Here is a 72,089-nt window from a genome sequence, read left to right on the forward strand (position 1 = left end):
AAAATTGCAAAAAGTTATCTATTTCTGCACTAGTTGATTTATTATTGTATTTATTTCATTGTGAAAAGTAGTTTGTTATGGAATTTGATTTAATTATGTCATATATTCTAATACTATAACCTAGACTCTCTAGTGTCGTGGAAAAACAACAATGTTCATCACTTCATTCATTGCAATCTACATCCTTCCCAAAGACAAAATCTAAGGGTGATTTTGACAAGTACCCAAAGCATGTCTCAAATGGTGAACTTTGAGTAGAAGAGTTCAAAGCCTTGTTTTATGCATGTTGAACATAATGTATTTATTCATCCTATAACTTAGGATACTTGTTGCAATACCCTCAGAGAAAATTAACCAATGTTATGTTGATGACCTTTGTCTATACTCCTCTTTAGCTGATCCAAGATCTTTTGCTTATAGATGTGTTAAAGAATTACATGCATAAATTGTATCTTAACATAGAAAACTTAATGTGCACATGAGAGAAGAGGAGAAACACATAAAGCATGAAAGAAGACAACAAGACTTGATAACGAAGTTCATCCAACTTGGACTATGTCTTCAGGCCTTGCTCGATCAATGGGGAGGCCTTCATTCATTAAGTGGCATGAGAAAGAAGAGTACAAGCATCAGTTACAAAAAGGAGTTTTATACCCCCATACTGAAAAATGGCCGAAAAATGCTAAACTTTGATGGAGAAATGGACAACACCATTGTGTTTGTGGTGTCGAGAAGTGCTGAAACCATATAAAAAATTTCAAATTCTGACAAAGTGAAAATTTGGCCCTCCTGCAAAATTCTGCCTCGAACTACGTGCACTACCTCCTCTCCTTCATCCAGACTCGGATTGGAGTGTCATTCGCACCGTTGGAATCAGGGCAATGAGCAATTTGATCTAATGTCAAGTTCATTATCTTTCCGCCACTTTTAATTTTGAGCTTTTTCCATGCGACTAGTGTCTAGAGATCCATCTGGATCAATCCTCCCCATTGAGGAGATTTTATACCGCCAAAAGCTTTATCATTCAATTGGAAAGTGAGGGAATTTTTCCCTCACTCTTTCTTTTTCCAACCATTTTTCCTTGCTAGGGTGCATCCCCTTGAAACCAACTCGAAGGTATTCCACATCTCCCTGTCATGAAGTCCTGGTTCTTCTATCAAGGATGATGTCTTCAAGTAACTCATCGAGATACTCTGGTGCAAAGTCATCAACTGTAGGAATTGTGCCCACCTCCTCGGTGTCCATAATCAATGGTGGCTCATACAACTTTAAGTTCTCCACATTCACTACAGAGTACATTTGCATATATATATCGGCAAATCGAGACGAAAGGCATTGTTTCCAATCTTCTCCAAAATGGTGAATGGACCATACCAGATTCGTCGCAACTTCTTCCCTTCTCCCTTCATCCTGTCCTTGCTGATGTGGAACCACACTTTGTCGCCCACTTGTAATTGATGGTCCACTCGGTGTTTGTCATGTCGAGCCTTGTACTGAGCTTGACTTTTCTGCAACTGCTCTTGTACTGCTTGGTGAATCAACTAAATCTGCTGAATGAACTATTGCGCTTTGTCCATGTCATCACGTCCACTGGAACCATCTTCCCTTCCAAAGACCATATCAAAAGGGTCTTTTGGAAGGTAGCCAAAACATGTCTCAAATGGTGAACTATGCATAGATGAGTGTACTGCTCGATTGTAGGAATGATGCACATATGGAAGATGCTCATCTCGCAACTTAGGATGTTTCCCACAATAGCCTCGCAACAAGTGTACCACGGTGCGGTTGACAACCTCTGTCTGTCCGTCAGTCTGTGGATGAAATTCCGTGATTCTTTTCAACTTGGTGTCCATCATCTTCCACAAGCTGGTCCAAAACTTTCTGAGAAAGCGAGAGTCCTGATCTGACACAATCAATTTGGGCAACCCAAAATGGACCCAAACATGCTAAAAGAAAAGATAAGCAGTCTGCTCTTCAGTGATCTGCTTTTTACAAGGCATCAAAATAATCATCTTACTAAAACAATCAACGACGACATACAAATAGTCGTGACTTTTCCTAGACAAAGGCAAACCTCCTACAAAATCCATCAACACACTTTCCCATGGATGACTCAGAATAGGGAGTGGTGTGTAGAGCCTGAGTTTTCTATTACAGGGCTTTGAAATAGAACACATCTCACACCCCTTTACATAACGAGTCACGATGTTCTTCATATGAGGTCAAAAACAAAATCTTTGTACATGACACAAAGTTTTTTCCAATACCAAAATGACCAAACACAAAGGAGGTGTGGGCCTCCCGGATTACATGTACCCTTTCTCCTATGGGTATGCACAATTTGCCAAGGTGATATAATAGTCTCCCCTACAAGTGATAGTTGTCCACCTATGAACCATGGGTTAGTTTTGCATAAATCTCCTTAAAGTCATCATCGTTAGCATATTGTTCAACATAACTTTCAAAAGATAACGAAGCATTATGCAAAATAATAGAAGCATAAATATGACGGAGTGATAGCATATCGGCCACTTTGTTACTAGTGCTCTTCTTATACTTTATTACCAGATGAAACTATTGAAGAAAACCCATCCACCTGAAATGACGAGATTGTTGCAACTTGGTTTGTGACTGAAGATACTACAAGGGCTGATGATCCGTATGGATGATGGTCTCCTTGTCGATCAGGTAGTGTTTCCACTTTTTCACACTCTGGACCAAGGCATATAATTCCTTTTCATAAGTGGGATAGTTTATCACAGCCTGAGAGAACTTCTCTGAATGGTAACATATCATTTATACAACTCCCATGGCATATCCTCTGGCGTCTATCTCGATCTCGAATGGCTATTGGAGATATGGTAAGGCCAAGACCGATGTGGTGTTGATCTTCTCTTTCAATGTTTCAAAGGACTTCTGCTGCTTGCCTGCCCATTGAAATACTTGTTTTACACTTGTCAATGTGTGTAAAGGTGCTGCAATAATAGAGAAATTGGCAATAAATCTCCTCCAATACTATACTGCACCCAAAAAGCTGTGAACCTTGGTTACACTAGTAGGCTTAGGCCAATTTACAATTGCTTCAACTTTATAAGGATCAATTTTTAGTTGACCATGACCAACAATATGACCTAGGTAAACCAAAGAGGTTTTCCCAAACTCACACTTTGATAATTTTACATAGATTTTTTAGTTTTTCAATACATCAAACACTTTCTTCACATGACATACATGTTAATCCCAATGTTTACTAAAGATAAGAATATCATCTAGATAGACAAGAACAAATTCATCAATGAGAGGCCTAAATAGATCATTCATGACCCTCATGAAAGTGGCTAGAGCATTGCAAAGTCCGAATGGCATCACCATCCATTCGAACAACCGCTGTTTGGTCTTGAAGATGGTTTTCCACACATCCTGCTCTGCAATTCGGACCTGGTGATAACCACTACGCAAATCCAATTTGGTGAAACAGATAGCATTCTTTAACTGGTCTAATAAATCATCAATGCAGGGAAGAGGGAAACAAACTATCACCGTGATTTTGTTTAGTGCTCGATAATCCATGCACATCCTCCATGTGCCATCTTTCTTTGGCACTAAGAAAATTGGTGAGCCACATGGAGAAGTGCTTGGCCTGATGACCCCTTGGTTCAATAGTTCCTGCACCTACTTTTTGATCTCCTCCATCTCAATGGTCAACATCTTGTACATGCCGATATTCGGTAAAGAAACGTCATGCTGCAAATGGATCTCATGTTGGATTTCCCTCTTTAGAGGTAATCCCCTTGGTTCTTGAAACATATCATCATAGTTAGAAATTAGTTCACCTAATTCCTTTTTATGCACATGATCACAACCTTGGAAAGCATCGGATAATTTTGCATCCTTTCCCCTTACAATCATAAGCATGCAACCCTTACTGGAATTCACCAACCTCTTCATTTGTCCTGCACTTACAAGGTTGGCATTGATTTTAGTTTGATGAGCCCTTACAATATATTCTACCCCATCTTTTGTGATTTGGTATTTGTTTTCATGATGGAAGAAGATTTCCTTTCTATCATATAGATATGGACTCCCTAACACCATGCCGCAAATATCCATTGGTATCACATGTTTTACCTCATCCACTAACTTAGAAGCGATCACAAATTTAACCTTACACTGCTTAGTTACATTCAGTTTTTCTTTATCATGTATCTATCCAAGTGGGTAAGGTTTTAGATGTGGTTTGGTTTCCAAGCCTAGCTTCTTTACCAAGGACTCTGAAATTAAGTTTGCTTGGGATCCGGTATCAAATAGAGTTTCTACTTTTGTATGATATATGATAACTCTAATATGAAATATCTCAATTCTCCTTCGTTCATTAGGAAGAGACTCATCTATTGAACTAGTACCTTCATGTGATTCAGAATTAACATGAGGTGTAAGAGTACCTTTTGTTCCTGCTGTTGTGATCAATGCTTCATCTCTAGAATCGGATCCAAGGTCTTGCTGCATAGTTGCCATTGTCTTCTACTTGTCTTTTCCTCCATACTTCTTTGGTCTCTTTTCCAGGTACTGTTTCCAACAATGATCGTCATCATGACCTTCCTTTTTACAGTGAGTGCAATAAGGTCTTTCTCCTTCATCTTTCTTGGTTGATGTCGTCCTCTTCTCCTTTCCTTTTCCTTTCACTTTGGGTTTTCCATTTGGAGGTTTGAAAGGTGGTTTCTTGAAATGATCATCTCTTTCATTTTTGCCCCTGTTCTCAAGATGGATGGCCTTTACACTGGCCAAGTCAATAGTAGTTGGTTCAAACAATAATAATGAATGTCTAAGGTAACTATGTAATGATCCAATATACTTAGTTACTACTTCAAGTGAGTCAAGTGCAATGCCCAAATTAAGTGCCTGTTTTCTAAATTCCTCTGTAAAGCTTTGAACATCCTGACCTCTGCCTTTCCTTAAGTATTTCCAATCCATTAAGGCTTTTTGTTTATAACCCAAGGGATAGAATTGTTCCTTTAATGCATAAATGAAATTAGGCCATGAGGAAAGAAGATTACCCACACTCTCACTGCTTCACAATTTGCTCTCCCACCAAACGAGAGCGATGCTACTTAGCCGAAGAGAGGCCCGCTAAATCTTTGCCTCGTCCTCATCGATTTGTTGAATCCTGCAGTAGATTTCAATCTGCCTAATCCAGTTATTAATCTTTTCTGCATTACTTTCACCATTAAACATGGGAAGATCAAATTTGACATCTAATTTAAATAAAGGTTTCTTAGATGCATCCCTTGAATTTCTGTGATGATAGGAAGAATAATTTTCACTCATGGAAGGAGAAGGAGGGGGTTCTTCTCCACCATTTCCATGTATTGAACCTTTTTCTTCTAGATTTCTCTCTTCTGCTTTCTCCATCCTTGAAAGCAACTGACCGACATTCTCTGCCATTGTATAGAAGGTTTTGCAGAAATTGCGCTCCTCTTCATGACGAGCCTCTTCATCTGCTATGTTTCTCCTTCGATGTGCACCCCCCGCTTCGAGATCGAAAGACTTTAATTTCCCTTCGCCTCTTCGGAGCCTGTTTCTTGTTAGTATACAAACATGCAATTCACATCTAAAAAAATACCTGCTCTGATACCACTTGATCCAAGATATTTTGCTTATAGATGTGTTAAATAATTAGATGCATAAATTGTAGCTTAACATAGAAAACTTAATGTGCACATGAGAGAAGAGGCGAAACACATAAAGCATGAAAGAAGACAACAAGACTTGATAATTGAGTTCGTCCGACTTGGACTATGTCTTCGGGTCTTGCTCGATCAATGGGGATGCCTTCATTCATTAAGTGGCATGAGAAAGAAGAGTACAAGCATCAGTTACAAAAAGGAGTTTTATACCTCCATACTGAAAAATGGCCGAAAAATGCTAAACTTTGATGGAGAAATGGACAATGCCATTGTGTTCGTGGTGTCGAGAAGTGCTGAAGCCATACAAAATTTGTCAAATTCTGACAAAGTGAAAATTTGGCCCTCCTGCAAAATCCTACCTCGCACTATGTGAACTGCCTCCTCTCCTTCATCTGGACTCGGATTGGAGTGTCGTTCGCACCATTGGAATCAGGGCGATGAGCAATTCGATCGGATGTCAAGTTCATCATCTTTCCGCCACTTTGAATTTTTAGCTTTTTCCATGCCACTGGTGTCTGGAGATCCACCTAGATCATTAGTTTGGTGTCCATCATCTTCCACAATCTTCTCCAAAACGCTCCAAGGAATTGAGATTCTCAATCTAAAAAATGGATTTGGGTATTCCACAATGGACCCATACATGCTGAAAGAAAAATTGAGCATTTTGGTCAGCATTAATATACTTTATACATGGTATCAAGACATACTTCTTTCTAAACCTATCCACCACTACATACTAGTAGTCATGAGCCATTTTTAACAAAGAAAAACCTCCTACAAAATCCAGGGAGATAATCTCCCAAGGATGAGAAGGAACAAGGAGTGGTGTATACAACCCCAAATTTATATTAGTGGGCTTACAAATAGAGAACATCACACACCCCTTTATATATTTGGTTAATATTTCTTTCATCTTAGGCCAATAACAAAACTTCTACAAATGAGACAAGGTTTTTCCTACCCCAAAGTTATCATACACAAGAGAAGTGTGTGATTCTATAATTACATGGATTCTTTGACTTATAAGAATACATAATTTTCCAAAATGGTAGAGTAATTTATCCTGCAAATGGTAGTTCTCCATCTGCGATCCATGGGTTAGCCTTTCATAAACTTCTTTAAAATCTTTATCAGTATCATATTGTTCAACACAGTTATCGTGAGATAAAGAAGAATTCTTTAAAATAATAGATGTAGAAACAAGAGGTCTATAAATCATGTATGCAAATTTGTTAATTGTACCAAATGAAACTATTGAAGGAATCTCATCCACCTGAAGTAACGAGCATGTTGCAACTTGGTCTGTGAATGGAGATATTATAAGGTTGGGTGATATATATGTATCATAATATCCTTCCCTATAAAGTAGTACTTCCATTTCTTGACACTTTAAACGCATACAACTCTTTGGCATACATGGGATAGTTTACAGCAGCTTGAGAGAAAGTATCTGAATGGTAACAAACCAGTTTACGATGCTGCATAAATAATACACCCATGGCATATCCCTTGGCATTCATGTCGATGTCAAATGGCTACTAAAGGTCTGGAAAAGATAGTACTAGAATTGTGTTGATCTTTTCCTTCAAGGTGTCGAAAGTATTATATTACTTTCATCCCCACTGAAAAATCTACTTCACACTGGTTAGGGCATGCAAAGGATATGCAATGACTAAGAATTGAGCTATGTATCTTCTCTGGTATTGAACCACTCCCATGAAGATTCTCACTACTATATCATTTGTAGGTTTATGTCATTTTACAATTACATCAAATTTAGAAGGATCAATCTTTAGTTGAATTCCTCCAACAATATGAACCAAATACACCAAATAGTTTTTCCCAAATTCACATTTGGACAACTTTACATACAATTTCTCCCTTTGCAAAATATCTAGTACTTGTTTGACATGTTTTACATGATCATCCCATGTTTTTCTAAAGACAATAATTTCATCAAGATATACAAGTACAAACTCATCTAAGAATGGTCAAAATACATCATTCGTTACCCTCATGAATGTAGCTATCGCATTCCAATGCCCATATGGCATTACCAACCACTCAAAAGGTACTTACTTGGTTTTGAAAGCAGTTTTCCATACATCACTTTCTACAATCCTGATCTGATGGTAACCACTGCACAAATACAACTTAGTGAAATAAACATCATTCTTCAATTGAACAAGAAATCACCTATATGAGGGAGAGGATATTGGTTTTTCATTATGATCTTGTTAAGAACCCGATAATCCATGCATATTATCCATGTGTCATTCTTCTTCAGCACCAACACAATTAGTGAACCACATGGGGATGAGCTAGGTCTAATGACTCCTTGTTCCCAAAAGTATTGAACCTGCTTCTTGATTTCTTCCATTTCCACAACTGATATCTTGTACATGCCCAAATTTGGTAGAGGGGAATCTTGTTGAAGATGGATCTGATATTGAATTTCTTTTGGGAGGAAATCCACCTACTTCCTGAAAAATCTCGTCATAGTTAGAGACAATATCGAAAATTCCTTTCCTATGAGAAGGATTACAACCATTAAAGGCATTATATGCTTCAACATATTTTTTCCTCGCAACCATGAGCATGCACTCCTTGTTGTATTTATGAGTCTCTCATTTTTCCTACACTGACAAGGGTTGAAATAAATTTCATGTGGTGAGCTCTGATAATATATTCCACCCCATATTTTGTGAGATAGTACTTATTCTCATGCCTGAAAAATAATACCTTCTTGTCATACAAGTATGGGTTTCCCAATACTATGCCACAAATGTCAGCTGGGAGAACATCTAAATCAACCTCATCTATTAGTTTTGAAGCAATGACAAACCTAACCTTACATTGTGTGGTGACATTGAGTTTTTCATTGTCGCACACCCAAACAATAGGATAGGGTTTTGGCTGAGGTCTCATTTTCAAAATCAACTTCTTAACAATTTATTATGAGATTAAATTAACTTGGGAAGTCGTATCAAACAATGTATCTATTTTTGTGTGCTTAGATACAACTCTTATACGAAACAAGTCACTTCTTTTTCTTTCATCGTCATGAGCTTTACTTTCAAAAATTGAACTGGCATGAAAGGAACTTTTACCTTGTACCCCAAAGGTTGTTATTTATAACTCATCACTAGAATCAAAACCAAGGTCTTGTTGATTTTTAGCAACAATCTTTTTCTTCCCTTTTCCACTAAACTTATTAGGTTTTAATTCTAGATGTAGCTTCCAACAGTGCTCCTCACCATGCCCTTCTTTCTTGCAATGAGTGCAAGAGGGATTCCATCATTCTTTATTTGTTGTGATTTTCTTCTTTCCCTTTCCTTTCCCTTTGAAATTGTTGTTTTGAGGCTTTGATGAAGGCTTATTTGGATGATCTTCTTTTCCATGCTTTCCCCTACTTTTAAGATGAACTGAGTTCACACTAGCTTCATCTAAATTAGTGGGATCAAAAAACAAGAATGAATGATGAAGATAATTGTGTAAAGCACCAATATATTTTATCAAAGTTTATGGTGAGTGTAAAGGAATATTCAATGTCAACACTTGCTTCCTAAACTCCTATGTAAAACTTTGAACATTCTGACCTTTGTCCTGTCTCGAGTTTTTCCATTCCATCATGGCTTTTTGCCTATAGCCCAATGGGTAAATTTTCCCTTTCAATGTAGAAACAAACTCAAACCATGAAGAAATGAGTTTACCATTATGCTGACTATCTTTTTGAATTTTTCTCTACCACCATACAAGAGTTGTGCCTCCCGGCCGAAGAGATGCCAACTGAATTTTTGCTTCATCCTTGTAACAACCCCTAGTTGATTTTCTATGTAAATAAAATATAAGACCAAGGTCATGGGACACGTATTCCAAGCTGAATGTTGGGGAAAACATAGTGATAGGTATCACTTGTGATTAATTTATGGATATGGAAATTGGCAAAGGCATTAGAAAAGGAAAAAGGCATTAATTGGAATTTATTTATGAAAATAAAGTAAAATAGGAGAAAAGGGAGATGAAGCGCCACAAATTTTCATGAGAGGAAAAAATGAATGAAAATAGAGGAAAACGAAGAAAATAGAGGCCTTAATGATAAAAAGGATTTTGAGGATCAGTTCACATCTTTTTGTTGGTTTAGCATTTTTTTAGTTCTAGCCTTTTGATAAATTTTGGGTCACATCTCTCTTCTATTTTCTCATTCCCTCATACTTAGAGCATGCTTGGAACACTCTAGTATTCACTTCGATTTGGAGAAAGAAGGCAAAGGAAAAGCAAGAAAGAGCAAGGGAATAGGTGGATCAACAACTACAGTTGGATTGCTTTGCAGGTAACAGGTTGCATGTGTGATTTCCTTGTTGATTTATGGATGCATTGTAAATGCATGTTATTTTATGGTTATTTGTTGTCATTGGCATGGATATTTTCATGGATTTATAGTGGATTTAGCCTTTCCTTTCCATTTCCTGGATAGCCATGGTGTTGCGGGTTTTTCCACTTGATTTTTTTTCTAATTGGTGCTCATAATTCCTTTTGGTTGTGGGTTGGAACAAACTCTCTGGAAGCCCCAGAACAGCTTGGGTTGAGTTACTAGTCTTGTAGCCTATCTTGGGAAAAATGCTATGGAGCCCTTGGTGGGTTGAGTTACTAGTCCCTAGAGCTAGGTTGGAAAAATGCTCTGGAGCCCTGGAAGGTTGTGGGTTGAGTTACTAGTTCTTGGAGCCCTGGACAGCTTGGGTAGAGACCAATCTAGTTGGTGTTAATGATGTTTGACCGTGGAGGTGGAATCACTATGGTTGATGGTTGAGGTGGTTTGGCCTCTAGAAGCCATGGTTTGGTTTTGTTTTGGTTTATTCCATGAAATCCCACATTCATGCTTGGAATATGGCACGGGGGTGATTGGCTGAAAGAGATATTTGGTTCAGCCTAATCTATGGTCAGGTGGTACGTGGAAGTCCCTAACTTGGTTGGTAATTTCCTATGTTAATATGAGACATTTCCTTATTGTGATCTATGAGCATTTGTAGTATTATATTGGTGATATTATGGTTGAGTTCCCATCATTTTTATGCTAGTTATTTTCTAGTTATATGTCGGTTATATAATGTGTACCATTTATGGCTCTTGTCATGAATTGTTTATTTATTAATTGATTGATGAATGTATGGACTAATAAGTGTTGTTACATCTATTTGGAGAGGGCATAGAGCCTTCTTGGTCATTCTCAGATGAATCTCAGACTGTTATGATCATATATGCATTCATGGCTTGTAGCTTACATGTATGTCATGTATTTGATGAAATGTCTAGTGTGTTCTAGGCATTCTAGGTCAAGTGCTTGATTCGAGTTTGAATGTTTATCTGTGTCCTCATTTTAATAATGATTCTAGAAACTATCAACAATTTTGGGTAGTGGTTTGGATGTTGGCCTAGAATTGTGGCTCATACCATGGGACCGTGCCCTCTAAATTGAATATTTTGGGCTATAATTGCATGGAAGCAGTGTCATGTGTGTGATTGGAGCCCTATAACCACACCCTTACATTTTTGTGCATGTGGTTGGGGCTTAAGATGTGATACAAGCAGCCCCAACTAAATTTATGGCTACTGTTAGCACCTAAATCTGCCTTAGGCTGAAGGAAGGCAAAAATTAGGGTAACCACAAACCACGCTCAGTCTGGTAGCTAGCCCTACTAGAACAGGAGAGGGCTCTCTCCGAGTCACGCTCAGTGAATAAATGATCGAAAACGGTCTGAGGTGACTTACAATACAATGTTTACCTTAGGCTAGTAAGTGAATAGGGATTCGGGAAACAATTTTCATGAATGACCGAGCTTCTGGGATGGTATGGGACCAACGGTCAGCAAAGAACAGAGAATTTAATACAAAGGCACAGATTATTCCGTGAGGCAAGGCAAGCGGGAAATGTAACAATTTAGTTTGAGGTACCGCGGCATGAATAGATTGCTGAAGAAAGTGAAAAGGGCATAGTGACATGAATCCTTTTCAACAGAAGAATAACACTGAACATGAAATTTTCCCACGGGCAGAGCAATAAAATTGAATTCTACCTAATCTCACTCAAAAAATTTCACTGGAAATGAGCATGAGTTGAATTATGAAACATAACGAAATACATATGAACACATAAGAGATACATTTGCTACACTCACAACCACAAGAATCTCATGAAACAGAGCTGCTGCCTTTCATTAATTCTCTGTCAAAAATACCCAGTGAAGAAACAAAGTTTCTTTCCCACAGTATCCCAGAAGTTACAAACCAACCAACCATTTGCAAATAACTTGCATACAATATATAGAATGTGTAAGGAAGAGATAGAACGCCCAAGGGTTGGGGAGTTACTCGAATCATTGCAAAATGGAGATGGAGAGCCAACCATCAGCTACAGGTGCAGCGCTACAAACATGACATTTGGCTTGGGTGACCGTTTGCCTTCCTTCGCCACTTGGATAGAAGCCAATCTGGAGAAAAAAAACACTTTAAATTCTGCCTTTGGTGCCAAAAAACCGAAGTGTAGATGATCGGGCCCACTTGGAGAAGTCGCAAACCGAAATTTCGTGAAACGGAAGCAAATTGGGCAATTTTTCCTTTGTGCACCGCGCCATTTTCTCTATGCGTCGCGGTAATTTGGGGCCTATTTTGGGGCACTTGAAGGTGTCCAAAATATGCCCAAGTGGGCTTGTTGGAAAGCCTGTCCTGTCTAATTTCTAACCCCATTGGAATTTTCAAATTTGGTGTTCATTTGCCCCTCCAAATATCCATTCTCCCAAGACTGCTTTCTGTGTGTCAAAAAAGTGGGAGAGAGGCCATTTTTGGGTGTTTTTTTACCTTTTGGAGACTCATACCTTGCCCAAATTTCTTGCTCAGACACCAATAGTCGTAATTTTCCATGATGAATCCAAAAATGCAAGCCATTCCTCATTTGGAGCTCTATAATTTTAGCGTCGCGCCAGTGGCGCGGCGCACAGGGAGAAAAACCCTGTTTTTTGCACAAAAAATTTCAAAATTTCAAAATGTGCTCCAAATTTCTTGAAATTTGGTCTAGAGCTTCTTCATTAAGTGTTATGGTGGGCCAAGGATTTCCTTGGCCAATATCTAGAGTCGATCATGCTCTTTTTTCCTCTTTTGCCTTTTTGATGCCTTCTTTAGGTTTGCCTTCAAATTCCTTATTCGTGCCTTGCAAACCTTGTTCCGTGCCTAATAGTGGTTTTTCATGTTCCTAAGCATGTCCCTGTCCTTGTTTTCTTTCGCCAATCACTGTGTGTATCCATCTCATACTCCGATGAATGTTGTGAAGCCATGACTGCTGTGTATACTGTACCTAGGCTGCCCTTTGATGATGGTGTGAGGTTGGGTGCCTTTGTGATGTCTGTCACCAAGGGGAACAATGAAACAGGGAGTATTAGGAAGGGAGTAATGTAATGGGAATAGGGGTTATAGGGAGAAATTTGTTTAGGGATATGGGAGGAGTTTGGGTATTTTTCTAGGGTAGGGTTTGGGGTTTTAACAAGGTAGGGTTTGGGGTGTCATGTTGACCAAATAGTGGAGGGATAGGGGAGAGGGTTTGGTAGTAGTTTAGGGCAGGGATTTTAGGAAAAATGATAAAGGGAGGATGGGAAAAATGGTAGGTGAGGGGAAAATGATGGGTGGAATGGAACCTTGGCACTAACAACTCACTTTAGCAACCCTAGCCATTCATGTTTTTTGGTGATTTCTTATGGTTGATTTTATGCATTTGGTTGCATTTCAAACATCGGTATAAACCATCATATCATTGATAAAATTTGATGAGCAAGTGATGTTATAAAGCCTACCTTTCAATTTGATAGCATTCACAAAAATTTGGAGTGATTTGGCACTTGTTTCAGCCCTTGGTCTGTGTGCGCCGCGCGCAAAGCCTAGTGCGTCGCGCCCTGGGTATGCACCGCGCCTGTGGAAAGTTTGAACTGCGGGCAGGCTCTATGTGCGTCGCGCCCTCTATGTGTGCCACACCCTTTTCCAGGTGACTTTTGGAGGCCTTCCTGGCATCCAAATTGGGTGTAGGATAGCTCGTTGGAAATTTATTTGAGTCTACTTTCCAACCCAACTGGAATTTTTCAATTTGGAGTTCATTTGCCCTGTCAAAAATCAAATCTCCCAAGACTGGTCAAAATGTGCCAAATGAGGTTGCCTCAAGGTAGAGTGTTGTTGCAGACAACTTTTGAATAAATTACTCAACTCCAAATTGAGTTCATGATAGCTCATTGGAAAGATATTTGTGTCTAGTTATCATTTTACTCATCAAGAAAGTCATTTTGCCAACCAAGCTAGGAGAAAACCGGATTTTCCCAAGGTCACTTCAAAGGTGCATCAATTCTCCCGAGGAAATTGTATTTTTGACATTTATCTAAAACCATGACACCTGTGTAAAAAGTGAAGGAGGTTTTTCTTCCTTGGCCTGTTTTGGACAAAAACCTCTCTCAGTTTCTCCAAATTCATCTTTCCTTGCTCAGAAACATCATTTGAGTGAAACCTACCCCAAAGTGTGGAACAAGAGATTTGTCAAAATAAAGCGAAATGAAGGGGATAGGGAGCTTCTAAATTCTTGAGGAAATTTTGGGAAGTAGGGAGGGATGTTAGGAAGTAGGGGAAAGTGGAATCTTAGAAATTGAGTGAGGGGAAGGGGTCCAAAAAGGCAAAACACAGGTCCAACCTAGAAAATTGCCAGGTTGTAGCAAGAAACTAGGGTTTGTGCGAAAATGATGAATTTGGGGGTTTTCAGTGATGGGAAGTGTTTGATAAGGTACTTTAAGGATAGGGGAAGGTGTATGAACATCAGGATACAAGTTTTGCCAATGATTTGGCCGTCCAAGAGAAATTGCCTTCAAAACCCTAGGAGAGGGAAATGACCTTACCTAGGCGCAACTGAAGCATGAACAAGGTGTAAAATGACCCAGTGGGACTTGACATGATAATGAAAACTTCCTAAATGATGGTACACTCAGCTGAATGGTTACATGGACCGACATTTGGACAACTTTGACAAGGGTAAAATCAAACCCTAGACCTAATGTCTAGTGACCAAAACTTGCTTGAAGACTCACTGAAATGACAAAATTTGACCTTGACACCTTAAAATCACTTTGTAAGAGCATGTTTGATCACTAGAAGAAGGCTGCAAAGACTTACACTAACATTGGCTCCAATAGGGATGGCAGCTCCTTGAAGGTGCCAAGAACTGCAGATCTTTGGGTGAGCAGACAGTGCCTTTGTCCATTGGGCTATGGAGTCCATTATTCCGACAAACCAACATGACTCAATTTATTGACTGAAACTTGACTCAAACTGACTCAATGCGAACTGAAATGACTGAAAAACTTGACACTATGCAAAAGGAAATGACTCATGACTGACTTAACTAAAACAAGAACTGACCAAACTTATTCAATGGCAGTAGTCCATCAAGATTCGAGGGTTTCAAATCATGATGACAGCCACCTGCGTACTAATGCAATATGTACAATCATGTCTAATATGTCTTCCAATGTAACCAATCAAGTAGATTCCTCCTTGATTGATTCTCCAGATCAGATCTTCTGGTCAACAACAGATACTGGTAACTGGGCCTCCAAAAACATAATTGACCATGATCTCCTTCATCATTGAATACTGCAATAATGACCTTCACTGTTGACTGTAACAGATTTTCCATTGGATCATGAAAAACATGAAGATTTACCTCCTGCTGAGGAAACAAGATGTCTTTTTCTTTTGATTCTGATCTTCCTTCATAATGTACTTCAGAAAAAGTATGTTCCTGGTCCTCAAAAAATTCTGAACAAGCAGATGAGCGGATTTCCTCTTCAAAGAACACTTCAAAACATGAAACATATGAGGAAGAGTCTGAAAGACAATCCTGAATGTTCTGCTCTTCGGTAGCCTGAATGTATTGTAGGTCACCTTCATATGATATGACAGCCAGATTGTCTTTGCATTCATCAATCATGAGAAAAGAAACTTCGAATGATTCTTGAAACCCAACACAATCCTTTATATCATCTACCACAAATTCATCTAGAGGAATGTTTTCACTTACTTGAGCAAAGATCTGAGCTGACTGGATTATTTCTTCATGAAGACTGTGTTCTGATGACATGAGAACATTTGGATCCATAACCCTACCTTCTTCATCCCAGATGATTTTAACAGCAGAGTTCTCTTTCATGGGACTTAGTACAAGGTTTTCTTGGTCATCACAATCTGAATCTGAATCTGAAATGGGTGACTTGACATTATCACATTCTGGAATTAGAACTAGACTTCCTTGCATACTGTCTTCTTTTATGGACAGATCCGAAACGACACTTTTTCTTTCATCACTTTCAGCCATATGGAATTCTTCAACCTACTGATCTATAAAGCTATTCACCGGATTGTCATCCTTTTCTTTAGAGATATTACAAAGATTATGCCTTATAAACTGAAATGCTTCATAACACAAGGGTACAGAATCCTCTTGCATCATTAAATCATGTATTTCGGCTGCCTCACCTTCATCTGTAATCTGACCTTGAATTGTGTTTGGTGGCTGCAAATCTGGTTCTGTATCCAAAATGATTTCATCAATCATTTCAGGGGAAGATTTCTTATTAACGACCTGCTCAAAAATTTCGCCATCTGTCTCATCTTCAACATTAAAACTGAGAGATTTTTGATTTCCTACAAGCTTTTCATTTGAAGATTTACTATTCAATTTACCCCGTAAAAACTGAAATGATTCAAAACAGAGAGGTAAGGAATCTTCTTGTATCGTTTGATCATATAAGCCAACTTCTATGTCTTCATGTGCAACCTGACTATTAATGGAATTTGGGGGCTGGAACTCTGAATATAAGAAGTCTGGAACGAAGTTTTCATCTCCCTCAAGATGATCCAAATCAAGATTTTTCGATAGCTGATGTTTGATTGCATGAAAATTATCTCTGATGAACTGACATGAATCAAAGCACAAAGGCAAAGATCCTTCACTTACTTCAAATTCTGCTTGACTTTCCTCATCGTTTACATAGCTAATGTGCCTCGGTTGATCACTGTACTCAAGCTGTTGTAAGCGAACTTCCTCATCCCATAAACTAGCTGCTGATTCGTCTGCAAGATTAGCTTCTATTTGGAGAGCATAATCATCATCATCATATTGATCAAACTAAGGCAAATCGTCAATGTAAAACACGTCATCAAGCATACATGTCATATCAACAGGTCTTTCTTCTCCAATATGATCTACAAAAAATCCTTATGACTACTGAGATAAGAAACAAAATGTTTTGGATCAGCCACTTGTTCATGAACGTCGTTTTCATCTTTTGCAGTCATTTTCGTCACCATCTCTTCTACTGCGCTCACCAAAATGTCAAGCTTTTCCTCTGAAGGTGTAGTTTTCTCTAGCTCCACGTTTTTCATCTCTTCTTCTTTCAACCTTGCCCTTCTGATCAGCAAATGGGCCTCTACATTTACTGCATTGTTCTGCATCTCTTCAAGTGTTGCGACATTCTTTTCTCTCAGCTGAAACTCCATTTCCGGATCAAAGGCACCCGGGTAGCGCAAGAGAGCAGATCCAAGAGGGGGTCTTATATCAACCGGCATTGAATAATAAACTTGATTAAATCTGGCTGAAAACTGTTGTACTGTCTCCCCTGGTAGTCTTTTCAGCTGATTATACTCTTCTACGATGAGGAAAGTGTTCTATCCGATCCTCCATCTGTCAAGAAAAACTTTGATGAACTGCTGTAAATATGTGATGCTCGCATCCGGCAGGGCTTTGAACCAACTCTTGACTTTGCCTTGCAAAGAAAGAGCAAAAAGCCTTATACTGACATCTTCTTCATCAATTTCAAAAAGGTCTAGAAAAATCTCAACATTCTGCACATGTTGCTCAGCATTGACATTCTTACATTCACCGTCAAATCTTGGCAAGTATAGATCATGATTTTTGGGGAAAGCATGAAGAACAGAAGGTAAAACAAGAGGTTTATACCTATCTGGGATTATAACAGCTGTAGGGATATGTACAAGAGCGATGGGATCAGGTTTTTTTTCTTTAGGCTCATCACTTTGAAGAGAGGCATCATAAGATGTGGGAAAAGTAAGGAGGCCAGGATCGGAGGCGAACTCAATATTTACACTTTTTGAATAGGTCGAGTGAAGATTCTGATCACCTTTATCATACAACAAGTTCTGAAAAACTTTCAGGGCAGCTTCAAGAATAGCAAAGAAGTCATTCACAAGGAAGCTGAGTAGGTCCTGAATACCATTCCACTTTGGATACCTGAACTTTGTGTAAGATCCTTCCATTTTCGCAGAGAAAAAGTTAGTCCTCCAGTGGAGTCACCATGAAGCACCGGTTGCTGGATTCTTCAGTGAATGGAGTCGCCAGGTGAATGATTTCAGCCATCTTCTTATGTCTAATCGTTGTTCACCTTCAACCATCAGATCTAGGCTTGATAGATGTACTGGGGCAAAACAATCTTCAACCAAACCATTTTCGTTCCCCAGTATGGTCGGCACTATGTTAGCACCTAAATCTGCCTTAGGCTGAAGGAAGGAAAAAATTAGGGTAACCACAAACCAGACTGAGCACGGTTTGTGATTACCCTAATTTTTGTCTTCCTTCAACCTAAGGCAGATTTAGGTGCTAACAGCTACCTTGGGTGGTCCTTTGGTCCATGAGTGTCTTGTAACCCTAAGTGATGTTTGTGAGAAGTCAGTTGTCGGCCCCACTTTCATAATTGAATCTTGGAGGTCGGGTCATTTCATAGTAACTCTTAGTCTCATGTTTACCCTGGAAGGCTAGTAAAATTGGGTAAATGTGGGAGGGGGTGGTTATAGGGTGGTATAAGAGCGAGGATGCAGTACTGAACCTTGGGGTAGATGTGATTGTTATGTGTGCATGTATGATTGTCTATGTGTTTTTCATGCATGCATGTTGGTTATTTCTCATGATGGTCATTGTCACAATTGTGTCATCATGTAGAGGTTGTTGATGTTGGTATGTTGAGATGATTGATATGTTGATGTTATATATATATTATGCTAAACTAGACTAATTTGTGCATAAGAACTAGACTCCCTTGAACTTCATTGAGGTATGTTGATTACTTTTATATTTTGTTTATTTGACATGGTATGTTTTCATGAAGTAAAAGATCAACGATGAAAAGAAAACTGGTGAATTATAGTTCATGTGACTCTCCTTATAGATTAGATGAGCAGCACGGAGATGAGTACTCTCCTAACATAGCAGGTACTTTGAGATGTTTAAAGGCAGATATTAGGAGTTGCAAAGCAGATAATGCATAATCATCCAATCATAGGAAAAACTTGCTAGGGCATAGGAAAAACAAGAAGAGTTCAATGCAGTGATTCTTAAGGGTTTATAAGATTTTCAGAGACAAAGCGTCGTACAAAGATGACATGATCAGAGGTAGCATATGTTTGGATACACCTAACAGGAAAGGTAGTGGCTATGGATTCTATTCTAGTTCTGGATTAGAGAGACAACATGTTCATCACCATTATCATCCTTATGAGAGGAATGAGAAGTAGTACCTTCTAGATGAGTTTAAGAAATCCAAGCCTTCTACATTAGATGGAGGGTTAAAGAAACCAAAAGATGCAGAAGCATGGTTGAGTGGGATGAAGAAGTTCTTAGAGTTGTATGATTATACAAAGAATATCAAATCCAAGATAACCATTTTTAGTCTCAAAGGAAAAGCATACTTCTAGTGGGAAGATGTGAAGCATGTTAGAGGCATCAGGACAGAGGAGTCAAGTTGGCATGAATTCAAGAGACTATTCAGGAAGAAGTACTTGTCCGAGAGATACTATGAACGTAAGGCTAAGGAGTTCTACGAATTGAAGATGGATTCTATGACAGATGAAGATTATACAACTAAGTTCTTGGAGCTATTGAGGTATGTACCATATCTTAAGAATGATAATACAAAGGTTCAAATATTTGTTAGTTGATTATCATTAGAATTTAAGGATCGGATTCAGTATGATGAGCCTTGTACATTGGAGGAATTCATTGGGAAGTTGAAACATTATTATGAGTAGTCTAAGCATAAGTCAGAGCTTAAGCAAGGTTGGAAAGGTTGGAAAGGTAATGAAAAAACTAAAAGAAAGTGGGATATGAAGCAAGGAAGATATCAGGATGCAAGTAACAAATAGAATGTAGTGTTGTACAAGAAATGCAATGCAGTTAACAGAGGACATGGATTTTGGTTAGAGGAGAAGAACAAGGGTGATGGCAGGAAGTCTTTGCAGTGTTGGACTTGTGGCAAGGATCACCGCAGGAGATGTTTTCCACAACATCAGGGTGGAAGACCTCAGATTTATAGTGCTTAGGAGGCACAGACAGTCAGAGATGTTGGACCAAGCATTCCTCGGATTTATACAGCATTGGATAATAGGAAGGTTGGTCATCAGGCATCTATTATCAAGATGGAAGGTAATCTTTGTCATCAAGTTGTTTCTATTTTGATTGACCTTGGATCTAACTATAGTTATATCAATCCTTACCTAGTGGATAAGTGTTGCTTGAATAAAGAAGTGAATGTGGAGTCTTGGTTGGTGCAATTGGCTATAGGTACGAAGAAAATAGTTCATCATTGGGTGAGATATTGTGCATTTGAGCTAAACGGTATGTCTACATCAGCACATCTAAATTTACTTATGTTGGGCTCATACAATATGTTTTTGGGTATGGATTGGTTGTATATTCATAGGATTAAAGTAGATTTCTATGACAAAACTATTGAGTGCTTGGATGATGATGGAGAGAAGGGAATCTTGTAGGGTAAGAAAAACCCTATATTAGTGAGAATGGTTACAGCTATGAAGGCTAAGCACAGTCATAGGAAAGGATGTGTATTGTTTGCAGTTAATATTTCCAATGACAAAAGGAAGGATGTTGAGTATGTTGAAGTCTTGAAGACGTATCTAGTTTTGTAGCAGTTTCAAGATGTATGTTCAATAGAGATTTCAAAGTTACCACCTCGTAGGGAAGTGTACTTTTCTATTTAGTTGATGTCGAGAGCAACACCATCTTCTAAGGCACCGTACAACATGAGCACTCCAGAGTTTGTGGAATTGAAGTTGAAACTTAAGGAAATGCTTGATAAGGGATACAATAGGCCAAGTGTGTCACCTTCGGGTGCACCAATATTGTTTGTGAAGAAGAAGGATGGTACTCTCAAGTTGTGTATTGATTATAAGCAGTTGAACAATGTGACAATCAAGAACAGGTATCCTTTATCGCGGATTGATGACTTATTTGATAAGTTGAAGGTACCAATAGTGTTCTCAAAGATTGATTTGAGATCAAGATATCATCATGTATGCATGAAAGAAGAGGACATATACAAAACCACATTTTGGACCATGTATGGGTATTATGAGTTTTTTGTGGTTCCTTTTGGTTTGACTAATGCTCTAGCTACTTTCATGTGTTTGATGAATAGTGTGTTGTGTCCTTATTTGGACAAGTTTGTGATAGTATTCATTAATGACATATTGATATATTCTAAGAATTAGGAAGAGCATACAGAGCACCTAGTAGTAGTGTTAAGATTGTTGAGAGAACATCAATTGTATGCCAAGATTATTAAGTGCATTTTATTTCAATCAGAAGTTCATTACTTGGGGAATGTTGTTTCCAAGGAAGGTATAGCAAGAGACCCAGAAAAGATTATAGCTATCATGGAAGGGGAAACTCCTAGGAATGTGGATGACCTCATCTCATTTATGGGATTAGTTGTAGAAATTATGATGCATATTTTCCACTTCTCATGAAGTTTTAATCAAAATCATAAGACACAAACCTATTATATTTCTATGCAGACAGCAACCTATTCACAATTTAGAACAAAATTATCAGACATGCAATAAGAAATCACACACATGCAAATAGTATTTTTATCAGGGAAAGAAAATTGCTTAAAACCCTAATGTCTACTTGCATTAATCTGATGAATATAGATGTATTATAATTTCTTTGCTCAATTGAGCACTACATACAAGTGCATAACCTATCTCTTTGCTCACTGAGAATCTTTGACCTAGACTTAGTCAATTTCAGCCTATGCTTGAGCCCCTATTTCCTTGCACAATTCTTTCATAAATTAGGCTCCTATTGATGAGCCGCATCAATGGGTAACTATATAGACCTTAATCCACCTCCTAGCTTAGTCAAATCAACTCTTATCACAATTTATTACATATTTTGATTATATTTTGTTTAATGAGATGAGTCAAAGTGAGATATTATGCCTAGTGGACTAATGTGCATTGATTGTAGGTTTGTGAGAGAAAATCATGGAATTTTGGCTAATTAAGGGCTGAAACTCGAATGAGACAAGGAGGAGAGATTGTAGGAGGTAGATCCTCCTCATTTACTCCTCCCTCATTCGAATATTCCTCCATCAATCACACTAGCTCGGAGTACAAGCAGCCAAGTCATGGAGATCAAAAGGCAACCGAGCAAGTGACAGTTAAAGAGTTATTTTATCTCGAGTTTGGGAGTCGAGCCTCCCTAGATTTAAGGAAGTTTTTGGGGACTTTAGTTGTATAAATAAAGATGCTTAGAGCCTCATTAGGATTTGAATTTTTTCTATAAAAAACACTAGTCAATTTCAAGTTCACGACTTGTGGAATACATTGTTATGTAATTTTTTGTTTTGATAATGACAATGAGTAATTCCTTGATCCAGCACTGAGTTAACTCAGAGAGCTGAAGCTCTTGGGTTAGGGCCCAACCCTAGCATCAAACTCTCCTCTTTTTGTATTTGTATGCTTAGATTGAATTCATAGATTAATGGTTGAATTGTCTTTAGAATTATTTCACTGCAAGTAGTGTAGATTTGATTAGTTTGCTTATTAGTTTGCTTCCATTTGTGATTTACTTCAGTAGTAGTTTAGAAGAGATAAAGGAACATCAAAAAGTTGTCAATAGGTGGTTTTGGCCTCACTCCTTCCTTCAGGGATCATGGTTTGAGGAAAGAACTCCTATGCAGCCCCAAAAAGACAGAATTCTAGTTTCTCATGGAATTTAGGGTTTTATGTACTTAGGCCAGCATTTGATCAGTTTGCAAGAGTAGGATTTAGTTATCATTCCTTATATACTCAGTCTTACATTAGATCTCATCAATGTTCCATCTTATTCTGCAATTTTTCCTCATGCATGAAGTAGGCAGCTAGATCATGAAATTATGTTTTCCTTAGATAATTGAAATTCTTCTTGTTGCATGATTTTTGGGTAAATGTCAATGTTTGATGTAGTGTAGGTGTTTCAGAAGTACGCAGAGATTTCATAGTCAGCAACCTCATTCCAAATTCATCCATCCATGATCATTCTTTGCTTTCACTAAAACCCTCACCAATTTCATCATTTCACAAGTAAACTTCTCCAAGTTTGTTGAGAAACCAACCATCTCCCAACCTTGGTTTTGAGTTATGAAGTGGTCCTAGGCACTCCCTTGCCTCACTCCATCCACCAACCACCTTCCCTAACCCTTCCATCACCTTTAACACCCATCCTTTTTCTCGCAGTTGTATCATGTAGAAATACAGGGGATCCTGTAGGTTTTTAGGACATCCTGTAGGTTTACCTGTAATGGCTTGTTTTGAAGCCGAATTGAGGAAAAAGCCTCTAGGAAGCTAGAAAATGTCCCCTACTAGTCTCCCCAACCTTCTATCCATTCACCATCATCCCTAAGCCACCTGCCACATCACCAAAAGAGATTAGCTTTCACACTTTCACATAAAAAAAGGACAAAAAGAAAAACAAAAAAAATTTATTCATTAGAATGTTTAATGCTTTGAATTTGCATGCTTAGGAAAGTATAATTGCATACATGTTAACTTAGCATTCTTTTGAAGGATAGCCTCTTAGAAGTTAGTTAAAAAATTGTGTGTTTTAGCATTTGATTCCAGTCTTTTTACTTACTGCAGTAGACAAGCTTTCTCTTAGAGTAGATTTCTCTTTCCCTCATTGGTAATCAAAATTCTTCTGAATCCATAGAAGTCTAGTTTGAAAAACCTTAGTGGTCTATCGCCGACTTAGTAGTGACAACGTGCAGACCCATCACATTTACTTGTGTATACAGCACTGTGACCTCTAAGTTTGTATGAACCTCGGGTTGATAAAGTAAAGTTGGTAGGTCCAGGAGTTGCAACATTCTTGTTGCAATACTGGAGCTCATCACTTTTTAGTGTCGTTGCCGGGGACGTGTCTAAGTAATATGTGATTACTTATTTCTTTCTTCCATTCTCTGATATTTTGTTATTAGTTTCATTTCTGCAAAAGTAATTTAGTTTGCTTTCTTTTCCATTCTGCATTCTTTACTTTCCTTTCCATTCTGCAAGTAAGATTTCATTCAAGCAGTTAGTTTTCATTCAGTCAATTAGTTTTCATTCAGTTTGCAATTTCAATTCTGCAATTATTTTCAAAGCTTGAAAAAAAACACAAAACAAAACAAAAACACTTCTTTCATGCCTCGTAGGAATAGGGATAACTTAGGGAATTTTTTTCCAAATACCCCCACTGCTTCAAACAACCAACCTTCCCTCTTCTTCGGTGGTTGTGAATTGGAGGAACCCTTAGGTGAACAACTAGAGATATTTGAAGAGCCTACAGGGGGAGAAGAAGAAGAAGAACCCATTCCAACTGACCTAATGGCTGAAAATAGAAATGACAGAGGAAATAGAGAAAGAGTTGAGGGTGCCTTCCCCATCAGGGAAACCAATGGGGATACCAAGATGAAGAATATAATCCCCTCTACCCTTCCTCATTTCCATGGCCTGACCTCAAAATATCCAGACACTTTCTTGTTTGAGTTTGTTGTCATATGTAGAACCTATGATTACACCAATTATGAGAAAAAGTTGAAACTATTCCCATCCACTCTCAAGGATGCAGCTTTGCGCTGGTTCATGGGTTTACCTGGGGATAGTGTCACAACTTGGCCTCAGATGCAGCAAGCCTTCAACAAGAAGTATTGATACTACTGTAGGTATAAAGACACTAAAGAGGAAATTTTTAGGATGAGCTTATGGCATGATGAATCCTTAGAGGATTATGAAGAAAGATTCTAGCTTAGCTACAAAAGGGCCAGGTGCACACTTGACCCTGAGTCACTGAAGCTAGTCCTACTTAGAGGGGTAAGGGAAGATCTTATAGATACCCTAAACCTGTTAGCAGGAGGGGACATCTACCATCTACCCTATGAAGATATCAAGACTGTCTTTAGAAACCATTATAGGGCAGCTAGGAAAAAGGATAGGGGTAGTCAACTTATGGTCAGTCCATCCTCTTCCAATATATCCATCAAGGGTGAAATTGGAAACATGCTGGAAGATTTCAAGAGTGAGATGTTGCAAACCCTTTCCCTACAGATGGACACTATGCACATTAAGAGAAAACAAGAGGAAGTAGAGAGAGCCTTAGCCATTTTCTACCCTAGATGCACAAGGAGGCACCCTAGGAATGAATTTCCATTAAACCTGATTGAAGTTTGCTCAGTCTATGAAGAAAACCACTCCACAGACAAGTGCCCTTTGCTACCTAGACTAAAATCTGTATATCAAGGAGCTGAAGGGGTGACTGAACAACTCTGCTACATAAATCAAAGGAGACCTCATGGGCCTCGGCCATACCAGTAGGGCATGCAAGGGTCATCCCATGCATATTACAACCCCAACCAGACCGCATCCATTCCCTCTTCTGGCCCCCCACTCATCCTTCCTGGTCTACACCTCCTCCTTGGTCCTTTGCACCTCAATGTCATTCCCAACCGACCAGCCAGTAATTTCAACCATATGCTCTGCCATAGCCTCAATGCAATGCACCGCCCCAAGGGTGGAGGCCCCCATACAACAATGCTCCACCTTTATTTCCTTCACCACCTGCTCAACAATAGCTTTTACACCCTGCTCCACCTAAACAACCCCAGATGTCTGCCGCACCAAATACGAACCCAAACAACAAACAGGCACAGCAAGTATATCGTGGAGAGACATCCTATCCTGCTTACGTTGTGGAGATTCAGGAAATCAACCTGAGATCTAGGAGATTACTCCCGTAGAACCAACCTCTACCTCCACCTAGGGAGAGTGAGGAAGAAAGAGAGGAAAGAATGCCTAAATTAAATCCACCACCCTTTCCTGAGAGATTAACTCAACCAATCCAACCTACCCTGGAAGAGACTGAACTTCTGGGAGAATTGAAAAATCTATGTGTCAAAATTCCACTTCTCCAAGCTATAAAATATGTACCTATTTACAACAATTTGATTAAGGAGAAGTGCTTCAAACATCCAGGGAGGCGAAAAAGAGATGCCCCTACCATTAATGTCATTGGACATCTATCTGACTTAATGTTGGGGCAGGTAATTTGTCCAAAGTATGTGGACCCTGGAATCCCTGAAGTAGATGTGCACATCAATGGCACCATTGTCCCACATACTTTGATTGATCTTGGAGCTGTCATTAATGTGATGACCAAGGACACCAAGCTCAACCTCCAGGGTTCATTAAGAAAGACCACAACAGTCCTTCAACTTGCAAACCACTCCACAATGACCCATGAGGGGATTGTGGAGGATTTGATGGTCTCCATTGACTCTTGGGAGACATCTGTCCTTCAGAGGAAGTATGTACAAGAAACATCAGATGTCCAAGCCATCAAATGACTGATCTATGAAACTTATGCACATGATTCAATTCAAACCCTACCCATGTCAAAACCATAGAATTTGGCCCTAAGAGAACTTTGAAAATTAACCCATCTCTTTTTGTACACAAAGAAGAAAAGTTGTGCAACATGCTAAAGGAACATTTGGATGCCTTTGCTTGGAGTTATAGAGAAATGAAGGGGGTGCACCCCTCGGTGTGTACTCGCCACATTTATATCAAAGAATGTTGCAAACTAGTCAGACAACCCCAGAGGAGAATGAATCCAGCTCTCAAGGATATAGTTAAAGAAGAACTGCAAAAGCTACTAGATGCAAGATTCATTTACCCTATCTCGGACAGTGAGTGAGTCTCTCCTTTGGTGTTGGTTGCAAATAAAAATGGGAAGTGGAGGATTTGTGTCAATTACAAAGAGTTAAACAAAGCCACAAAGAAGGACCATTTCCCTCTACCTTTCATTGACCAAGTGCTAGATGGCCTGGCAAGGAAAATGTTTTTTTCTTTCCTAGATGGGTTTAGTGGGTACAATCAAATCTAGATCATCCCAGAAGACCAGGATAAAACCACCTTCACTTGTCCTTGGGGTAATTTCCCCTATAGGGTCCTTCCTTTTGGCCTATGCAATGCCCATGCCACTTTCTAGAGAGTAGTCCTGAGTATCTTTGACAAGCTAGTCCATGGTGCAGTAGAGATTTATATGGATGATTTTACACCCTATGGGTGTGATTTCTAGGAGGCTCTATCCAACTTAGCTAAGGTGTTGAACAAATGCATTGAAATGAACCTGTCCCTTAGTCCTGAAAAATGTGAGTTCTTGATGACTACAGGGATTGTGCTAGGTCATTCAATATCCCAGCAAGGACTACAGGTGGACCCAAACAAAATAGCCATCATCCAAAGGGTCCCACCTTTGCAAAAGCATAGAGATGTCAGAAGTTTTCTAGGTTTAGCTGGATACTATCGGAGGTTTATAAAAGACTTTAGCAAGTTAGCTTCTCCTTTATTTGGGTTGTTGGCCAAAGACTCTGAGTTTGTATGGTCAAAAAGCTGTCAAGAGGCCCTGGACACCCTGAAGGACAAGTTGACCACTGCACCTATTCTCCGAGGCCCAAATTGGGCCCTTCATTTTCATATACACGTTGATGCCTCACACAAAGCCAGAGGATTAGCTCTAGGCCAGATAGATGACAATTTGTCTTATGCCATTTACTTTATCAGTAAGAATTTGTCAAAGGCTAAACTGAACTACATAGTGACCGAAAAGGAGCTCCTGGTTGTTGTGCATTCATTGAAAAAATTTAGGAATTACATTACAGGTTATCAAACATTTGTACGTACTGACCATGCTGCAATTAAATATTTAATGAATAAACCTAGTGTGAATCCCCAAATTATTAGATGGTTACTTTTATTACGGCAGTTTGATCTAACTATTGTTGATAAGCCTGGAAAGGAAAATGTTGTTGCAGATTTTTTGTCTAGATTAAATTTTCCTGTAGGGGGGAAGGAATGGTGACTGATCAATTACCGAATGAACACTTATTCACCATTTCAGTTCTCTCTCCATGGTTTGTTGACATAGCAAACTATTTGGTGTCTGCACAGTTCCCACCGAGTTTTTCCTCCAAAGAGAAAAGAAAGATTGTGAGGAAGAGCGCCCCATTCACTTGGATTGGGGGCAACCTCTTCAAACTAGGCCCGGATCAAATTCTGAGAAGATGTGTCAGGGAGGAGGAAGTCTTTGACATCCTTATGACCTGTCATGATGGGCCTTGTGGAGGTCACTTTGCAGCCAAGAGGACAACATTCAAGGTGTTACAAGATGGTTATTATTGGCCCACTCTTCATCAGGATGTGAGAAGATATACTAGTCAGTGTGATCGGTGCCAAAGGATGGGAAAGCCTACTCCAAGGGATGAAATGACTATGCAACCTCAAGTGACTTTCGATCCATTTGACAAGTGCAGCATGGATTTCATTGGACCTATTAACCCTCCTTCCAAGAAAAAGTAGTACATCATTGTGTGCACTGACTATTTGACCAAGTGGGCTGAAACCAAGCAATCAAGGCAGAAACAGAGGAGAAGGTGGCTAAGTTCTTAAGGGAAAATGTATTTTACCATTTTGGTACCCTAGAGAACTGGTCACTGATCAAGGCAGCCAGTTTACATCCAACATGATTAAAGACTTGTTAAGCCAGCACAAGATCTATCATAGAACCTCCACTCCCTATCACCCACAAGCTAATGGGCAAGTGTAGGTGACCAACAGAGCATTTGAGGGCCTTCTAACCAAAGTAGTTAGTAGCAGCAGAAAATATTGGGTATATAGATTAGTTGAGGCAACCTGGGCCTACAATACCACCTGGAATACCACCATTAGATTCACACCCTATGAGTTGGTCTATGGGAAGAAACCTTGATGTCCATTGAATTTGAGTACAATACATTGAGGATGGAAGCCCAACTAGATCTAGATCTCAGCAGTGCACAAAAAGAGAGATTGCTCCAGGTGGATGGGTTGGATGAGTTCAGAATGTAGGCCCTCCTACACACAGAGGTGACTCAAATTCAGAGGAAGATCTGAAATGACAAGAACATCAAGGACAAGCAATTTCAATAAGGTGATTGGGCTTTGTTATATGATTCTATATATAAATACTTTAAGGGAAAGTTAAGGAAAAGATGGTTAGGGCCTTATGTCATAGATAAATGTCATGATAATGGTTCAGTGCAGGTTATAACCATAGATGCATATGCCATTCCTTTACTTGTTAATGGAAACAGATTGAAGGTTTACAATAGGCCATTGTCAAAGCAAAATTTCATTGATGGTATCAGCAAAACAGTGATGGTGGTGGAGCAAGTCTCATCTCCTACCTCATCAAGTCACCGAGAAAAAATAAAAAAATAAAAATAAGGAGACTCAGGTGAAAACCTCCATGAGGCGCATGAGTCCCACTATTGTGTTGAAAACCTCTTGAGGCGGACCAATGGTGTAAAAAAAAAACAAAAAAAAGAGAAATAAAAAGATCTCTGGGTGAAAATCTCTCTTGAGGCACCCAGGGAAAGTAGTTAGGATGAAAACGTCTTGGAGGCAGACTAGTTTCTTTCAATAAATAAAAACAAACAAAAAGAGAAAAGGAAAATTATGAAAATATTGTTTGCAAGTCAGCAGGAGGACAATTAGAGAAATAAGAGAGAATCAAAAGGGACCTATCCAGCTCATGTTTTTATTTCTCCATTCATTATCCTTCATCATTCCATCATTCCCTCCATTTTTCCACTCATTTACCTTAGTTTGCAAGGGTTCTGTGTTTTCTACAGGATTCCCTGTAAACCTATAGGATTCCCTGAAAACCTACAGGATGATCCTGTAGGAATTACAGTGGCTTGGGAATCCTAAAGGAAGTAACCCTAGAGAAAGGGGATGACCTGCCCATGTCAAAAAAATAAATTCCTACTTCACCATCTCATCACCATACCTCTCTCCACCATGATCACCCCTACATTCATAAAAAAAAGTCAATTTCAAAAAAAAAAAAATCAGTTTTCAAAGAAAAAACACAGAGAAAAGAGGATGAAGACAGAGAGCAAGGGGACAACACCTGAAGGATATTTTCCTCATTCAAAAATCCCTAGACCCCTTCTTTTCCCATGCCAACCATCCTCAGGCTCCAGCAGTAGAAAATGATTAAGGATTTTGAGGGAGAAGTAGCTACAGGACATCCTATAGCAGCCTATCCCACAAAACAAAAATCACAGGTTGCATTCAACTTCAAGCATGGAAGATCCAGAGGTAGAAGAAGCTCCTCCAAAGCCTAGCAGCAACATCAAGATCATCATCATCAACACCAAGTACCTGCACATCAAAGAAGATCATCAAAGGACAATAAAAAAAAAAAAGAGAAAAGCACATGCAGCCAACACATAACAAAGACTTCATTCTTCAACAAACAGCATCAAGGCATCATTACCACAGGTAAGTATCTCTCTTCCACTCTCTCATTAGCATAATGTGATCAAAAGATGTAAAATTTTTGAAATAGTTGGTTTATAAGCGAAAGGTGGCCAGTTAACTTGGCCACCTTCGTTTATTCAACGAGGAGAAAATAGTTAGTCCTTACACACGTGGCAGCAGTCAAGTCAAGGAAAAGAAGGATGAGGTCGAAAGTCATTAAGCTACGGATGCCCGAAGTGGGAGTTGATTACGAGGTGAGGAGAATGATGATGTGGCTGTGGGACCAACGGTCTAAAAATAGATATCCATAACTCGGCTGCCAGCACAACACCTCACTCAAATCACCCATATGAGGAAATAAACATTGATCCCCATATGTAGAAGCATTCACATTCTCGAGGCTCCACACTAGCAAAGTCACTCTTGGCCCTCAAGTAGTCTACAGGAAAGACAAAATTCATTTTCTTCCTGCGCGGGACCACCTACAGGAAATCCTACAGGATACAGTCCAGCACCTACAGGATTGGCAATGAGAAGTTTCAGAGGGATAAAAACAAGGGTTGGGTTCATTAAGTAGTGATAAGGAGGTAGGCTCTACATTTCCCCACATTTTTCCAAGTGAAAGGAACATAAAAAATCTTCTAGTTTGTTGAAAGTAATTGCAGCATAAGGGAATTTCATACACAGAATTTTCATTTAAATTTCCTCATTCATTAAATTTGGTAGTAGACCTATACAACCATCCATCCATCAGAGAAAATGACAGGGGGATTTAATAAAAGGGAGCCCATCAACACAGTGAGGATTCATCAGCACCCTCCTGTGCTAGAGATATTCACAAGGCACAATTGGATGGGTTTCTTTGAGAAATTGAGGGGGTATGATGATGAAGTAGCTAGATATTTTTCTCTCTCCCTCATTCCACTGACTAGGACCCATGCCACTATTGTGGTGAGAGGCCTCTCCATAGAGCTCACCCTTGAAATCATAGGCAGAATTACCACACTTCCCTTAGGAGTGCCTTGGAGAAAGGAGGATAAGGGAAATAGCCAAACTGCAAAGAAGAAATTATTTTTAGAAGGAGAGGAGGCCATGGAAGACAAAAATGGAGTGAGAAGAGCAAGCCTACCCTATCCTTGGAATGAAATTAGCTACCACCTTATAAAGTATATCTCATGTGAAGGTAGGTACAGTGTGGTATATGGATACCACTTTAGGCTTCTTCAAGAATTGAGGTTTGGAGCAGACACACCTCCTCAAAACAAACTCAGTGTCCCCTACTTCCTTCTTTAATCAGTGATGGATATGAACATGAAGGTGCATGAAGGAAACCATCAATATCTAGCCCATCATGGGTTAATTAGAATTATCATAGAAGATTCCCTCCAAAACCTTAGAATCCCTATCACATGGGCAATTTTCAGAGACATGCGGACAGAGGGAGATATAAAATCCCTTGAATATGACAAGAGCCCCACTAGCAGTGAAAGGAATGAAGAAGAAACTGAGGAGGATGAAGAAGAAACTGAAAAAGAGGAAGAAGAAACAGATAGGGATGAAGAGGGAAAAGAGGAAGAAAAAGAGAAGGAAAGTGGTGAAGGGACAGGAGAAGATGAAAAGGAGGAAACTAATGAACAGAGCGAGGAACTAGAGGGAGAAGAAGAGGAGAAAGACAAATATGAGAAAGGGAATGGAAAAGAGGAGGCAGAAGACAAGGAGGAATCACCCAGGGTATCTCCAGAACCCACTAAGAAATAGGAAGTAGCTGCCCTCACTGCCCTTAGTACCCCTATCAAACAAAAAGGGAAAAGACAAATATAAACTCCATTGTACTTTAGGACAAGAAAAAGTACAAGAATAAGGCAGGAAAAACCTCAAACTCCTACCAAGGTTCCTATTGTTTTTGAATACTCACCCAAACAACAAGAGAAAATGGCTCCTCTTGTGAAAACTCAAGGAGACAAGCCTCCCCCAAGTCTCCTATCACTTATGTTAGAAGGCCTGTCACTAGATCTGCCTCATCCAAAGGAAAAGGCATCCTACAGGATACACAGAAGGACCTACAGGAAGCAAAGGAAATCCTACAGGAAACTCTAGTAAACCTATAGGAAACTCATAAATTGGATAAATAAGGGAGTATGTAGCAAGAAACAAAGAAGGAGGATCCAGAGCTAAGGGAACCTAGTCCTCAACCTAACCTTGACTCCTACTATAGGTTTATTGAAGGGGCTAGGGTCATTCCATAAAAAAAATTCCATCCCATTATTCTTTGAGCTTGAGAAAGAAAGGGCAAGAACACATAGATGGATGCAGATTTCCAAATCCAAAGGGGTGGAGGACATAGGTCACATGGAGGAAAAGGTTAAAGAGATGGGCAGAGAACTGAGCAGCCTGAGGGATAGAGAAGCAATAATGAAAGCTCAGTTGGAGACAGAAAATGCATGGTTAAAAGGACAGCTACAAGAAAGAGAGAATCAATTGGAATCCATGGTCAGTCTATCCTTAGAGGCAATCTAGTGCAGGATGCCAGCTAAGTCCTATGCATTATACCTTAAGGAACAGTGGTTGCAGTTCCAAATCAAGACTCTAGCACAAAGAGGCACTATGCCATTCTAGGATTATAGACAGTTCATTGATCTTTGTGATCAAAGCACATTGGAGGATAGGGCTAAGATGTCTGAGTTCTACCTACATAACTTAGCCTTGACATATCTGAATGTGTGGGACCCTAATTCAAAACTAGGGGACTTACAGTTGATGGCTTTGGCATCATGGATGAACCATGAGGAAGCAAGGGTTGCTGAAATGAAGAAAATAATGGCAAGGGAATAAACAAAGTCTCCCATGATAAGAGTTGAGCAGTCTAATCCAGTGGTTGTCATCAGCACACTTAACTTGATTGCAAATGACCCTCAACATGCACCCAGATACCTTGTTGCACAAGAGCAAGCAATTACACACTTTGAGGATATGTTCAGGTTGTTAGGGGATGACAGCATGCAAGCTTGCCAAAGGAGATGGAATACTTTTCCCTACAATTTGAAAATTAGAGAGTACCATTCTCCTCAAGGAATGAGATAATCACTAAACAGGACACCCATGTACAAGCAAGCTCTCCAAAGACTCAAAGTCAATTGGATTGGCTTGAGACTCAGACCACCATTACTCTTAGGAATGTTAGAAGGAAGTAAGGAAGAGGAAGAAAGAAAGCAGTGGGAGGAAATAGAAAGGAAGTCAAGATTCTATGCACATGAAGAGGAAACTACAGGAGAAGCATGGGATGTCAGGGAGGCCACTAGAGCAATGAAAAACATGGATATTGATTGAGTTGCTTAGAGAATGAGAAACACTTTCAATAGTCGGGTGATCATGAGCCTCATCATTGGGTAACTATATGGACCTTAATCCACCTCCAATATTATTCAAATAAACTCTTCTCACAATTTATTACATATTTTGATTATATTTTGTTTAATGAGATGAGTCAAAGTGAGATATTATGCCTAGTGGACTAATGTGCATTGATTGCAGGTTCGTGATAGAAAATCATGGAATTTTGGCTAATTAAGCGTTGAAACTCAAATGAGACAAGACGGAGAGATTGTAGGAGGTAGATCCTCCTCATTTACTCCTCCCTCATTAAAATACTCCTCCATCAATCACACTAGCTCGGAGTACAAGCAGCCAAGTCATGGAGATCAAAAGGCAGCCGAGCAAGTGACAGTTAAAGAGCTATTTTATCTTGAGTTTGGGAGCGAGCCTCCCTAGATTTAAGGAATTCATTGGGGACATCGGTTGTATAGATAAAGAGGCCTAGAGCCTCATTAGGATTTGAATTTTTGTTGCAAAAAACACCAGTCAATTTTGAGTTCAAGACTTGTGGAAGACAATGTTATGTAATTTTCTGTTTTGATAATGACAATGAGTAATTCCTTGATCCAGCATGAGTTAACTCAGAGGGCTGAATCTCTTGGGTTAGGTCCCATCCATAGTAGCAAAGGCTCCTATTATTGTATTTGTATGCTTAGATTGAATTCATAGATTAATGGTTGAATTTTCTTTAGAATTATTTTACTGCAAGTAGTGTAGATTTGATCAGTCTGCCTATTAGTTTACTTCCATTTGTGATTTACTTCAGCAGTAGTTTAGAAGAGATAAAGGAACATCAAAAATTTGTCAATAGGTTGTTTTTGCCTCACTCCTTCCTTCAGAGATCATGGTTTGAGGAAAGAACTCTTATGCAGCCCCAAAAAGACAGAATTCTAGTTTCACATGGAATTTAGGGTTTTCTGTACTTAGGGCAGCATTTGATCAGTTTGCAAGAGTGGGCTTTAGTTACCATTCCTTCTATCTTCAGTCTTACATTAGATCTCATCAATGTTCCATCTTATTTTTCAAGTTTCCTCATGCATGAAGTAGGCAGCTAGATTATGAAATTTTGTTTTCCTTAGATAATTGAAATTCTTCTTGTTGCATGATTTTTGGGTAAATGTCAATGTTTGATGCAGTGTGGGTGTTTCATAAGTACAGAGAGATGTCATGGTCATGAACCTCATTCCAACTTCATCCATCCATGATCATTCTTTACTTTCACTAAAACCCTCACCAATTTCATCATTTCACAAGGAAAATTCTCCAAGTTAGTTGAGCAACCAACCATCTCCCAACTTTGGTTTTGAGTTCTGAAGTGGTCTTAGGAACTCCCTTGCCTCATTCCATCCACCAACCACCTTCCCTAAGCCTTCCATCACCTTCAACACCCATCCTTTTTCTCTCGGTTGTATCTTGTAGAAATATAGGGGATCCTGTAGGTTTTCAGGACATCCTGTAGAACGCATTAGGACATCCTGTAGGTTTACCTGTAGTGGCCTATTTTGAGGCTAAATTGAGGGAAAAGCCTCTAGGAAGCTAGAAAGTGTCCCCTACTAGTCTCCCCAACCTTCTAGCCATTCACCATCATCCCTAAGCCACCTACCACATCACCAAAAAAGATTAGCTTTCACACTTTCACATTTAAAAAAGGACAAAAAGAAAAACAGAATTATTTTATTCATTAGAATGTTTGATGCTTTGAATTTTCATGCTTAGGATAGTAGAATTGCATACATGTTAACTTAGAATTCTTTTGAAGCATAGCTTCTTAGCCTATAGTTAGAAAATGGTGTGTTTTAGCATTTGCTTTCATTATTTTTCCTTACCGCATTAGAAAAGCTTTCTCTTAGAGTAGATTTCTCTTTCCCTCGTTGGTAATCAAGCTTCTTCTGAATCCATAGAAGTTTGGTTTGAAAAATCTTAGTGTTCTATCTCCAGCTTAGTAGTGATAATGAGCAGACCCATCACATTTACTTGTGTATACAGCACTGTCACCTCCAAGTTTTTACGAACCCCGGGTTGATAAAGTAAAGTTGGTAGCCCAAGGAGTTGCAGCATTCTTGCTGCAATATTGGTGCTCATCACTTATTATTTAGGAATTTCTCCAAAATGGATTGCGCAATTCCTCAGGTTGATTATCAGGTTGCATGCAACACCTGTACACTCTGGAATAGTCTACAACTTATGTTACACTACCTTGGAATCTCCACCTATACTGGGTAACTCAAATTATCTGCATGCATTAGATATTTTAGGTTGATAGATCAAATAACTGGATGATCACTGAGTTTGACTAAAGTCTCAATGCACAACTAACCTTCCACTAGTTCCTCCAAAAATTGGAACTAGTTTAACTGAAAACAACTAGAGATAACTAACTTTGATTGCTACAAATTAGCAATCAACCATGCTTAATTGAACTCTAACTCCTCTAACTTGAATTTAATGAGTAAACTAGGTGACATAAGCCATATCACATAAGTTAACTTCATCCAATTTGTATGTTGATGTGGAAAATTCTCAATTTAATCAAAGGAAAAATCAAATTGAGAATTTATTTCTTCATTTTTCAACATAAGCAAGTTACTACAATAGGTTCATTAGGAAATTCTCGTCGATTTCCTACCCTATTACATCATTTCAAAGAAAAGGAAAGAAGTTTGAATGGACAAAGGAATGCGTAGCCAATTTTGAACAGTTGAAGCAGTTGCTTACAAATGCTTTGGTATTGAAGATTGCAGATGCGGATAAATAGTTTGTGGTATGTACAGATGCTTACAAGAGGAGACTTGGTGAAGTTTTGAAGTAGGAAGGACAAGTAGTATGCTATGAGTCAAGGAAGTTTAATGAGCATGAAAAAAACTATGTGACTCATGATCTTGAGTTGGCAGCTAACATGCATGCCCTGAAGATGCGGAGACAGTGTCTTCTTGGTAGGAGGTTCATTTTGATGAGTGATAATAGTGGACTAAGGTACTTATTTGATCAACCCAATCTAATTCCAAACAAGCTAGGTGGTTGGCTACTCTAAGTGAGTTTGACTTCGAGATCAGGTACATCAAGGGAAAAGAAAACAAGGCTACATATGCTCTTAGTAGAAGAGTATAGATAAATAACATTGCAGCAGTAATTTCTTATGGGATAGACTTGCAAGAGTGGATATTACAGGCAGGACAATAGGATGATTGATACCAGCATCTGAAGCATAGGTTACAGCAGTAGGGTATAGGTAATAGGGATGAGGAGTATCATCTCACAGCAGATGGCTTGGTCAAATTTAGGAACATGATTTATGTGCCAGATGGCAGTGATCTCAAGAAGCTTATCTTGAGGTAATTTCATGTTAAGTCGTATTCAGGCCACCCGGGGTGTCAGAAGACATTTATAGCACTTAAGAAATTATATCATTGGCCAAACTTGAAGAAAAAGGTGGTTGAGTTTGTTGCGAGATGTTTGGATTGTCGGTAAGTAAAAAAAGAGTGTAACCATCTAGGTGGTGTATTGGATTATGATTCCAAAGTGGAAATGGGAGGTCATTTCCATAGACTTCATTACAAGTTTTCTGAGGACATCAAAGTAGCATGATTCTATTATGGTTGTGGTTGACAGGTTAAGTAAGGTACCTCACTTCATTGTTATTAAGTCTATGAATTCATCTAGTGAGGTAGCTTATATTTTCATCAGGGAGATAGTGAGATTGCATGGTGTTCCCAAGAAGATCATATCAAACAGAGATTCTAAAGTTCAATTCCAGGTTTTAATAGGATTTTTTTGCAGGTTTGGGGATAGAATTGGCCTTTAGTACAACTTATCATCCACAGAAATATGGACAAACAAATAGGGTTAACAGGATTCTTAAGGACATGTTGAGGATGTATGTTATGCATCAACAGGGAAAGTGGGAAGAGTATCTTCCATTGGTTGAGTTTTCTTATAATCATGGGTATTAGGATTCCTTGAAGATGAGTCTATTTGAGGCACTTTATGGTTAGAGTTGTAATACTCCTATCAACTAGAGTGATCTAATGAACAGGGTATTGATTGCACTGGACATGTTGGCAGATATGGAACAAGAAATGCAGGTTATCAAAAGGAATATAAAGTTAGCACAGGATAAGTGGAAGAGTTATGCAGATCAACATAGGGTATTTAAGTAGTTTCGGGTTGTGGATCATGTGTACTTGCGCATCAAGCCCAAGAGGAGCTCTTTGAGGATTTCTATCATGTGCCAAGTTGGAACCTCGATATTGCGGGCCTTTTGAGATCCTTGAGAGGATTGGACTAGTGGCCTACATACTTGCACTACCTCCAACAATGAAATTCCATGATGTTTTCCATGTTTTATTTCTTAAGAAGAATGTCCATGATGTTGATCATGTGATTGATTGGTCTATATTGCAGGTGGAACCAGAGGGAGAATTCTAGCCAAAACTATAATGCATATTGCAACGAAAACATCTCATGCTCTCGAATAGAGAAATCAAGCATGATAATCAGATGCCAGCTTTATATCCTTCATTATTTGTTGGATCAAGCAAATGATTTTTGGTATATGTATATGGATATGAATGTTGTTGTAAATACCGCATTGATTTGTGTTATAAATCTCCAATAAGCGGTATGATTTTCATGTTTGATATGTTGGTCATGGTTTGTAGTATATATTCATTGTAAACACTGTATCGAGCTATGTTATAAGGATCCATTGGAAATATGTTTTTGTTTTTAGTGGTTTGTTCGTCATAGGTGTCAGAGAACACTCAGGACGTTGTTCCCCCAAGGGGGAGGGGTTTGTAACATCCCTTGGTTGATTTTCTATGTAAAAAAAATATAAGACCAACGTCATGGGACATGTATTCCAAGATGAATGATGGGAAGAACATAGTGATGGGTATCACTTGTGATTAAGTTATGGATAAGGAAATTGGCAAAGGCATTGGACCTTCATTCTAGATATCATCAAATCATGACAAGTTGGAGGGCCAAAACCATGATATCCTGGAGTTGGAGGGCCAATTTCCAATGGATTTGATGATATCATGATTTAGGTTTTGGACCAAATTCCTGCATACATGTTTACATGGTTTATTATTACTATTTCCATTATTTTTAATGAATTAAGAAGAACTTTGCTTAGTTTTACTAATGATAGTTTTGCCAATTTAAGTTTCTGCAGTTTAGTCAAGTTTTCGTAGTTATAACCGTGGTTGAGGTAGTAGCACAAAGGCATTGGACCTTTGTTCAAGATATCATCAAATCAGAATGAAGATTGAATACATTTTGAAAATAACATTTAGAACTCATGAGGGTCATTATGAATTTTTGGTCATGCCTTTTGGCCTTACCAATGCACCTTCTACATTTCAAGGTTTGATGAACTCCATTTTCAAACCCTTAGAAAATTTTTGTTAGTATTTTTTGATGATATACCAATCTACATAAAGTCTTGGAAGGATCATGTTCAACATGTTGATAGAGTGCTCAAACTATTGGAGGAGAAACAATTATATGCAAAAACTTCCAAATGTTTCTTTGGAGTACAAGAGGTGGAATATTTGGGTTATATTGTATCTCATGAAGGTGTTAAGGTAGACCCTAGAAAAATTAAAGTCATTAAGGAATGGAAAATCCCCACATCCATAAAGCATCTGCGAAGATTTCCTGGGTTGACAGGGTATTATCGCAAATTTGTTAAGAATTATGGGAGAATAGCAGTACCTCTAACGACATTACTGAAGAAAGATGCATTTTCTTGGACTCCAGAAGCAATGAAAGCCTTTGAACATATTAAAGAGGCCATGTGCTGAACACCGGTGGTAACTACGTTAAACTTCACAAAAACCTTTATTGTGGAATGTGATGCCTCAAGAAATGGAATTGGTGTTGTTTTAATGCAAGAAGAAATACCCATTGCTTTTGAAAGTCGTCCAATCAAAGGAAAGTATTTACACAAAGCTATTTATGAGAAGGAAATTTTGGCAATACTACATGCACTTAAGAAATGGCGACCTTACCTAATGGGAAGACACTTCAAGGTAAAAATGGATCATGATAGTATTAAATACTTTTTAGAACAAAGATTATCTTCAGAAGAGCAGTAAAAATGGGTCACAAAGATGTTGGGTTATGACTTTGAAATAATATACAAAAAAGGGAAGAAAAATGTTGTTGCAGATGCACTCTCAAGAGAGGAGGAGGATGTGGAAGCATTGATTTGTGCCATTTCGATTATCCAGCCAGATTGGATAAACGAAGCAAGGCATGAATGGAAGAATGACGAAGAAGTGTGGGACTCATTCAAAAGTTGCAGCAAGATCCTAGTACATATGATACATTTAGCTGGAAAAATGATTCGTTATGGTACAAAGATCGCTTATACATCTGTAAGAATTCCCAACTCAAACAAAATATTATTCTGGAATTGCAAACATATCCCTTAGGAGGGCATTCAGGATTTTTAAAAACTTACCACAAGGTTAAGAAGGAATTTTTTAGGGATGGCCTTAAATCTGATATTCAAAAGTCTGTGGTGGAATGTTTGGTTTGCCAACAAAATAAAGTTGAGACAATTAAGATCCTAGGTCTATTATCACTTTTATCCATTCCAAGTAAACGTTAGGAGGAGGTTTCAATGGATTTTATCACAGGTTTACCCAAGTCCGAAGGAAAGAGTGTCATCATGGTCATAGTTGATAGACTTACCAAGTATGCACACTTTTGTGAATTATCTCATCCATTTAAAGCCAGTATAGTTGCTATTGCATTTATGGAAACAATTCAAAAGCTACATGGAAACCCAAATATTATTGTAAGTGACAGAGATTCTATTTTCACTGGAAATTTTGGACAGAATTATTTTCTTGTCTCAGTACTCAGTTAGCTCATTGCTCATCTTATCATCCTCAATCTTATGGGCAAACTGAGATAGTGAACAAATGTTTGGAAGGATATCTTCATTGCTTTGTATTTGATAAACAGGTGCAATGGGTCAAGTGGTTACCTCTAGCTAAAGGATGGTATAACACTTCCTTCCATACTGCAGCAAAAAGGACCCCATTTATGGAACTTTATGGATATCATCCACCGTCCATCACATCATATTTAAGAGAAAATTCTAAGGTTCAATCAATGATCACATCGAGCATCAACAAAAAGTTCTCCAACTCTTAAACGATAACCTGACTTTGGCGCGGAATAGAATGAAACAACATCGTAGCGAAAGATATTTTGATGTAGGTGATTGGGTATTTCTACGACTACAACCGTACAAACAAATGTCCCTCAAGCAAGCTAAGAAGGATAATAAATTATCACCAAAGTATTATGGTCCGTACAAGGTGTTGCAAAAGATTAGTACTATGGCATACAAATTGGAACTTCCTGCATCTTCCCGAGTGCACCCAGTTTTCCATGTTTCATGCTTAAAGAAGGTTATAGGTGACAAGCTCCCAGTTCAAACAATATTGCCAGAACTTGACAAGGAAGGAAAAATCATATTATAACCTGAAGTAGTCATTGAAAGAAGAACTCGACAGCTACGAAATCGATCAATTTCAAAGTATCTCATCAAGTGGAAGAACTTACCCGCTGAAGATTCCACATGCAAGGATGAGAATTTTATACATACGCATCCATAACTACTCAAGCATTGAGGACAACACTTTTTTGAAGGAGAGGGGCATGTTAGGTCCCCATAATACTAGTGTATTACCTTATTATTATTGTCAGTGTATCCCCTTATTGTTATTATTGTGCCCATGTTGTCCCTATATTGTTATTATTATGCCCCACAGAAGCCCATTATTGTTATTGTTGTGCCCTTACATTATTATTGTTATGTCGACTCTAATTATATTGTGATCCCTTAGACTCCTATATGTAGAAAGGAGGTCTTGTCATTTGTATCATCGAAGAATTGTTCATTTGTGTAATGTAAAGGAGGTTGCCCCCTTGAAGAGGCTGATTTTGAAGTCATTGATCTCTCTTTTCTTCTATTTTGTGAGTTGGTTGCATAACAAATAGGGGCTCAAGCAAGGCATAAATTGACTAAGTCTAGGTCAGAACTTCTTAGTGAGCAGAGAGATAAGTTATTCACTTGTAGGTTGTGCTCAGTTGAGAAAAGCAATTGTAACACATCTCTATTCATCATATTAATGCAAGCATGGATTGGGGTTTTTAGCAAATTGCTTTTCCTGGGAAAAATACTATGTGCATGTGTGTTATTTCTTATTGCATGTCTGAAACTTATGTTCTAAATTGTGAATTAACTTCCGCAGAGCAATAGAGTATGTTTGTGTCTTGTGATTTTGATTAAAACTTCATGAGCAATTGCAAATATACACCATAATTTCTACAGTGTTAAATGGTGGATATTGCATCCTTATTACAATTACCAAAAATAGAAGAACACTTGTATTTATATAAAGAAACGCATTGCATATGTTAGGTTTTATGTCACACATGTTTGATAAATTTTCCATTACCTTCAAGTTGACCAATATCAAAATTGGAAATAAAAACTTGTCTCTATGAGTTTCTGTATAAGGGATTTGTGTGCATTAATATCATCATAGTTTTTTTCTATGGGTGCATCCTCATCCATGTCAAAAAAGGTTTCATGGATCAGACAATTAATGTATCCATGAACTATTGATGTCAAATCTATCAAAATTAATATTTTTAGAAGTTCATTTTGGATAATAAAATTAAGCACACACTAAGCATATACAATATGAGAAACAAAGATGACAAACATACATATATAATTTAGTTCCAACACGTACATATAGCAATTTTGAAACAAAGATGTCTTTACAACATTAATCACCAAAAGCTTTGTCAATCTACAAGTCCCCAAAATGTTATTCTCTAATATTAACATTTGTAGTGGTTTCGAAGCCATGCCTTGTGCATTGTCTTTGGATTGTAGTTGTAATTTATGTAATGTTGTGAAATATCTTGTTACAACAACAATTTCCTATGTTAAGATTGTATTCCATATTAATATTCCTCTTTAATTGTGGGTGAGTGTTGATATCATCGTTGGGTGTGTGATGTGAATAAATTTTACATACATAACAATTCTAAAAAAAATATGGCTATAAGGTATTGTCCATGTCAAAGTATTGTCAATCCATCGGGTTGGTTCTAGGTGGACCCTCATGTCTTCTAAAAAAAATGTGAATAATTATAAATACATTAGAATAAGATGATGTATATGTATTTACATATACTAAAAGCTTTACCAATCCAAAGTTGGCATTGGAGCACTTATGTTGGTATTTCATTCCACTTTAATACTTTTCTTCTAAATTAGGCATATGTGTGTCAGCATCATTATTGAATGTGTGTGTCATGAATAATCTCACATACAATTGTGAAATACAAATGATTTTTGAGGACATTACCCACACAAAAATGTGTTCATGTAAAAACATAATCATGAGACAAAAATTAGTTATGGAGCACTAACCACACCAAAGCTTTACTAATAGAGTGCAAGTCCCTGGGTTAATGTGACAACATGATCGCACATACATAGCGATTATAAGATGTAAAGGCATAAAATGCATTGCCTACATCAAAAAATTTGTCAATATGAAAGCTTAATTATAAACCAAAGATGGCTTATGGGGCATCACCTACACTAAAAGCTTTGTCGATAAGATGCAAGCCTTCATGTTGATGTGATAGCATTCTCCCTCACTTCAATAGTAATATTGTAGGCAATTTTCACTCAAGAACTAACAACACTTATAGATTTTGTGGCATGTCTTATGGGACATATTTGGCTTGTAGTCATTATCTATGTGATGTCACATGTTCTTTTGTTATAGTAGAATATCCCTATGTTTGAATTTTGTACATGATGTCATGTCCCATGGGGCATCTTTGTCATGCAGTTGTTATCTATGTGGTTTTATAGGTATCTTGCACTAGTGGCACTTCCATGTATAGGGATTTCATTACATACTAACACTCATTTTCTATATTGATTATATGTGTCTATCAACATCATAGTTTAGTGTGCGTGAGCACGCACGCAGGCATGCGTGCATGTTGTGGATAATCCCACATACATAACAAGTGTGAGATGAAAAAAGTTTATAAAGAATTAACCACACCAAACTCTTTCTCAGACCAAAAGTTGATTATAAGACATAAGTTCTAAGGTTGGTGCTATAGCATTCTTCGAAACTATTGTATTAACATTGCTAACAATTTATGTGACATGACTTGTGGAACATGTATGGCTTGTAGTCGTTATTTGTGATATTACAATCAATCTTTTGTAATATTACAATTAATATTACTATAATGACTACCCTTATGTTGAAATTTGTTTCAAATTAATGCTTATTTCCATAACAATCAATATTTTGCAATATTACAATTAATCTTACTATATTAATTACCCTTATGTTGGAAATGTGTTTCAAATTAATGCACAATTTCTAAATCACAAGTGTATGTGTTAATATCACTATTGAATGTGTTTCAAACAAAGAGAGCTCAAGGAAATATCTCACGAGATTGAACATAAAAGAAAAAGGTTTGATCAATAATTGTATCCAACCTTCGGTTGTGTTCAAAGCATGACAATAAATACAAAAAAACAAAGCATTGTAAATTGTGAGGGGTTTATTCCAACTACCTCAAAATTCCTAACCAAAATCATCTTATGCTTAATTTAGTATTAATTAGATAATAATTATTTTCCTAAACATCTATTAAAAATTTATAATTTATTTAATTATATATATATATATATATATATATTTCAAAAAAAAACTTGTAGAGACTTAAACCCTTTTTGGATCATTATCCTTGATGATGTGCATTATGAATGATTTGACACGCATAACTATCATAAGATAAATATGGTTTATAATACAATATATGCACCAATAGATTTGTCAATTTGGAAACCAGCGTTGGAGTCAAAGCCATATAGTTGATGTGATAACATCCTCCCTCACTCTAATAGTAACACCACCTATAGTTTTGGTGTTGTTCTTTGTGAATCATCTTTGACTTGCGATTTTCATGTATGTGAAGTTACACACTATCTTACTATAGTGGCATATCCATATTCTATTCAGCATTTATTTATCCTTCTCAAGTTCTTACATATCAAAAATGGTAGTAAATGATTTAATTTCAAATAATTTGTTTAACCCTATGTCCTCTAATATTAAAAAAAAATATGGACTTACAGGTGATTCTCTTGAATCATTGTGATCCTTAAGTACCTTAACAACAGTATTGTTAGTCTTACTGTGTTCTTAGCAACCATATTAGCTTGTCAAGTTGTAGTCTTTCTAATATAAGATATTTCAAGGTCATTATGGCATACCCATCACTCAAAAACATCAACGGTTTGGTCAAAGTGACCTCAAGAATTTACCATTGTTGATTCCACAAACCTATAAATACAAACAACGTTTTTGGTACTTTCAATGACATTGGGGATAATGACACTGAGATACCTGACGTCACTCGTTATTAATGAAAGTGACAACATGAAATGACTACGACTTAAATGAAATTGCCATAAACATATTGTTCTCTAAAGATTGGCTTCAGTGCATAGGTGGCCCATATTGTGGTGTAAGAAATCAAAATTGTGGGATTTTGTTGTGTATGGCCTTATCTTTGATTTGGTCAAAGTGAAGTGTGTGTATTCTAATCATTTTGAGGGAAATAGTGTTGCCATGTTGGTCTACCCTTAGCTTGTTAGTGTTATGGTTGAGTGGAGGATAGATCTAATGGAACATTATTAGAATCTTGCATAACTTAAATAGCTCATTGATGGGTCTAGCCAACATATACACTCTCAATGACACAAGGAAAAGAGAAGTCTTTTTCGCATTACATCACTAACACACTCTCTAATGCCCCCTGGTTGGTAAATGAGACTTTGATATGGTGGAATACAAAGAATGCAATGGGTTTTTCCCTATGCTTTTGTGATGTGGGGAAAAAGAATGTTAAATTTCTCTCAATGTTTGGAACGTATGATGACCTTAAATTATATTGTTGTTGTGACTTTGCAAATTTAAGGTTCACTTGGACAATTTTTGGAAGTCACTAAGTGTTTTACCAACAACATAAGGGAGACATGTCATCAAAAAGATGTTCCTTCTACTTTAATTCTCACTAGGGAAGGTCAATGTATGTGGTTAACACTACTACTTGATGATATTATGAGTCAATTTGATTCTCAATCTCATAGAAAGCTCAAAAAATGTGCATGCATATAACCATATATATCATGAATGTCTACCATTTTTTAAGCCCAAATTGTCTCGCCGACATCAAAATTGCATGGATCCTAACACCTAAACCCCCAAGAGAGAATGGGTAGATAATCTAGTGGAAATATTTGTGGTTTTTATGTAGGGCTATGGAAAGCACATTATGGGATTTAGAATAATAGTGTGCAATGTATAATGAATTGGAAGAGGTAATGCAAAATTCACAATGGAACTCAAGTTATGAAGGATAACAAACTCGACTTCCTAAGCTATGCCATTTGGTTTGGATGGTTCATATCCACTTAGCTGAGTGGATTCAATGGCAATCACAAATACACTTGTTGAACTTGGAATATGACCCTAAAGCCTTCTTCAAATATCTTTCCAACAAGGAGGCTAAAAAAAACATATCTACCATATACATTGCTTTAGGTCAAGCCACTGTTGGAAATATTGAGAGGGGGGTGAATCAGTATTTCTTATTATTTTTTTATTCTAGCGATTGCCAAATCATATATAGATATGTATATGTATACACAGACACAGAAACTAGCAGCTGGAATAAATTCTTTTATTAAAACTCAAGACAGTATAATGAAATAAATACAATATAAGTATATATCTAACTATGAATAGTTGCCAAGCTCCAACTTGGACTTCAGTGAGGCTCCAACCTCCAGAGCACCAACTCTGCTTAGCAGTGGTTCTGCACTTAGGAGCACCTACCCCTAATGACTTTAGTCCTGTTCAGTTCTGAGGCTCCAACCCAATCTTAGTATCAACTGTTTTGTTGCAGTTTTCTGCACCCAACCCTGCTGAGCTTCTGCCTTTCTCCAGTTCTCCTGCTTCTCTAGTCTCTCTTGCCTCTTGCCTGTTCTTCGGCTTCCTCTCTTACAGATTATGCATACCTTCGCGTTACTTCACCTTGTGCTTCTATTTTTATATGTTTTAGGCACCTCTGACTGATCGTTTCCACTTTCCACTGCCTTTTTGGTTTCCTCCTTGGTCGTTGTAGATTCCTCTGCCTCGCTTGATCCTTCGGTTTCCCTCCACAGTCGTTGTGGCTTCCTCTTAGCTGTTCGAGTTTACTAATACTCCATGGATACGTAAATTCATAATAGAAGTCCAAAGGGAAGAAACTCAGAGAAATCATTGTTACACGTTACACCGTAATAGCATTCATTTTTCCAATCATTATTCATAGACTTATTACTTCACGGAAACCATATAAATGGAAACCCGTGCAATTGAACCCACACCGTTCGATCATCGCATCGTTATCCGACGGTCTCTGTTGCTTTCTTCACGCGCGTTAAACGTCGTTCTCTTTCCCACCGTTGATCACGTCCATCACGAAATCTAACGGTAGTCGCAAGCCCCGATCGCGCGACTTGCACGCGCGTTAACCCGCGGGGGCGGTGGTTTTTGTCCGCCATGTGTCGTGAAACAACTGGATCACGCAGTCATATACAGATACCGTCGTTGCTCCATAGGCGGTGCGGGGAATACCGCCTGCCCGCGAAACCGCCTGTCCCCCGGCCATTAACCTCCGCGCGACTTTCCTGTGCAATAGCCGTTGGATTTGCCACATGGAGATCTAACGACTCTCGACCACCGTTTCCGTTGTTGCCCGATGATTTCTCCATAGCTGCATCTTCGGTTTCCTCAGCTTTCTGCGCAGCAGAATCCTTATACTCACGCGCTTTATTCACAATTGTATCTGTAGTTTCTCTCGTCTTGTCTGCTACAGAGTCTTTAGTCTCTCGTGTTTTGTCCACAGTGGTGTCCTTGACTTCCTGTGTCTTGTCCGTGACAAAATCCTTGGCATTCTCGATTTTTTCTTGGAGGCCCTTGAAGGCCGACATGGTGCCCTCCTTGATACTACCCAGTGCAGAAGAGGCAGACTCGGTGATGGCATCTTTGGCAACATGTGCCATCCATTTTGCAGATTCCAAGTTATCAGAGGCATTTTCTCGTCTCTCTTCTACCTCCTGGCCAGAAGGTCTTCTCGTGTTTTCCTGTTCTGAAGCCATTGATCTGTACCTTGAAAATCAAAATTGTCAGTTCAACTATTTCACAGCTCTAGAATCAAAATAATTTCATTGTATGTGTAAAACAAATCTCTCATGAATTTCCTATGCTCTGTGTGCTCCTCTTCTTCGGCTCTGTCTGCTTCTCTCATCTCTATCTGCTCCTCGAATATTGCCATATTGACATCAATGACAATCTGTGTCCAACAATCTCCCCCTTTTTTATTGATGGCAATATTCTTCTGCTTTCTACCCCTTTGACATCAATGGCAAAGGGATGCATATGGACTCCCCCTGTCCTGCTACATCTTTATGAATGAACTTGAGTGATGATAAAGAAATAACCCCCATCTTTTGACACAGATGTTTGAATGCTTCTCGAGGAAGAGGTTTTGTGAAAATATCAACTATCTACTCCTTAGTACTGATATATTCCAGGACGATGTTTTGTTCAGCTACTTTTTCACGGAGGAAATGATACTTGATTGGTATGTGTTTGGTTCTTGAGTGCATCACAGGATTTTTGCTGAGACTGATAGCACTTGTGTTGTCACAATAGATGGAAATTGGTTGATCTATACATATGTTAAGATCTTTTAGAGCTTCCTTCATCCATAGTATCTGAGAACAACAGTCTGCTGCAGCAATATACTTAGCTTCGGCTGTGGATAATGATATGGATGACTGTTTTTTGCTGAGCCAGGATACCAAACAGTGTCCTAGGAAGAATGCATTTCCACTAGTGCTTTTCCGATCATCTATACTTCCAGCCCAATCAGCATCGGTGTATGCAGTTACAGTCAGTGTTGAGTCCTTTGGGCACCAAAGACCGAAATCAGAAGTTCCCTTCAGATATCTGAGAATTCTTTTTACAGCTAATAAATGGGATTGTTTGGGAGCAGATTGAAATCTTCCCACCATTCCTACTGCTTGCATTATGTCTGGTCGTGTAGCTGTTAAGTATAGAAGGGCTCCAATCATTGACCTGTAATGAGTTGCATCTACTAGAGGGGAGTCATCATCTTTGCTCAGTTTGCAATTTGTGGTCATAGGTGTGCTCATGGGTGCACAATCCTCCATTCCATATTTTTTGAGCATGTCTTTTAGATATTTGGTTTGAGATATACACAATCTTGCTCTAGTTTGAGATATTTGAAGTCCAAGGAAGTGGGATAGCTCTCCTATCGTTGACATCTCAAACTCTTTTGACATGTTTTGAGAAAATTCATGGCTCATTTCATCATTATTACTAGCAAAAATCAGATCATCGACATAAACAAGAGCAACTAGTAACTTACCTTGATCTGTCTTTATGTATAGATTGCTTCCAGCCACTCCCTTTTTGAAGCCTTGTTGTTGTAGATAGTGATCCAGTCTTACATACCAAGCTCTAGGAGCTTTTTTCAACCCATATAAAGCCTTTTTCAACTTACAAACTAAGTCCTTTCCTGCTGTTAGATCAAAACCTTCTGGCTGCTCCATGTAGACTTCCTCCTTGAGTTCCCCATTTAGAAATGTTGATTTCACGTCCATTTGATAGATTTTGAATCCTTTTGAGCAAGAAAATGCCAAGAACATCCTAATAGCTTCCATACGGGCCACTGGTGCAAATGTCTCTTCAAAGTCAATTACTTCAATTTGTGAATAGCCTTTGCAGACAAGTCTTGCCTTGTTTCTGATAACCTGTCCTTCCTCATTCATTTTATTTTTGAACACCTATTTGGTTCCTATTATGTTTTTGTCCTTTGGACGAGGTACCAGCTCCCATGTCTTGTTCTTCTCAATTTGGGTCATTTCTTCTTCCATGGCTTTTACCCAATGAGGATCCTTACTTTCTTCTGCAAATGTTTCTGGTTCTATCATAGATAGGAGGGCAATGACTTTGCTCTTGGGTGTAATTGTTATCCTTCTTTAGGTCTGCACGCCTTCATCTTTATCGCCAATGATTTGCTCTTCTGGATGGTGTCTTTGGACATACTTCGTCTTAGAAGGGGTATTAGGTGGTTCTCTTTCCTATTCTTCTTCTTCTTCTTCCTCATTTATTTCTTCTTCTTTAGGTTCTTCTTATTCAACGAGAGAGTCATTTTCATGTTCTTCAATTCCCTTTACTGGAAGATCTTCATCAACCTTTACATCAATGCTTTCCACTATTTTCTTTAGTTGATAATTGTAGCACTTGTAAGCCTTGCTCCGTGTAGAGTATCCAAGAAATATCCCTTCATCAACCCGAGAATCAAACTTTCCTAGTGAACCATCATTTATTTTTATTGCTTCCAAAGATCTTGAAGTACTTCACCGAAGCAGGTCTTCCTTTCCATAGCTCATAAGGAGTTTTATAACAATTTGGTCTTAATTGAGTTCGATTCAGTGTGTAGACAGCTATCCCTACTGCTTCTCTCCAGAATCTAGGTTGTAAGTCTGCTGCTAATAGCATAGTTCTTACCATTTCTTGCACTGTTTGGTTTCTTCTTTCAACTACCCCATTTTGCTAAGGTGTTCTGGCCGCCGAGAATTCCCTTTTAATTCCATGAATATTACAGAACTCACTAAACTCGTTTGATGTGAATTCTCCTCCTTTGTCTATTCTGAGACACTTAATTTTTGAATCTTTTTCATTTTCTACAAGGGCTTTTAGATTCTTGAAACACTCAAAAGTTTCAGATTTATACTTTATGAAATATATCCACATCATTCTAGTATAATCATCAACAAATAACACAAAGTACCTTTCTCCTTGGAGTGCTTGATTTCTAGTTGGCCCACATACAACAGCATGGATGATCTCTAAGGGCTTCGATGTAGAGTGTTCCTTTGTCTTATGGCTGATTCTGGTATGCTTTCCATGTTGACATGGACCACATATTGCTTGATTTGGTTTGAACAGCCTTGGGATGTCTCGTACAACTTTGATCTTGCTGATATTGATCAGATTTTTGAAGCTTGTATGTCCAAGTCGCTTGTGCCACGGCCAACTCTCATCAGTCTAACTCAGGTAGCATTTATTTTCTTGAATCTTGTTCAGAATTTAAATGGTGTCTAGTGTCCTCACCCCTTTTGCCACAAGTTTCCCTAAGGCAAAGTTCCTTATTTCACAGTCTTTGGTGCTGAAAACAACCTTATGTCCTTGATCACAAATTTGGCTGACACTCAAGAGGTTGTGTTTGAGTCCATCAACCAGCAGAGCATCTTGAGCTTTTCCTTTTCCATTGATCAGAGTAACTGTTCCTTTTCCTGCAATTCTGCCAGATCCGCTTCCAAAGGACACATTCCATTCCTTTTTGCTCAGTGAGACAAACTTCCTTCTGTCTCCTGTCATGTGTCTGGAGCACCCACTATCTATAAACCACTGGTTTCCATTATTTTGAGCATATAGAGCCAGGCCGCATTTGTCCATGTTGGAGTTCTTGCTACTCGTCTTTCTTCCTTTGAGTGGGCAGTCTTGTTCATAGTGTCCATTATTGTAGCAGAAAGAGAAAATCAGATCAAATTTGGTCAAGGGATCAAATGAATTAAAGGTTTTGATTTGTCCCTGCCTTTTGGGGGCATATGAGTTGATTATTCTATCCTTTAGCTTTGTCTTTTCACTTCTGTGAGCCATACAATGTCTAGCTTGATGACCGAAGTTTTTACAGTGAAAGCAGTGTCCAAGAAAGATGGTTTTGTACTTGTTGAAGCAATCACGATTTGAGTCGATTTCCATCCTGGGAATTACTCCTCCCTCGTTCTTCGGATTTGCGATGGGCCTTTAGTGGAGTATAGGTTTGTATTTGCTATAGTGTCCATGATTCGACTCCACATTCTTCTTTGGAGCAACTCTCTCTTCATTCTTGGGATCTGGGATGCACTTTTGATAACATACTTTTTCATCTTTTGGATTGCAGGAAAGTGCATCAACATAGCTTTTCGCATTATTCTTAGTGCTTGAGGATTCTCTTTTGAAACCTATTCCAGACTTGTCATATTGAAGTTTTTGATTTTTCAGAATAGTCTCAAGTATTTGAGAGCTTTTATAGCCCTTTTTAATTTGCTCCAACTCCTTTCTCAGAGACACTATTTCGGTCTCGCGTTCTTCACAAGTCTCTTCCTTTTCTTTAAGCTTTGCTTCCAAGAGATCTTCTCTCCTTCTTATTTCCTCGTTTTTCACTTTGAGAGAAATGATTTTGTTCCGTAGTTTCTCATTTTCTTCAATGGCACTTATTAACAGTTCATCTACATTTCCTTCCAGCCTTGAGTCATCATCATCTGCGAGTGCCATGAATAATTCTTCTTGGCTTTCATCATGATCGCTTTCCTCGTCTGATTTCCTTTTGATGATCATAAACTCATCCTCATCAGACTCATCTTGCTTGGAGAAGAAGTTTTTCTTATTGAACCCTTTCTTTTTATGTGCCATTCTTTTAGAATTTCCTTCATCATCACTGTCATGTTTATGAGGACATTTTTCTGCATAATGACCTATTTTTCCACATTTAAAATAGATAAGAGGGTACTTGCCTTTAAGCTTAGATCCTCTCTTCAGCTTTCGTACAAATTTAGCCAATTCGGATTCCACATCTGACTCATCACTACAGTCATTCCTTTCTTTCCCCTTCTTTGACTTTGAGGCCTTGAATGCTGCATCTTTGGAGCTTGGGCCACCTTTCCTCATTTCATAGGCAATGAGAATTCCATGGAGTTCATCCATTTTGAGGGTATCTAGATCCTTTGCTTCTTCTATAGTGCTTATTTTGGAGTCAAACCTGTCTGGAAGAGACCTTAATACCTTTTGAACAATGGTACTTTCTTCAACTTTCTCGTCCAATCCTTTCAGGGAATTTACCACTTCAGCTACTCGGAGGAGGTATGTTGCAATATCTTCTTCATCTTCCATCCTCAAACTTTCAAATTGTCTTCTGTGAGTTTGAAGCTTTGCCTTTTTTACTTTTGAGTCTCCATCATACAGGCCAACTAGCTTTTCCCACATTTCTTTGGCAGAGGTACAGTGCATGATTTTTGTAAACTCGGAATCAGTGATTCCACTAGTGATGGAGTTCATGGCCTTTGCATTTGCGATGTAGGCTTTCCTCTCTTCTTGGTTTGTTGGAAGAGTGGAAGTAGTTTTGTATTCATTTTGAACAAAATTCCAGACTTCAGGTCTAAGGGACATTAAGTAGTAGGTCATTCTTTTCTTCCAGAAACCAAAGTTAGTGCCATCGAACAAAGGAGGTCTTCCTGATGCTTCGTGATTTCTCATCATGGCTGCAGATCCTTCTTCAGCCTATCAGGCTAGTATGAAGAAGCCGGCTCTGATACCAATTGTTGGAAATACTGAGAGGGGGGTGAATCAGTGTTTCTTATTATTTTTTTATTCTAGTGATTGCCAAAGCATATATAGATATGTATATGTATACATAGAACACAGAAACCAGCAGCTAGAATAAATTCTTTTATTAAAACTCAAGACAGTATAATGAAATAAATACAATATAAGTATATATCTCACTGTGAATAGTTGCCAAGCTCCAACTTGGACTTCAGTGAGGCTCCAACCTCCAGAGCACCAACTCTGTTTAGCAGTGGTTCTGCACTTAGGAGCACCTACTCCTAATGACTTTAGTCCTGTTCAGTTCTGAGGCTCCAACCTCTTGGGCTCCAACCCAATCTTAGTATCAACTGTTTTGCTGCAGCTTTCTGCACCCAACCCTGCTGAGCTTCTGCCTTTCTCCAGTTCTCCTGCTTCTCTGGTCTCTCCTGCCTCTTGCCTATTCTTCGGCTTCCTCTCTAACAGATTATGCATACCTTCGCGTTACTTCACCTTGTGCTTCTATTTTTATATGTTTCAGGCACCTCTGACTGATCGTTTCCACTTTCCACCGCCTTTTTGGTTTCCTCCTTGGTCGCTATAGATTCCTCTGCCTCGCTTGGTCCTTCGGTTTCCCTCCACAGTCGTTGTGGCTTCCTCTGAGTTGTTCGAGTTTACTGATGCTCCATGGATACAAATTCATAAGAGAAGTCCAAAGGGAAGAAACTCAAAGAAATCATTGTTACACGTTACACCGTAACAGCGTTCATTTTTCCAATCATTATTCACAGACTTATTACTTCACGGAAACCATATAAATGGAAACCCGTGCGATTGAACCCGCACCGTTCGATCATCGCATCGCGATCCGACGGTCTCGGTTGCTTTCTTCACGTGCGTTAAACGTCGTTCTCTTTCCCACCGTTGATCGCGTCCATCGCGAAATCTAACGGTAGTCGCAAGCCCTGATCGCGCGACTTGCGCCCGCGTTAACCCGCGGGGGCGGTGGTTTTTGTCCGCCACGTGTCGCGAAACAACTGGATCGCGCAGTCATATACGGATACCACCATTGCTCCGTAGGCGATGCGGGGAATACCGCCCGCCCGCGAAACCACCTGTCCCCTGGCCGTTAACCTCCGCGTGACTTTCCTATGCGATAGCCGTTGGATTTGCCACGTGGAGATCTAACGACTCTCGACCACCCGTTTCCGCTGCTGCCCGATGCTTTCTCCATAGCTGCATCTTTGGTTTCCTCAGCTTTCTGCGCAGCAGAATCCTTATACTCGCGCGCTTTATTCACAGTTGTATCTGTAGTTTCTCTCGTCTTGTCTGCTACAGAATCTTTAGTCTCTCGTGTTTTGTCCACAGTGGTGTCCTTGACTTCCTGTGTCTTGTCCGTGACAGAATCCTTGGCATTCTCGATTTTTTCTTGGAGGCCCTTGAAGGCCGACATGGTGCCCTCCTTGATACTACCCAGTGCAGAAGAGGCAGACTCGGTGCTGGCATCTTTGGCAACATGTGCCATCCATTTTGCAGATTCCAAGTTATCAGAGGCATTTTCCCGTCTCTCTTCTGCCTCCTGGCTAGAAGGTCTTCTCGCATTTTCCTGTTCTGAAGCCATTGATCTGTACCTTGAAAATCAAAATTATCAGTTCAACTATTTCACAGCTCTAGAATCAAAATAATTTCACTGCATGTGTAAAACAAATCTCTCATGAATTTCCTATGCTCTATGTGCTCCTCTTCTTCGGCTCTGTCTGCTTCTCTCGTCTCTATCTGCTCCTCGAATATTGCCATATTGACATCAATGACAATCTGTGTCCAACAGCGACTTCATAGGAGGATTAAGAAAAATCTTGTTGACCACTTAAAATGGTTTTTAAAACACATGGGTTCATGAAGGGAATACATGATGCCATGCAACAATGGCTAAGTGCAACCTCAACAAAGGGTTTTTTTGAGCATATGAGGACATGTGAGAAATATCTCTCTTGATGTGATCTCTACAAGTTATAAAGCACCCTAGTTTGATAGGTCAAGGTTTCAATATGAATTTTAATTTGCCATATATGAATTTTTTGGGTTGAAATTATAGCAAGTTTACAAATACTTGCTCAAAAACAAGACCTTGGAAGTCAAAATCAGCCAAGGTGTTATCAAGTTTATTTCTAATACTAGAGTTAAATTAGACCCCAAGCTAGTGGTTTATAACTCTATGAAACACCTCCTATAATATTTTGGCCCAAGGTGTTTGACTTGTGTACTAAACAATCTTCCTAAGATGATTTTCCAAAAGCAAGCAAGGTTTATTTTTGGGCAACATATTCTTGGTAATATCATTGCAATGAATGGGACTACTTTATCAGCCTTGATCCCTACTTCCTTAAGATAGATTTTGAAAAAAAAATATGACCCATGGAGAATGGTCCTTTACTCTCGTCATGCCTTGGGTTTCAGTGCCACCATCATTTGTTGTGCCAAAGCCATTTTTCCAAAATCCTTACCTACCAATCCATCAATGAAAGCAAGCCCAAGGAGGTCAAACTTCTCTAATCTAGAAGACCGGGATATCTCTTAGATTTTCCCCTATATGTTATGGTCCTTGAGGTCCTTCATCTGTGTGGAAAGGTAGCCTTTGGCTTGACTAAGACATTTCCTTGCTAACATTTCCTTGCAAGCACCACAAGAGGACAACAGGTCAATGGTCAATTTGTTGATGATTCTTTCCTAACTATTTTAGAAAACCAACATAAATCCATCTTAACCCCATATCTACCAAAAGTTGAGAGGGATCAAATCTCCCAAGATGCAAATCTCTATATGAGTGTAAAACTTGTGAAGAAGTTTGCACCTGGAGAGATTTGATTCCTCTCAGCACTTGATAGCTCGTTCTTAATAATACTATTTATATATATGAAATTTGCATCCCTATATAAAAATATTCTAATTTTAAATTATATCAAAATCTTGATGATACATATAGTTGCATACATATGTACTTGGCATTTTTCTTTGACATGTTCTATAATTTTTATAATTTATTTTTTAATGTGATAGTGTAAAACTTGTGGAGAAGTTTGCACCTGGAGAGATTTGATTCCTCTCGGCACTTGATAGCTCGTTCTTAATTATATTATATATATATATGAAATTTGCTTCCCTATATAAAAATATTCTAATTTTAAATTATATCAAAATCTTGATGACACATATAGTTGCATACATATGTGCTTGGCATTTTTCTTTTACATGTTCTATAATTTTTATAATTTATTTTTTTAATGTCATATGCATGGCATTGAATATATATATATAATCATTTTTATCTATATGGTAAAATGAATTTTAATTTATAACTAGTATTTATATTTTATATATATTTCATATCAAATATTCTTATTTCTAATTATATGTTAATTAAATTTAAACACAAGTATGAATCATCATTATTTGAACTTTGTTTATGTGGTATGTATATTATGAATATCTTCACAAAGAAATCATTATTTTATTAATAAAAACAAAATTACAATATAACAAATTGAATTGAATCAATTTATTGTTTTTATTATTATTATTATTTTAATGAGCCAACATTATGTTTAATTATTACGTTTTGATCTAACACTTCATTACAACATCTCATCATGTGGCACTGCAACATCTCCCCCATATTGGACTATAGAGTGCCTCTCAACACAACCAAAGCCCTTATAGAAATACCACATAATAGGAGCTCTAACATCAAATGGGCCAAAACTCAATGCAATAGACAAATTCAACTCATTAATTGATGGCCTTGCAAAACTATTCTAGGATTCAAACATAGCAAATTTTTAAATTCTTAAACATTTCATCTTTTATGGGTTCATCAAAGGATCTTTAAAGAGTCGTGGCCAAAAAGTAGGAAAAAAGGTTGCCAAATGTAAACTAAGCCATTGGGCTTGACTTATAAAATTCAAATCTCTACTAAAGTTTTAGTTGCTAAATGTGTGTATTATTCGTCATGTTGGGTTTCCACAACAAGGTATGCAAGGCTTATGGTGGCCCTAATCAATCTATAAGCAAGTCAACTATGAGGCCTAATAAAGACAAGGGATTCCATAGAGTCAACTATGAGCCATGTTGTACCCCATGAGAAATTGGAGACTTTAGCATCATTAAAACTCGCCTCCAAGCTCAAGTTTTATGCATCAAATGGGTACTTACCATCACGCAAGGAAACAATATTTTGAAAGTTTTTTCCAAGCATTAAATCACTTAAGGCCTACCACCAACATGCAATGAAACAATGCTTTGAAAGTTTTTTCAAAGCACTAAATCACTTAAGGCCTACAACAAGAAAGTAGTTTGGCAATGAATTTATTTGCATACCCTCTTCATTATCTCTGTTAAGGTCGTCATTACTTTTGTTTTGTGGAGTATGTAGAAGCCTTCATTATCAAGCTTTATTTGTCTAACAAAGCTTTCTTTCAGTGAGAGTTATCTTTGATGGTCCCCTCTCACAAAGTTTGAAGAAATGCCCCTTACTAAATCTAGCTCATTCTCATTCTTCAAGGTTTTCAAGGGAGGTATTCACTCAATGAAAGCTCTATTTAACATGGATAGAGGTTGCATTTCAGCCAAAAAACACAAGCAAATTTTTCACTTGGATAACAAAAATAGATTCATTATGTATAGCATCAAGGCATTGATCCCAAACACTCTTGTGCTTAAGACAAGCTTACCAACACATGAGCTTGGTAACAAGACTACATGTGGGGAAATCTGTAGTGTTTACTAAATAACATCTATAGAAATCATATTTCATTCCTCAAGGACATAAGCAAATATTTCACCTAGTTAACATCATTCTATAAAGTGCAGGGCATTAATTCCAAATGCTCTTGTGCTTAGGCTTTATGTTTACCAACATCACAAACTTGGTAACAAGAATATAGGTGGGGAGATCTATAGTTTCTAATAAATACAACCCTACCTCAAGGTTAAACTACTTTACTCCAACCCTCTTTTAGAGGGGGCAACACAATAATCTTTGGCACTCCAAATCCAAGCAGAAATCACAATTGTGCATAACCCGTAGTGTTCACTGTCGATAAACAAAGACATTGAAGCATCTACCTCAGTTATATGAGTTAACCAAGTTTGTAAGGGCCCGAGTTATAGCTTTCTATCAACAATACCTCACTACCTTCATTTCTTAGAGCATTGCCTTGTCAAGGGACCCACTGCCTTGGGCCCTTGCACTCCATTCTACATGGATGCTTGCTTAATTCAAAATTCTATATTTCATTTGGGAGGAGATGCAATAATGTTGCTTTTAATTCGATACTCTCATCAAGGGGCCTTTTTGTGGTAATGGTGGCACACTAATTTGTGCCAATTGTCTAGGCAAAGCATTGTCTAAGTATATCCAATTGTCCCCATGGCAACTGAACATTAAGTGAAATCCAAAGTAGTGTGATCTATCATAAGAGAAATATATGAGGGGTAGCAGCACCCTCTATCTGGCAAGAAAATCATATACAAATGCATGCACCTCATGTAGACATTGAAAGGGTGATCAAAGTGGTTCATGAGTTGGCATGGGTATGTATCACAATGATACTTCACTCTAGATTAAGAAACAAGGAAGATCCAATGGGAAAGCACTTATAATGGAAATAGGGCATGTCATTTGCAAATTTGGATTATAGGGGCATGGGAACACGAAACCAATAGCCTTTTCAGAAAATCATGTTGTTAAACGCTCTTAAATTGGCTTTTGTGGACATGTTTGCTTTTAAATTGCAAGTCTTTTTTGAGTTTACTCTTTGTTGCTTAATCATATTTGCAAAGCCCACGCCACGGTTATTGAATGGTGTAGGGACCTATTAGTCTCATTTAAGGACTTTTCTCCTTAAGAGTTTTTCTAGTCTCCTAGCATCCATCTTCAACTCTCCATGGTTCAATCTCGACCTTTCTCCAACATATGGATTTTGGATTATCCTCTTCAAATGGCTTTGTGATTATCGCTATTATTTCTTGATACTATCTTATGTTGGTCTAGTTATCATTTTCCATAAACTTCAGTTTATTGGGGTCAAGCTATGTTTGGGCATCAAGGCCTTGGGTTCTTTCTCCCTATCTTCAACTCTAAATCTACAACATCAAACAGTTTCAACTCTGCACCAGAACTACTCTCGAGGACAATTTACCTATTGTGATAGGTGCATTTGTTAGAAGGTAATTTCCACTCACTATTCTTTTTGCTTCAATTTATTTTGCGTTCTCTATTGGAACAACTAGTCTTACTTTGAGGGCATCATTGAGGCCAAGCCGAAGGGATTCTCTACATTGAAAGGGTGATCAAAGTGGTTCATGAGTTGGCATGGGTATGTATCACGATGATACTTCACTCTAGATTAAGAAACAAGGAAGATCTAATGGGAAAGCACTTGTAATGGAAATAGAGCATTCATTTGCAAATTTGGATTATAGGGTCATGGGAACACGAAACCAATAGCCTTTATAGAAAATCATGTTGTTAGACGCTCTTAAATTGACTTTTGTGGACAGGTCTACTTTTAAATTGCAAGTCTTTTTTGAGTTTACTCGTTCTTTCTTAATCATATTTGCAAAGCCCAAGCCACAGTTATTGAATGGTGTAGGGACCCATTAGTCTCATGTTAAGGAATTTTTTCCTCAATTTTTCTAGTCTCCTAGCATCCATCTTCAACTCCCTATGGTTCAATATCGACCCTTCTCCAACATATGGATTTTGGATTATCCTCTTCAAATGGCTTTGTGATTTATCGCTACTATTTCTTGATACTAGCTTATGTTGGTCTAGTTATCATTTTCCATAAATTTTGGTTTATTAGGGCCAAGCTATGTTTGGGCATCAAGACCTTGGGTTCTTTCTCCCCATCTTCAACACTAAATCTACAACATCAAACAATTTCTACTCTACACTCGAACTACTCTCGAGGACCATTTACCTATCGTGATAAGTGCATTTGTTAGAAGGAAGTCAAGATTGAACATCAATTTATAACAAATAAAAGTCTTGGGGCAGGTCGACAACTAGGTTTTGAATACAAGCAGTACAAGAACAAGGCATACCAAACACATGCAGAGGTGGATATTTACTGGCAACTCAAAACCATAACAAGCAAGGTAGGTATTAGTGGAAAGATCAAAAGAACAAGAAATTTTACTATGTTTCGATGACGTACAAAAACAAATCAAAAAGCTAGATACAAAGATGACAACAATGCATGGGAAACTTACCAATATGGGATTTACAAACTCAATAGAGGACAAAGGTCCACCAATCACAACAATGCAAATGGGATTCCCCCAAGGAATAGACTCTATTATGGCAATTGTTGTTATGTGGGTTTGTAATATTTTGAAGATAAATAACGATAGAAAAGACCCTCAAGCACACAAAATAGGTCCTAGTATGTTTGCCAAACAATATCTAATAGGCTTTTTAATCGGTTTCACCCTTTACGTGGATAAAAGCGACAATTCTATGTTACTGGATTGGTTTCACTTGTGGTAGACCATTAAACATGGCAAGACTCTCTTAACTTATTTGTATTTATATGATATACTGCAAATTATAGAAATTCAACTTACCTACATAGCTTAAACCAAAAAAAAAAAAGACATAATCTGAATATAAGAGTTAAGCATGGGCATGAAGCAACTCTAATAACTTCCAGATTTTTGAGGTGAGGCACCCTACAATATATACAAGGAACCACCATGCCCTCTTGACTCCCATCAATGGGGCTTTGCACTAAGTGTTAAGTGTCTATGTTAATGGTTTGGTTTCACTTGTGGTATTGTGGTAGACCAATAAACATGGCGAGACTATCTTAACTTATTCGTATTTCTATGATATAATACAAATTATATAAATTCAGATTACCTACATAGTTTAAACCCAAAAAAATACATAATCTGGATATAAGAGTTAAGCATGGGCATGAAGCAACTCTAATAACTTCCAGATTTTTGAGATGGGGCACCCTACATAAGAGTTAAGCATCGGCATGAAGCAACTCTAATAACTTCCAGATTTTTGAGATGGGGCACCCTACAGTATGTACAAGGATAGTCCATGCCCTCTTGACTCCCATCAATTGGGCTTTGCACGAAGTGTTAGTGGCCATAACCACTATTGCACCAGAGACATAAGCACATGTGAAGGTGGCCCGTAACCCTACGTTGCAATGCCAAACAATGTGAAATTCCCTATGTGCAATGCCAAACAATGTGAAATTCTAACCTTGGAACTATTTGAAACACCAAAAGCCTCTTGAGCCACCCATCAATGGATGGGAACCTATGTAGTTGAAGACTGTCAATACTCGAGTCACTGAATGTCTTAGTTGCAAAGGACCACTCCCAACATTGCCATGATTGGGCCCACAACATTTGTTTTGTGATGTTTTTGTACCTCTTGGTAACTACAAGGTTTTTGTTTTACGATATTTTGAACCTCTTAATTATGGAATTTTAACTTGCAACTCGTATGCAAGTGTTTTGGCTTAAGCCAACCCGTTGGCAAATGCAACGGTTGCACTGACAACCCATCCCCCATCTATTTTTATTAAAGCATTGTACATATTGTCCATATGGAATGTGTCTGTAAGATAACATTTTTACACATTTGAATTTGGGCCAAGCGTTTTGGTAACTGCCCTACTCCGCTCCATGCACCTTTAAAGCCTCGTTTAATCGCATAATGTATGTCACATGCACAACATAGTACATACAAGGTCAGAAAATGGTTGACCCATTAATCTTCCGAGCGACTAAGCACCCTTTTAAAGAGGGCCCAAGCACACCTGGCTTCATGGGGTGAACTCATATACGCTGATTAGAACCTTTTACAAAGCATGATGACCTTCATAACTGAGTTGGGAATGAAACATAAGGCTGAACAATCTTAAAAGTTTTCACTTCATCCAACAACGGCTTTCTTTTCCAAGTTTCCAGCGGATCCATTCAATAAATTAAACAAGTGTGTATGAATTTCATAAGCATGGGCAAAATAAGCAGAATATAACTATTGACCTACAAGTAAAAATGCTCTCCCCAACTGTACAAAAAAGTATCAGATATTGGAGTTCACATTAAAAATGCATACAAATGCATACTTATTCGCACCTTCACCCTCATACACAAAGATATCAGATATTGGAGACACATTTGGTGTATAATTTTAGCTTCAAAACTTGCACACATATACATTCCTCAAGGAATATAACTACATCTTGGACATTAGTCCTGAATATAGGCAAAAACAGAAAACAACTTCAAACGTAGGCATGCAGAGTGTTGGGGTAGTGCTCTCCAAACACGTTGCATGTAAGAGACCTGATAACCACCCTTGTAGGTTAGATGAGATATGTAGTAAAGACAAACACTATGGATAGGATATCTTTCCACTGCAGATCTTCTAGCAACATGTCAAACAATAAAGCAGATTGTGGGTTTTCTAAAAGGCATCAATCCTGCGTCATAGACTAGATCGACTGCAAATTATCATAACAATCCACCTGGGGGCACACCATTGTTATTTCCGTTGGTTCATTTTTTGAGATGCCCTGATAGTGGACTCCAAAAAATTGGCAGGCACCAAAGTGGAAGCCAAATTCTGTAGAAATAAATATGTTACAGAAGTCATGGTAGCTCACTAGGTCAGTGAAAATAAGTAATTAAAACAGTCCCCACTCGGGTTCAAGTCTATCCAAATAATGTGCTTGTGCTTGTGCATGTAGATGTACCCCTGCACATACAGTATATTTGGGGTTAAACACAATACCTGGGAGACTTCGGCGCAATAGACACCCCCCACTTGCCACTGTTTAGCCAAAGAGTGAACAATTTGAATAATACTAGTGGTTCCCATAATGTCGAATCTGGAAGTGTTAACCTCATCATGATATGAAGAAACTTAGTTCCCAAAAAGGGATACTAAAGCAACCTACATTTTGCTAATAGTCAAAGTGTGATTGTTAACAAAATTCAAATTCTTCTGAATTTTTATAAATCATGGGCATCACATCAAGTCCAAGACTAAATATGGATCAGACCACAGTAAATGATCGCATCACAAGGGAAGTTCATTTATTAGCCATGAAATCAGTTAACGGGGACAATATTTCTTTAATGGCCAACATCCAACATTTCAACTTGAATATTAGTAATAAAGTTCCTTGTACCTAAATTTGTACAACTTAGTTTCTGGAAAACACCGTCATCCAACTACTTCGTTATTTAGTGAGTCAGACAAGGAAGCGTGTGAGGGTTTTAACAGTTCTTCAAAGTTCACTTCACTCAACAGGTGTTCTCTTTTCCAAGTTAGTTACGAGTGTCCTTAGTGTAAGAGTTTTTCTAAGCATGCACAAAACATCCAACCTGTAATTGTGACATTCGAGGTCAAACATTGGGAGATAGCTTTATCATCGACAATAAAGTATCAAGAGAATAATCAAACAAGTACCTGTGTTTTGGAGTGTGAAGTATAAACAATGGCCATCAAAAAGCAAGTGGTGATCAGCACAAATAATGGAAGCAATCTATGTTTTTTAACAACAGGTATTATTCAGTCCATTGTACTCGAGAAGGCAATTTAATCATTGAATTCCAATAAATAACATTTTACTCTAAATTTTTAATGTACAAGTATAAACATCGGCCATCAAAAAGCAAGTGGTCATCAGCACAAATAATGGAAGCAATCTATCTTTTTTAACAACAGGTATTATTCAGTCCATTGTACTCGAGAAGGCAATTTAATCATTGAATTCCAATGAATAACTTTTTACTCTAAATTTTTAACGTACAAGAGCTTAGTGCGCTTTTCTGAGAACTATGTTCTATTCCTCGATTTTAAATTAAAATTTATTGAACTTAGAAAACTGACATAAGTCACTTCTATTAAGTCACATATAAATAGAATCCCTAACCATGGACAATTTTGGACATATTGTTGCTGCACAAGACTGAAGCCAAGGATGATAAACTTGAAGACTGTTTGAATGCAAAATCAAAACAAAATACTTATTTCAGGGGAGTTGCAATAAGAGATAAGACTCAAACTGTTGACATGAACTCATGTCCAGAGACAATCTGCCGTATAACAAAGGAATGTAATAATACTAAAATTGTAAAGTCCACCTTAAGGTCTGTAAAAGAACCCATAATAAGAGATGACTGAAACACAGTACACATTGGCAAGCAACAAAACATAATTGGACCTCAGCTTAATGTGTCTTCACGTATTCTTGAATAACATTCAAACCCTCAGTTTCTTCACCATAGTCCTGTTTAATCATCATACGACAATAGAATAGGTCAAAATTAGATAAGAATTAGCTTTCTTTAAAATAGTGACAAAATACTTATTCAAAACTGCACTTTACCTTAACAACAAGGCAAGAGCACCCAACAACCTTGCGGGCTTTTCCCTCCGAGTCAATCTTGCAAAGCTGCATGGAGCAGCTAATAAGTTAGACAAGAATAGCTGTGGACCATAACTAAGTGCACATATTAAAAAACACTTACTCCTGCCCATTCACCCAATTTCTTTGCACTGGGCACAGAAATCAAGTTCACATTGTGCTCAGCACACAGAGATTGCACTAATTTTGTGTAATCAGGTTGGTTGCAATCCTCTGCAAGGACGCACAGCTGAGCTGCATGTTTCTCAATGGCTTTAGCACCTTCGTGAAGACCTCGAGCAAGACCATCATGGGCCAATGATTTCTTTAATACAAGCTGCAAGGCAGTCAATATGTCCATAGGCTCACCAATTGCTGCAGTTGGCTTCTCTTCAATAATCTCAGCATCTCCCCTGTTAACACCAGATAAGTACAATCATATATTCTAAGAAACTAACGGATAAGAGAACAAGGAATGGATTTGCTCCGTAAAATGCTATCAACTGCAAACCCTACAAAATTGATCATTATTGAAGTGGCCGAGGATATTTGAAATTTATCTGAATGAATGCTTAAAATGCCCATTAATAATTCATTACAGTATAATCCACATCTTAATACCTACGTTTCACTTAGTGTGGATCTTCCCTGAAATATGAGAAAATGCCAAATTTAACCTCAAAGGCTCTGTTGGAAACATTTTCTTAACACAAGCTATCAGAAAGTTGAAAAATTCTTCATGTGCCGCTGCAATTGAGAGAGCAATAAAACATATATCCTAGAAGGCAAATCAATTCTGAAAATCTGAACGGATTTGGCTTTTGAATTCTTTTATGCTGAGGAAGAAGACTGTCACTGACTACCATTTTTTTGTCCAAATATGTCACTTAAGTCATGACAAATACAATCACCTCCCTCGAAATTAATGACTGCCAGATCTACCAACTTCTTACCCTCATTGGGCCCTAAAGCACTGAACGTTTTTCTCCATTTGTCCAAAACAAATTTGCATAGATCTTGAGCATTGAGTCAAATCAAACACTTAACAAACAAAGCTAGACAGCGCTTTGTTGTAAAGAACAAGCAATATGTTCCTTAGGTCAAGCGTAAGTAGGACGGTTATATAACTGCCCATAAAATAAGGTTGTATCAGGGCCAAATATAAGTGACATACTGTCAAATAGAAGTGACAAACAATATGTTTCTTAAGCCTGCGAAGAACATAGATTACTACCATTTTCAAGTCCAAATATGCCACTTTAGGTCATGACAAAGAAAGTCGCCTCCCTTGTAAAGACTGCCAGAGCCATCAACTCATTAAGCCTTCGGTCCTCTTTTACATTTGTCCAAAACAAATCTAGGTGGAAATAAATCTCGACCATTGAATCAAATCAACCACTTAACAGACAAACCAAGGCGTGGCTTTCTTGTAATGAACAAACAATATGTTTCTTATGCCAACTAAGTGTAAACAGTACAGTTATACAACCGGCCTATAGAGTAAGGTTGCAGGACCTGTAACAGCATAGCAGGTTACAAATTCTACCATAACTGGATGAAATATTACCACCTCTGACACATCTAGGTGACCCGGAAAACGCAATTTTTTTATCATCACACCTTATCGGAGGAACCAAGGAATGTATTGTTCCTGTAATAATATATTATTACAATGCATCAGTGCCAAATAGATTTCATTATCTGGTTATGTACCTGTTCACCAAATATATTCAGGACTCTGTTTATGAAATCATTCAGCCACTAGTTACATCACACAAGTAGCCGATGCCTGTAAAGTTTTTCTTTTGAGTCTTGACACATATTACTAATTATATCTGAGCAGCAGGTCTGTCATTACTCATTCTGGAAGTATAAGAATAGAATGTCAGTCACATTTCAGAAAGATCTGCTCATTTTCATAAGAAACATTCTAGTAATATTACAACAGAATGTAGTCGCACCCTAAAGAGATCCCTGCGTCTTCACAGGGTACCAGTTCACGAAGGGTGAAACGTGTCTCTGAGGACTTGAACCTCGATTGAGGTATGCAGCACCCTTTACCAACTAACCAAGACTCTGTTGGGAACCTCTAAAGATTTGAAATCTCGTCAATCTGGTAAGATCCAATATTTCACCGTTGGGGCAAAAGTCTTGCGCATACATCAAACAATAAAATCTAGGACGCTTTTTACCGGATTGCCATCTAAAGGGCAAAAATTTGCTTGCCTTTCCATAACGAACACAAATATACCGTTTGTTTTTCATTCCAAAGGTAAAAATACAGGACCATACAAAATTATGAACGCAAATATACCATTTATTCTCATTCCAAAGGTAAAAACACAGAGCCCGGAGATATTGAACAGGTGACCTATGACTCTCAGTTTGGAAATACTATGATCTGATCACTTGGGCAGCTCAGGAAATAATTTCGGCCAGTGATCAGTCATTCCAAATAAAAAAAATTACTCACATTACACCCAAAACGGAAAAATGCAAAATAACTTCTAAAAAATTTATTTTTTTGGCGTAAAGTTAAAAGAGAGCAATACCCGTCCGCCATAGCTTCGCCGGCAAAATCGAAAGGGAACCACAAACGCGTACTCGCTAAATAATGAAGGAGCAACTGGAGACTCAAGAAGCCGAGCACATAAAAGAAAAAGACGAGTGTTGAAGATTTGCTATATACTGTTCTCGGCCTTTCTCTGTGATATTAGGGTTTTTGTTATGAATGTTAGGGTTTAATAGAACCACGATATTTTAATTTTTGTAAGTAAATGAATGTTTTGTTTGTTGTGGTGTTAAGATTAGATTGAACTTTTCTTCATATTATAAATTTAGATCAAAAAAAATAAAATTATTAGTATTTTATTTTTATTTTATTTTTTTTATAAGTATATTTGTTTTAGAAGAATATGTTTTAGTAAGTATATCAAAATCAACCCTCGCTACCCCTAAAAGATTTGGAGGATGGGGTTTTAAAAACTTAAATTATTAGTATTTTATTTTATTTTTTTATTTTTAGGTTGATAGGCCTTCTTTTGGTTGAGTTTTTTGGTCTACCTTTTCATTCTCTAGCGTCTAACTAGCATCTGGTTACCTTGACAACTGGCGTAGGGTTTACTTGACAACTGGCATATGTTCTCGGACTATTCCTCCCTCACCTGCTTTCTGATTTCTGCTCCTCCTGCTTTCCGCTTTCTCTTCCACGACCTGCTACAATGATGTTTCTGGGCTCTTCCACGACCTACTGCAGTAATGTTTACCGTTTTTGCTGTTCACCCTGCTCTGCACGACCTGCGTTGTTGGCTAGCTCTCCATTATTCACAGGGTTATCGGAGTTATTCACAAGGTTATCGGAGGTATTTGAAAAACTTGGTGATTCCATCAGGGTTATTGGAGGTATCAAATGTGCTTTTCATTCCAGCAAATGTGCTTTTCATTCAGAAGTTGTTCGTTCAGCTGCTCAGAGTTCTCTGGTTCTTCTGTTCAAAGTTCAGTGGTTAGTTCAGACTGGCTTTTCTGATCCCATTTTGTCTCTTTTTGCTTACAGCGTTATAATCTCAGTCCAGGGGTTTGTTGTGGGTTTTTTATGGCAGGTACAGGTTAAATCAATTTTCTGTGTCGAATAAATCAGTTCTCTGCCTCGAATCTGTAAGCCTTGCAGGTACGTTTCAGCTTCAGTTTAGAATATATTGCCATTTTAATGTAAGTTGTAGTTGAAAGCGATTTTGCCCGTTTATCTGACTAGAAACAGTGTTTTGAAATTAGAATCGAAGCACATCATTGTTTTTTTGATTCATCACTGTCAAGGTTAAAGATGATGACTGGGCGCATTTTCAGAATTTACTAGTAAAAATTGCTAACCATGATCGATTGTGGCGTATTGGTTACAAATAGAGATTTTAAAGTACTTTCCTACATAAACTTATCTGCCACCAAGCTTGGATATCTTCCGGATCGATAGCTTCCCTGCTTTCCAGAACAGAACAGAAAATAAAGAAAGATTACTAACTAGGGTGGAATCTGTTAACTGGAGTCAGAGGAGGAAGGGTTCAACCAAAGTTAGAGGTGCGCTAAGTTTGGGAATCCTAGGGGAGAAAACTTTAAGAGTGCAAAGTGACTTGCAGATTGTTACCATTTCTATGAATAAAATGCATTTTAGTTGAAGTGTTTATGATTTGTCGCAAACAAGTATCAAAGGAAAATTGGCCAAAGAATGTAGAAAACCCATAGTACGGTTAAATGATCTTATCTGGATGCAACTGCTCCCAAAAAAGGTCTATCATCAAGATCTTTACTCGATGGTGATCTTCTAGGCGATAGCTGACTTCGAGTCATTTCTTGTATGTGCTCGATTGATAGGGCCCCCAAAATAGGCCTTTCATCATTACTTCTTGAGGGTGATCTTAAAGGTGATGACTGCTTTTCCATCACACCTTCCGAATTCTGCATTCCTGGCACTGCAAAAACAGGTCTACAATCTGTACTTGGAGGTGAAAGTGATTCTGAAAGTGGTGATGCATGAATTGTTGCAACTTGTTGGTTTGGAGATCGTGGAGAATTCCATTGTCTATTAATCCCTGACTCCATGATATTTTGTCATGAAGACAATTCTATACCTTTAGACAGATTTTCTTTGCCACCTTTTTGAGATGAAAGCACTCTGTAGCCATTGTCAATAGGTTCTGTAGGTTTTAGCCAATGTAAAAGGCTAGCATCCACATAGACAACACCACTAGGTGGAGCCTCCCCAGTCATGGCATTTGAGTGACTTTGCACTACTAATGAGATGTTTTCCTGATCATTCATCCACAATAAGTACAATGTTCCACCAAGTACTGTATTCAATCAGCAACTATTTTTGACAAACAGATTGAGCACCACAACAAATGTCAACTGAGTAGTGTCAACTGTAATAATTAATTTACCCTGGCCTCTCTGGAGTCTGAACTATTTGTACTGATCCGCAACCTAGAAGAACAATTATGATAAATTTAGTTACTTTCCTGATGAGGTCCACAGCCAGGGATATTGTCACTGAAGCAGTTCGCTGCGATTAGAAACTTCTGTGGATAATTTGTATCTCTTGTAGTAATTCATTTGTCCTAGAAGGATCTAATACCCATTGACTGTGCTCAGCCAGAGCTCGCTCATGAGCTAATTTCCTGTAGCAAGAAGGCTAGGTTCTATAGGTTTTAGCCAATGTGAAAGGCTAGCATCCACATAGACAACACCACTAGGTGGAGCCTCCCCAGGCATGGCATTTGAGTGACCTTGCACTGCAAATGAGATGTTTTCTTGATTTGTAAAGTTTCCCTGTTGGGATGAAATGGGACTAGAGATCTAAATTTCCCTTCTTTAATCAGTGTCAGCAAATAGTCTCTTATTTTTCCATTATCTCTGTAGGAAGATGAGCTTGTTGTGACGAAGAAACCACCATTTTAGAAGACTCCCCCAAGATTTTGTATGGCCCCTGAATGGTACTAGTTAGGGGATTATTTTGCCATATTAAGCGGTATCAAGTGTTGGAGTTTGCCAAAATTGTCTGGTATAATTAAATGGAAATCGACTTCTGCAACACAAATAGAGTTCATTGAGGTGTTAGACATACTTGATGGCAGCTATATACAAACATTTGAAATCTTCTCAGAATTGATGGAAGCAATAGATGTTACTATTGAAAAAACAGATGAGTCCAAATTAATATCACATGGATCTTTTGATGAACTAGTACTTGTACCTAAGCTAACCTTAACTGAAAACACCTACAAGGTCATCTCATCTTTAATAGTGGTGTGAATGAAAATTCACTCTCATACCTTCTGCCCTTATTATTGTTTCACCATCGAAAGTTAGCCTTGCTAGATTAGTTTCCGCATTCACATCACATCTTTCTTTACTAGACTTTTGTGCTGTGGTGATTTGATGAATTACAGGTACTACTATTGCGGAAAAAGAATCCCTCTGTTAATATTATGGAGCCAGCCTTGACTACAAATTCCATTCCTTCACTGCTGAATGGTTCCACTGAGATTCAACCACTACTCCAGATAATCGATATTGGTTCTGTTACATCATTAAAAACAACATCCTCACACTTCTGCATTACTCTATCTGATGGAACACATCAACACAAGACTTTGCTACCATCAACATATAGCCCACAAGTTGCATCTAAAGACATCCAAATTGGCTCAATAATTCTGCTTAAAAAAGCAGCTTGCACGGTGCTTCAAAACTCCTCGTAAGGCCCAACATTTGAATTTACCCTTTTTTATTTTTTGTCTTCTATACGCTTCCTGCATTACAAAAAAAAAAAGAATCTTCATTAATTCATTTCTCATGTGTTTACATAAGGTCCATCCGAGTGGTTGAGCTTGAAGTTGTAATGCATACAGCAACATTGACTAAGGACTCATCAACACTAATACATGCAAAGGCAGGTACATCCCAGTATAGTTCTTCATCAGTAGAAGATACCTTGCCCTCTGTAGTTACTCCACTAATTACGGCGACAACTACAACTATTCCATTCAAGGCGCTCAATCCTTACCGAAAGTATTGGTCAATCCATGGTAGAGCATCTACAAAAACAACATTGAAGACTTACAACAATGTGCGAGGCTTAGGAAAAGTTTTTGGATTTGACTTTATCAATCGTGATAAGGAAGAGATCCACGTTTCTACATTTGCTTAATTGGCCGAATCTCTTTACAGTCTTGTTCAAGTTGGCCAGCTATACATTGTTTCAAATGGCACAGTCAAAGAAGCAAACCCAAATTACAACCACCTCAAGAACAAATGGGAAATTTACTTGTTTGTTGCTTCCACTATCAATACATGTCCCATAGATGATCCAACGTTTCCTTACTAGAGCTTTCACTTCAAAACTATTGCTGAAATAAAAAATGCAAGTCCAAATATGAATGTGGATGTGATTGGTGTTGTTACCTCCACCTCACCTGCATCAACAATTTGACGAAAAGACGAAAGTGAAACATTAAGGAAAACACTCATATTAAAAGACAAGTCAGGTTTTAGCATTGATGTAACATTATGGGGAGACCACTGTGACTCTATAGGACAAAACTTTGCTGAATTCTACTCTTTTGACAACCCACGAATCCTTGCAATCAAAGGAGGTCGTGTATCTGAATTTAATGGCACCACAATAGCGACGATATCAACGAGCACTCTCATCATAAATCCACAAGTTGAAGAAACTCATCAACTACATGCATGGTTCCGTGAAACAGGTTATAGCTCTTCTTCTCCATCTTTGAGTAGAAACTATGGTGTTGCTT

General features: G+C 38.2%; 3 protein-coding genes across 3 annotated transcripts; all 3 read right to left on the bottom strand.

The window, feature by feature from the left end:
• Positions 1-47,490: 47,490 nt before the first annotated feature.
• LOC149229765 (uncharacterized) lies at positions 47,491-48,060 on the bottom strand. The gene has a single exon (XM_089381122.1). It carries the CDS (start codon positions 48,058-48,060, stop codon positions 47,491-47,493), a length of 570 nt encoding a protein of 189 aa, XP_089237248.1.
• A 6,407-nt stretch (positions 48,061-54,467) lies between these two features.
• Positions 54,468-55,039, bottom strand: LOC149229766 (uncharacterized). Its single transcript, XM_089381123.1, has one exon. It carries the CDS (start codon positions 54,957-54,959, stop codon positions 54,468-54,470), a length of 492 nt encoding a protein of 163 aa, XP_089237249.1. The 5' UTR covers positions 54,960-55,039.
• Positions 55,040-64,443: 9,404 nt separating this feature from the next.
• Positions 64,444-67,553, bottom strand: LOC149229767 (small ribosomal subunit protein eS12-like). The gene is made up of 4 exons (XM_089378729.1): positions 67,335-67,553; positions 64,907-65,195; positions 64,765-64,830; positions 64,444-64,665 (listed from the first exon to the last, which is right to left on the bottom strand). Exons 1-4 carry the CDS (start codon positions 67,343-67,345, stop codon positions 64,606-64,608), a joined length of 426 nt encoding a protein of 141 aa, XP_089234855.1. The 5' UTR covers positions 67,346-67,553; the 3' UTR covers positions 64,444-64,605.
• Between the last annotated feature and the right edge of the window lie 4,536 nt (positions 67,554-72,089).

Source organism: Pinus tabuliformis, chromosome J, assembly GCF_031772625.1.
Source record: "Pinus tabuliformis cultivar Carrire ecotype Pingquan chromosome J, CPIR1, whole genome shotgun sequence".
Lineage (NCBI taxonomy): Eukaryota > Viridiplantae > Streptophyta > Pinopsida > Pinales > Pinaceae > Pinus > Pinus tabuliformis.

Excerpts from the sequence above, each read along its gene's own strand:
- LOC149229765 (XM_089381122.1), bottom strand. The coding sequence starts at position 48,060 with ATGGCTTCAGAACAGGAAAACACGAGAAGACCTTCTGGCCAGGAGGTA.
- LOC149229766 (XM_089381123.1), bottom strand. The coding sequence starts at position 54,959 with ATGGCTTCAGAACAGGAAAATGCGAGAAGACCTTCTAGCCAGGAGGCA.
- LOC149229767 (XM_089378729.1), bottom strand. Across the intron at positions 64,831-64,906 it reads AATTGGGTGAATGGGCAGGA|CTTTGCAAGATTGACTCGGA; the intron begins GTAAGTGTTTTT and ends TGCTCCATGCAG. Across the intron at positions 64,666-64,764 it reads GCTCTTGCCTTGTTGTTAAG|GACTATGGTGAAGAAACTGA; the intron begins GTAAAGTGCAGT and ends ATGATTAAACAG.